We start from the raw sequence: 72,089 nt of genomic DNA, 5'->3' as shown, positions 1-72,089 counted from the left end.
AGCAGATGGGTTTGATGGAGTATGGGCAGGTAGAGAAGTGGTACAGGTGCTCTGCAAGTCGTTTTTCCAACTGAACCAACGAAAACTTGTAAAATCAAAAGCCTAGTTACGTTGACTTAATCTGATCTAGCTGTCAGTAAAGAGGATGAAAAGAAGTTTGAATGGCAATGAAACCATGTATACAAACTCATGCAACTAAGAAAGCAAAAGTTTGAACTTGTAACCAACTTCTACAAATGAAAATCAAATGCTAGTGATTGCATGGCAAAGTAAAATCAGTGTTTTTGTGGGCAGCAAGGTCACCCTGATCCCAACTCCTGATCCTACTGAGGGAGAGGTGAAATTAGATATGTTTGATAACCATTTTTTGAAGCTTTTCCCTGTTAACAACCTATCAACTAAATCTGAGTATCAAAAGTCTTTCTAACCATTAACAATGACCTAGTTAATCAGCAAGATGTAATCTACTTAACAAAAATGATTTTGCAAATGCATAAAGAACATATAACAATACATAAAGGAGGCCTTAGCACTCGAGTTGGGCACAACCCCAAGAGCTGCAGGCTCCTATAAAGAACTCAGATCTGATGCCAAGTAAAGCTGCTTCTCATTACTCAAAAATAATCATCACAAGAAAGTTGTACAACAGTAGCTAAGAAAAACAAGCTGAAAAAGGACAACACTATAGTGCAAATACCAACAGTTCCAAAAGTAAAGTACGAAGGCTGAGGCCTTCTTATTTATACAATATGAGGGGCCTAGCAGACCTCCTAAATTCAAGGGACTCGGCTATTCCAACTGCTAGTAAACAGTCACTCTTCCCAAAGCTGCTTGGCTGCCTTTAGAACTCGTTTTGGTGGCCTGTTGAGCTCAGAGTTGAGGGTGGAGATTTCGAGGAAGGGCCATTTAATGCCACAGACAACCTCCCTATGAATCCTCACCTCAAGCTTGGATGTCACCTGGGCCATAATTGCTTGGTTTTGCTCCAAAATTTGTCCAAAAAACCTGAAATGACCACGTATTAGCCTCCTTGGTAGAGTGACCACCCTTATTCGTTCAAATAACATAAACATACTAGAAAAGCATGCATAATCTATGAAAAATTGAGGATTGAACAAGGACAATTAGGCAAAATGAGCCTAATAAGTTACCCAATTCGGGGCTCATCATCACCCCCCTGCTAAATGGGTTGCTCATCCTTTGAGCAACTAGTCCAGCTCATCATCCTTTATGGCTTTGATCGCCTCCCTCACGTCCCAAGCCTCTGCTGTGATATCCTCTTCCTGGTCGTGGAATCCTACCTTCCTTTCCACTTCCTCCCATTTTCTACCTTCCTCCTCTTCCTTCACTCCCTTTAGCAATCCCAAAAGTAAAGGAGGACCGGATTTCAGGCCAATCCAATTGGCCTATAAATTCTGCATCAATTGTTTGTAGAGAGGTACCCTTCCCAAGGCTTCCCTCATCCTGGTGGGAGAGTGGTATTCTTTTATCTTCAGGTTGTCAGGCAGTGTGTTCCACTGCCTTGTGCAGGCATGCATGCAGTTTTCTCCCAACAGTCTCTCCATGTCCTCAAAGTGGGCAATGGCTTGAGACTGTTAATCAATGTATTCCGGTAGATCCTGAGGAATGTTGGCCAAGTGCTAGTGGGCGCTTATCACTTCTGATGGATCATTTGGCTCTACTCTGATCATGAGAGGCTCACTGAGCTCTCTGCCTATGATACTGTGGACCTCTACAACTCTCTTCTCCTCATGGCTCATCCAAGAAGCCATGGCCATAAGCTGGACATTTCCCATCACTGTGTTGGGATCCCATGCACTCATGTTCGGAAGGGAGAAGTTGTGCAAGTAGAACTATGATAATTTGGCCCTATCCTCAGATGAACTACTGCCACATAGAGCTGAAAATTGATGATAATTTTGGAATGGGGTGATGCCCCTTTGGGCCAAGGTATTGATCTGAAACTGTAACCACTGGTCGTTGAGGTATAGGGCATAGGATTTGGTAGGCTGCCTACACTGCAGAGCTTCCATTTCCTCCTTTTCTTGTACATGTTGTTTCAAAGACTGTGTCTCCAATTCTTTTTCCTGTAGCTGTCGATTCAGTGTCTCAATTTTAGTCTGCATCCCTTCCTTTCTCTTTTGTTCATCAGGGGTATCTTTGGCTGTTGTGGGCTCCTCTTGTTTCTGTTGTTCTCCCAAGATATGAGGACTGTCTTCCTTCCTCTGTCACTGTAATTGTAGCTGTTGTCTAAGCAACTCATTTTCTTCCTGTAGCTTGACCCGCTGGCTACTCTCCACATGTCGTACCATAGCCAAGTCCCTCCTTGCCTCTTTGAGTTGTTCCTCTAGAGGACCTATATCTGCCACACCCTTGGACTTAGAGATTTTCATCCAAGTGTGGGTCCTCACTCTCTCTTCTCCTAGTGCAAGGAAAAGTGGCACTGTGAATTTTTGAGGAATGATCTTTCCGGCTTCTAAGAAGTTGTAGTAGGAGCCCAAGTTGTGCTGGGGGTTAGGTTCCACAATGTTCTCCACCTTTTCTACCTCCTGTGGTGATTTAGCTGCCTCACCTTCCATTGCTTCGGTCTCCTTCAGCCTAGCCAGTGTTTCCTGTAGAATAGTCCCAACATCCTGTAGAGAGGCCTTTGTGTCCAACATTTTCATTCTTTCTTTCTAGGTGGATGTCCTCGGGCTTCCCCATTCATAAGTGATGGATGACTTGGAGGGGGACCTCTCCTTTTGTGTGGTAGGGGTGTCTACAATTGTGATTGGTTCTTTTGACGGAGGCTGGGGTCTGCTAGTCTTAATCCTCACACTCCTTCTTGCCTTAAAATACAGGGGAGGCTCCCTCTTTCACTTTCCCTTCTGCTTGGGAGATGTGCTTAGGGTGGCCAGCACAGCTGCTGCCTCCCTAGCTAAAATTTCCGGTGATTTTTCCCTCTGTTTCTCTGTCTTCAGACTTCCTGTAGAAAGTCCTGTGCTGACTGTTTCCTGTCTTCCTGTAGAAATAGTTTTCGGGCTTCTTGTAGAAACGATTTTTGCTTTTTTGGCCTGCTTGGTTGGGGGTGCCTTCTCCTTCAATTTTGTTGTGGTTGCCTTGGTTGTGCCCTCACTTGCTTGGACCTTTTCAGTCCTTTCTGCCCTGATTTGCAACCATTTCTCCCTCGACGTTTGTGCCTTTATTCCACCTACGGTTTTGGGCTCAACAGCTTGGTCCTTCTCTTGTTTCTATTTTTTCTTTTTTTGTGATGGTTTGTCCTGGGGTTCCTTACCCTTGGCTTTCTCTTCTGCCCCAATGTGCTCCCTTTCCTCACTGCTGGATGAAGTGAGTTCCTCGGCCAGAATTCGAATATCATCATTCTTGGACATATTGTGGAAAATCTCCTAGGATAGAGGGACAGTATAGGTATGGAGGGCATCTTCTACTAGAAACTTGATAAGCCCATGATGAGCCATCTGGTCCAGTGTCCCTTCCTTCATTTTTGTGCCATAATCCATCAATGATTGTAGGAGGAAATATGGGATGCTTAACTTTTGTTCTGTGGGTAAATCCATCTTATGCCTGAGTTCAGTGAGCAACCGGAAGTGATAACCATATACAATTCTGAACCTACCCTCACAGGTAATGTATTTCATGATCTGAAGGCTGACCTCGCTCCAAAATGGATGTAGGCTGGCTCTCCGGACCCCATTTTTATCCTCTAAAAACTGTTCTTCTGGTAGGAAGAATGCCCTTTTGGCTTTTTGGCCCAATGCCCTCTCCTCTTTACTCCAGGGTACCCTCAATGGCAAATCAGTGACTTGACGAATGAGTTGTGGGGTGAGTTTTAAGGTCAATCCTCTAAAATTTACAGTGGCCAGTATCTTGGATTTGGGCTTCAGAGACATTAAGAACTCTTCTGTTACCTCATCATCATGACCTTGAATTATATCACAAAAGGTCATCCAATTGGCACAGGTAAATAGGTCTACCACCTCGGGGTTTTCTCGAAATTTCCTAGAATCTGAGGGCTCCTTTCTGATAAACCCTCCTGGCATGGTGAAAATGCTCTGTTTTGGCTTGTGTTCTGATCAGAAGGGGAATTCTGTGTATGGTTTCCTCCTTTGATTCTCAGGACAGGGTTTCTCAGATGTTTGTATCTCCCTTTTCACCAATTCCATGGTTATAATACTGTTGCTGCCCAAAACTCGACTGTCAAAAGGAAATTAGGCTCTCGCAGACAGAGTGCAGAGCTTAATTTTCACACCAATCATATACAAGTCACATTTTTTTTATGCACAGATCAGTCCTTACAGAGGTTTATCGTTTCTACAGGAGGAATTCGTTAACAGGAACCGGGGAGGAGAATGTGATGCAGCATCATTTGAAAGAAATTTCATGTATCATACAAGCAGACCATCATTCTTGACCCACATGTAGACTTGTTTTAACTTTCCCTACTCCAAACAGTTTAATTTACCACCTTTCGAAATATCATGCATGGGTATGGCGTTTTTCGAGCCTACCTCTCTTCGAAACTCCAATTCCGACGCAGAAAATTCGGGTTTCTCTGCTCTAGGAGGCTTATGCTATGCTTCCTATAGAGCTCCTTCCTATAGAGAGATTTGCTAGCTTCTGGAGGACGTCACGGCGCTTCTGAGCAAGCCTGGAACACGGGAGGAGTTTGAAACGGGCCGAGAAGATCAGGCTAATGAAATGCAAAGGAGGAGGATCCGTACGTTGATGAAAACCAGTTGCAAGAGTAAATGATAGTGGTTAATGTGAGTGCTCTGGTCGAAATATTTTGAATTACGACACAATTCATGGCGCGAGGGTGAGGTTTCTAGGCCGATCCATTAGCCAACATCACGGCCATCATTCTCCGGCGTATCTCTGACTGCCATTTTCTATCTCTACCATTACCCGCCGTCATCATTGCCCATCCGCCGATTTCACTGCAAATCTGCCAATTTTCCTCGACTGGACACTTCCCATGTGTCAGATCCACGTCCATTTTGTGGATTCGAGTGTAACCGAGCTCGTTCGGATCCCACGATGCCATTCTACTAACTATGGGTGGCCAGTTGACTGGCCACCGAATTCGTTCAATCTGCACCATTCACAGACATGCAGTTTTCATAGTATAGTCTATGAAATTTGACGAAATAAGGTTAGACACTTACCTGTATGGACTCGGACGTGCTCTGCAGGTTTCTGGACGTGGAATGATGGCCTTGCTCACTGTTGCTTCATGCACAGGAGCTGGAATTCCTTCGTTCATTGGCTGATGCTGCATGTAAGGCTTCAGGACCCGATCCTCTGTTGGTGAGCGTTCCATGCACGGCTCTGTCTTTTCTCAGCTGTCGAGGAGGTGTTCACATTCAAGCAGAGCTGGTTACATGCCTCCTGCATTGATTTCAACTGCTATTGACTCCATAGTGTGTACTCCAGGCGGATCAGCTGCTATAGGATTCCTATAGGACATCCTGTAGCTGTTTCTCCTCCTGGGATGCATGCTGAAATGAGAAGGGTTGTATTCACTATTGAAGGGTACTGATGAAGCTTTAATAGGTAGAGTGTGTGAGCCTTCATGTACTTGATTTGTCCCTTTAAAAAAATTTGCAATCTGAGGAAAACAGGAATCTTTGCATGACTGTGCAGGAATACAGGACCAGATTGTGGTAATGGCGGTGGAAAGAGATGAAACCAGTGATGTATGGAAGAGAGGAGTGGTTGCAGGTCTCATCAACAGACTTCAAGCTTTAAATCCCTTTCTAGAATCGACTTTGGCCTCCCCGAAGGTTCTACAGGATGTTTCCTGTAGAAATCCGAAACTTCCTGTAGAAAGCCCCAAAACTTCCTGTAGAAAGCTCAGAACTTCCTGTAGGAGGTTGAATCTCGACCCGAATGTGTTCAAATCATGGAAAAAGTGAGTGGCCATGGAGGGGGTGTCTGTGAGGATGTCTGGTAGCTTGGTATGGACCCTTGTCCTCATTTTGTGCGACCTTCTTCATCTGCACTGTATTCCCTGCAACCTGCAATAATTCCAGAGATTAGACCTGTTTCTTTTTCCTTTTTCTTTCTTTTTTTCTTTTTTTCTTTTTAAGAGACAGCAGGGGCACCTCCATGAGGTTTTCACCCCCACTATCTACCCTAGGCGCCTTAGAGAGGTTTTCGCCCAAGGATCTTTTTTATTCCATTTCTTTATTTTCTGAGAGATAGTTGGGGCGCCTCCATGAGGTTTTCACCTAGGGATCTTTTTATTCCCCTTTTTTTTTTATGATCAAGGTGTGGCCGGAATAGAGGCAGAACCCTACTCTACTACCAGCACTAATTTTTCCACAGTTTCAATGAACTCCTACCTTGAAAGCGGTTTCTTGTAGATTTTCAATCGGTGCCCATTGACAAGCATGGGGATGGCTTCTTCATCAATGGCCCTAATGAGGACTGAACCATTGTCATTGCATTTCTCCACTGTATATGGTCCTAACCATCTTGTCCTCAACTTTCCTTTGAAATCCTTGTATCTTGAGTCATACAACAGTGCCCAATCTCCCGGCTGGAATTGCTTTTCATTAAGGTGTCGGTCATGCCATATCTTCCTCTGGAGTTGAACTACTTCTGAGTGGAGGAGGGCCTGCATTCTTTGTTCATATAATCCATTCAACTGCAATAATCTTTCAGTTGAGCATGGCTGAGATCTAGGTCCAGCTGAGCTGCCACCCTTAATGTATTGTACTAGAACTCTATGAACAGCAAATCCTTCTTCCCGTAGACTAGCTCATAAGGTGTGAAACCAGTTGTAGTCTTCCAAGTAGTGTTGTAGGTCCAGGTGGCCTCAACCAGGCAATCTGCCCAATCCTTTCTGCTGCTGCTCACAACCTTAGTCAAAATCCCTTCCAATGCTCTATTAGTGACTTCCACCTTCCCATTTGCTTGAGGATGATAGGGGGTGGAAGTCTTGTGCTTAATCTTGTGATGAGCGAGCAAATCTTCAATCAGGTTGGAGGTGAACTAGCTTCCTTGATCTGCGACCAACTCTCCTGGGTAGCCATACTTGTAGAAGATATTTTCCCTCAGAAACTCAGCCACCTTTTCTTCTGTTGCTACTTTGATTTCCTTCATTTCTGCCCACTTGGTCAGATAGTCAGTGCACACAATGATGTATGACCGTTGCTTTGAAGTAGAGTTGATAGGACCCACAAAATCCATGCCCCACTTCTCAAATGGCTCGAAGGTCACTTGAGGATGGAGAGGCATTTCAACCCTTGGAGTCGGTTTCCCCATCCTCTGACATCGGTCACACTGGCTGATGTATCTTCTGACATCTTGATGAAGAGTAGGCCAATAGTAGCCTGCCTGTATAATTTTGAAGGCAGTCCTTTTTTTTGCAAAGTGGCCTCCACAAGGTCCATCATGACAGGTTAGGAGGATGTAAAATTCTTCCTCCTCCCTAAAAAAACGTCTCAATATCTGATCTAGGCCAAGTTTAAACAGGTTGCCCCCGATCCAAGTGAACGGGTCACTCTTCCTTACAATTATGCTCTTCTCCTTTGAGGATAGATGTGGAGGGAACTGTGCTGAGACCAAGTAATTTTCTATATCAGCAAACCATGGAGAGAGCACTGAGATAGCAAAAATATGTTCATCTGGCATCTGGTCATCCACTGTTCCTTCTTCACCCGCATGCAAGTCCAATCTAGACAAGAAGTTAGCAACAACATTTTCCTTACCTGGCTTGTCAACAATCGCCAAATCAAATTGCTGCAACAAAAGTAACCATCTAATGATACGAGCATTGACATCAGGCTTATTAATTAAATATCTAATCACAGCATGATCAGTGTGTACAAATGTCTGATAACCAGTGATGTAGTGTCTGAACTTGTTTAGAGAATGGACTACAGCCAGGAACTCTTTCTCGGGTATAGTATAGTTCATTTATGCCTTGGACAGGTTTTTGCTGACGAAGTAAATGGCATATGGGAGTTTCTCCTTAACTTGTCCTAAGGCTGCCCCTATGGATTTGTTCGAGGCATCAGTGTGGATGTGGAAAGGTAGGGCCCAGTTTGGACCTCTCAAGATCGGGGCGGACACCAACTTATCCTTCAACTCATCCAATGCTCCTTGATAGTTGTCAGTCCATTTAAACTCAACATCTTTCCGTAAGAGTCCAAACAAAGGTGAGGCTAGCTTACTGAAGTTTTTAATGAATCTTCGATAATATCCTGCTAAGCCTAGGAAACTCCGAACATCTCTTACCTTTTGAGGAGGTGGGACCTTTTGGATGATAGCAATTTTATTAGGATCCACCTGTAATCCTTGCCAAGAAATGGTATGACCTAGCACAGTCCCTTCAGTAATCACGAATTCACATTTTTCGGGACTGAGGGATAGGTTCATCTCAATGAACTTGGTTAGAACTTTACCCAGATTAGTCAATGCTTATTGGAAGTTGGACCCATAAGGAGTAAAGTCATCCATATAGATTTATACCGAATCATGGACCAACTCAGAAAAGATGCTCAATACTGCTCTCTGGAATGTGGCAGGAGCATTGCATAGCCCAAAGGGAAGAACTTGGTAGGCAAAGGTACCCAAAGGATAGGTGAAGGTGGTTTTATCTTGGTCTTCTGGGCTGATTTGGATCTGGTTATACCCGTTGAACCCATCTAGGAAAGAGAAGAACTTCTTCCCTGCCAGTCAATCCAACACCTGATCTATGAAAGGCAAAGGGAAATGGTCTTTCTTGGTGGCTTTGTTAAGTTCTCGGTAATCTACATAGATTCTCCACTTCCCTTTATTTTTGGGCACAAGCACTAGAGGCGAGATCCACTCACTATCGAAGATAGGGTAGATGAATCCTGCATCCAATAATTTTTGCAATTCTTCTTTGACAATGTCTTTAAGGGCTGGATTCATTCTCCTCTGAGGTTGCCTGACTGGTTTACAATATTCTTTAATGTAGATATGATGGGTACAGACCGAAGGATGGACTCCTTTCATCTCCTTATAGCTCCAAGCGAAAGCATCTAAATGATTGTTCAGTAAGCTACACAACTCCTTCTCCTGGGAAGGAGATAGGGAGGAGCTGATCTTTAAAGTTCTTTCGGGACCAAACTCCACATTCTTAACTCTGGGAGAGGTTGGATCAGTCACACAGAGGTCCACTAAGGTGCTGGCTTGGGTATCTTCCACCAATTCCTCTAAGGACAGTGCACTGGGAGGTGGATTTTGAATCAAAGTCTCAATCAAATCATCCTCGGTTTGAGGACCTCCCCTAGTGGTTTCTACTGTGCACAATGGTGCAGAGTAGACCTCATCCTCATCTCCTTCTTCCAACCAGAGTGGTAAGTCATGTTCTAGCAGAGGTTGGGTAGGAGGATATATGACTAGTTGCTTGGACATAGGCCCATCGTTGATGGTCATGCTTCCAGCTCGGCAACTGATGTAAGCATCCACAGTGGCTAACCAAGGCCTTCCCAAAATGGGGGGGTATCCAGTGAGCTTTTCCTTTGGCTGAAGGACCAAGAAGTCTGCAGGGTACTCCCAAGAGTCAAAAAAGACCAAGAGATCTTCCACAATCCCTTCGGGAGTCATGGTGGAGCGATCTTCCAACTGTAGGACTGTCGAGGTCTTCCTTAAGGAATTTTTAAGGTTGAGTTTAAGCATACTGTCCCTGGTCATCACATTAGTGGCAACCCCTAGATCAATCAAGGTATGGGGAATTATGGTGCCATTGATGTGGACATCAACTACAGGACTCCCAGGGTCCAAATACTTTGTACAAATTACTTGCCCCAACATTAGATCGGATAGTTGTCCGAAGACATTGATAGTCGAGGCATCTCTCTTTCGCCTGCCTGGGTTCCTGAAACACTTCTCCTTAATCAATTTGTTGTATATTGGTACATCTTTGATGGCCTGGAGAAGTGGTATTTTCACACACAACTGTTTCAGTTCTCCCAGAAGTTCAGTCTCCTCTGGGTTTGGTTGCGTGGTTACTGTTAGTCGCTCAGGAAAGGGTGGAATGGCTTTGGGTTCACTTTCCTGTTTCTCTTCCTCGTCCTCTGGGGGAGGAGGTTAGCGATCTGGAAGGGTCTTCCCCGATCGCAGGTTGATCTCCTAGATCTCCACAACATAGGTAGGACATGTTGTCTCCCCAGTGTATACCTGCTGGGCCTATCGGTTGTTGGGGTTCGGGTTCGGTTGAGCAGGCAGCTAGGGTTGTCTTGGAAGAGCAGGAGGTAATGGTTGTGGTTGAGCTGGTGGTGGAGGCAAAATGGCGGGAGGAGAGTTGTATTGGGGCCTCCACCCCGGTTGAGGTGCATTCCACTAAGGTTGTGGCTGGACATGTGAGTGAAACGAATGAGCAGTGGGTTGAGTATGGTATTGAGGTGGATAAGACCACGGAGGAGGTGCAGACCAGGAAGGATGAGCAGGGGGTCCCCAAGAAGGCATGTGAGCAGATTGGTTGGGGCTATAATAAGCTTGGGACGTCCTTTGCATCCCCTACTAGTAAGGTCTGGGTCCATGCAGCTTCCTTTGGTTGATGACGTAGAGAGGTTCAGTGGGTGCCTCAGTCCCTTGGTACATGGCTTTGAATCCAGGTAAGGTTAGGCATTGGTTTGTGGGGTGGTTCTCCTCACAAATGAAACATACCTCTATTGAGTGCAATGGGCACTCATTCTTAGGGTGCTTCCTCGTACATCTGGGACAAAAAAAGGCCAAAGCCCTCTCAGCTTCCTCTTTCTTTTGTTCGATTCGGAAAGTATCAAGTTGCATGGAAATGGTTTGTCTCATCTCACTTTTGAGGTCTTCCATCTAATTAGAAAACTCATGCTTGGAGAACGTAGTACTAGCTGAAAGTGGATTCCCCCTACCTCTTTTCCGGGCTACTCCAGAGTGGTTTCTAAACATAGTATTTATGTCCTCATAAGGTAGTTGGTAAATGTCTCCTCCCTAGCATGTGAAGGGTATCTAGGAGGTCTTCCGGGACTCCTCGGAGCAAAACCAGCTTTAGAGATTCAGGGTCAAGTGTGCACCTGGCCTGTTTATAGCTAAGTTGGAACCTTTCCTCATAGTCTTCTAAAGACTCATCATTTCCCATGGTCATCCGAAAGATTTCTCCCTTGGTTTCCTTTGACCTACAGTAATCCCGGTATTTGTTGTTAAAGGCTTGCTGCATCTGAGCCCAAGTAGTGATATTGTTTCTAGGTAACCCCATGAACCAGCATAATGTTGCATCCTTGAGGGTAGAGGGAAAGTGTTTCAACATTTTCTCATCTTCTGTATAGTCATAAGTTCGACAAAGGACAACAAACTCAAATAGGAAGGTATTAGGGTCTTCAGTGGTCAATCCATGGAAATGAGATAAGGTTGAGGGACTTATGTTCATCATTTTCATGTCCCCATTGGTCTCTTGGATGGGGAAGGTATCTTCTATTCTCTCGTCATCATCTCTACCATTTCTATTGTGAGCCATGGTCTCGAAAGGAATGTTTTCTTGCTCTTCTTCTATTATAGGATCTTCGTATATCTCAGGAGGTTCACCTATAGGTTCTTCTAGATCACTGCCACCAAAGAAGAGAGAAGGGTGACTCAGTGAAGTGGTGGGGGTGTTCGGTAGGAATTTTCCGGTATTATCTCTGTTCCTATGAGGCATGAAAGGATTTTTGGTTGCTTTTGCTTTTTTCTCTGCTTGTACCTGCAAAACTGAAATAAATGGAATTTCAACTAACTAAAATCTATCTTGCAGAAATGAAAATGCGGAATTGAAATGAAAGCAGGAAAGGACTAATCTATTTTCCTGAAATCAAATTGCGAGAATGAAATGCTAGACTACACTTGCAGAATTGAAATTCTATTCTATGCTTGCAGAATTGAAATTGCGGAATTGAAAGGCTAATATATGAAAGCAAGAAATTTCTAATTTACTTTTGCAGAAATGAAATTGTAGAATGGAACTGAAATAAACTACTTAGCAGAAGGTTAGAGTAGGAAGATAGAAGAAAAGCAGCAATCACAAATACTCTGATGCTTCCCCAGAAACGACGCCAAAAAGAGTGGTGAGCTCCAGTATTGCAACAATAATGTTGCAACTCCTGGGACTCCCTTCTTTACTTTTATCAACTTGATAGTTTGTAACAAACTTGGAAGCGACGGTGCTGTATGCACAAGTATTAGCTCTTGCCGCAGTTGTCACTTGGTCAGCTGGCACAAGTCCGCTAAGAGCTTAATCCAACTTCTATGAGCTCTGAGAAGAAGCTTTTTAACTGATGGATGAAAGCTAACTTAAAGAAGGTTGATCTACTTGCAGAAAGAAACTGGAAAGCTGAAAGGAAACGTAAACCCTAGCAAATCCTAATTTTACCAGTAAACCCTACCGATGCAAGAAAGATGATGCAAGCTATTGAAAGAAATTCCATTGACTTCTAGGAAGGTAAATACATGTATCTAACCTACTTCTACAGTAACATCTGAAAAAAAAAAAAAAATCTTTTTGTATTTTTTTAATAAGTTTCCAGAATTATTATGCATGCAATTTCACTATTTTGACTGTGCAGAGGTGGATTGGTGACTGGAAATGCTTGGATGAGGTCAGAAGGTTCAGAGAGGGCCTAAGGGGTCCCTAATGTTAGCTGCCTATATCAATAGGTTTCATATTTCATGATTCGCAAAGAAAGGTCCAAATATGCTTTGCTTTGGTGATGCAAAGATCCCATATTTCCTAGAGAAAACAATGTATGTACATAGCTTTCTATGTTTACTCAATTTTGATGGGTGATCCAAAAGCCTAATCTGGATCATGCCATGTTTCAATTTTTTGTTGTAGAATAGAGGAAGAAGTCTATCCAAACCGTTTAATCTTAGCAGACCAGTAGCTAGGTAAAGAAGTAAGGTTCCCAACTGCTTAATCTGGGACCATGGAAGCTATAAGGGCAGCATTAGATAGAAAATCAAAAGGAAAAAAGCCCAGGAAAAGAAAAAGGCATATAAGGGTCTGCAAGTCTAAGTGCACCCTCCATGAAGAAATAAAAAATGCTAGGCAAATAGATGGGTAGGCAGTTGGGGTTGCAGAAGTGTCAGTCCTTTCTAATTGAGTGTTTGATAACCTGTTTACAAAGGAATATCAGTGGATTGAGAAGGTCCTCTTCTCCATTATGTTGCAGCAAAGCAAAGGAGCATGTCTAACTTCCCAGTTTCCCCTTTCACTCCCATTCCTAACATCCCCTCATCAGTTGAGATTCATGGAAGAATTTGAGGTTTTATGGTGGTTCTTATTCCTTTAAAAGCCACATTTCTTGTCTAAAATTCTTTTCATTTTGATCTACTCCCTAAACTAAGTGATTTTCAAAATAAACTTAGTGATATCATTCCTCATTCACCCTTTTCATCCATATTAACCCCTAACTTCTATTATATAAATCCCCTGTGTTACCTTTTCCCTACTATTATAACACTATGGTGTATAAACCCCAAGAATTGTATAAATATACCTCCCCTTGGCATTATAGCCATATGTTCACTATCAGGGATTAAATTGACATCTGGTCAGCTTAAGAGCCTTAACCCTTGCCCCTCTTTCCCCTTCTGAAGTGATTTAACCCATTAAACCCTTTATTTGCTAAGAAACCTTGTGAAAACCCATTTCCACCCCTAACCCGCTTCATTTGCAAAAAACATATAAAAACCCACCTTTTCCCGTTTACCCAAAGTTTGGCGCAAGAGCGCATTTGCATAAAAAACATTGGAAAAACCACGTAATCCGCCAAATTTCCAAAGGTCCTGCCGGCCGCAAATCTCAAAAGAAACATTATTTTATTCCCGCCCTCCGTCTGTATCGTTCGGCCACCTCAACGATCCGTCGACCGTCGGATCGGGCCCTTTTGATCCGACGGCCCTCGTGCATATCGGACCGGCCCCGACGTCCGAGAGTTATCTTCCGATATCTGTCAGAGGGTGACGTCAGGCCTCTGCCACGCGTCACCCCCACAGCGTATCAGAGGTACATCTGACATTTCTGCTTCCGTATCAAAAGCGGTGCGATATGAAACCACTAACCACTTCCGGTTTCGGTTGATCCGCCCCGCCAGCGTCACCGCCGTGTCAGCGCCCCGTCCTCCAGTTGCCCCACCCGTGTGCCACTTGACCATCCCCGTGGACCTCTTATATGCCGCCATGTCACCCGATGACGTCATGCTGACGTCATCCGACTTTGACCGCACCTGATGACGTCATGCTGACGTCATCCAAAAAAGGTACCAAAGTCCTGAAAAAACCATATTTTGGCCGAAATGTCGCGTTTTTTGCACTTTTTGCAAAAAACTTTGTTGTATCCTCTGCATGAATTTCATGTCCGAGCCTTCGCCAACCTGCTGAATTCAACTTGGAGACCGTTGGCACACCATTTCACCTGCATTCTTGACCATTGCTGACTGTATATCAGGTATTTATCCGTGAAAATCCTTTCTGCGCCCGGTTTTGTCTGTAAATTGCCAAAATAACTTAAAACAGTGAAAAAAATATATAATTCACTGGCAAATCCCCTGTGCCTGATCCCCATTTGCACCTAGAACGTCGAAATTCACCAGCTAAGCCTCGTTTACCTGAAATTTTATGAAAACTGCATTCTGTTCGCGCAATCGCGAAATAGTAACCCACACTATACCAATTTTCTGTAAAAGAGAGAGTAAGGCCAGACATTTGCCTTAGTCGTGTTCTAAGCAGTATTTCAATTGCTGCAACTCACCTTTTGTCCTCTGTTCCTGAGTAATTCACCTTCCTGTTCAAAGAAAACTCTTTGGTGTTGTTCTGCACAATAACACTAGTCCATAAACAACAGAATCCTAAAGGAAATCATGGATCCACCAGTAGCCCCGGTGGCATTGAACGTTGCTCCATTGAATGCCCCTCAGAGAGAATTGGAGTGGCAGCCTCTAGAAGACCTGGATTATCAGATATCCGAAGAAATGTTGATGCACAGCAAGTACCACATTCATTTGCTGAATGAGTTGAGGATTAAACATGAAGCTGGAACAAATGTATTAGGTATTTGGGACTCTTTTCTCCCTATCTTCAAACTCCCACAGGTCAACCAGTTTCTTGACCTAATTCACCTATGTGCTGAATGCTATGACCCTACTTAGAGGGCAGTGCTTGACCCTTCAGGCTCAGCTTTTTTCTATATCACTCCTGAAGCCATCAGAGAGATGCTGCAATTCAAAACTCAGAAGAAATTGGTTCCTTTGTCACTGAGTGATCTCATTAAGCAAGGAGCCAAGTTGACAGATGCTGAGGTCACCAAATTAAATCAGTTGTACATTGACTCTGACTCTGTGAAGTATCCTCCTATCAACCATGTATACCTCAATCAACTGGGCAGAGACCTAGTAGATATGATCAGTCCCATCCTGGGCTACAATTCAATTGAGTTTGTTGATGAAACTGTGTCGGTAATGATGCTTATGTTTGCCCCTGGCAAGTCTCCGATCTGCTATGACTATGCCACCTATATATCAGACAAAATACATGAGAAATTGATGAACTTGGCAAGAGAAAGGGTGTTCAGATACACCTCCTACATCTACCATTTTATTTTGTACTATCAACACGAGAAATTTCATTTTTCTATGAAAAGAGTGGATGCACAAGGAAACCCAAGGTCAGTAGTCTATTGGTCCTCTGCCTTCCACTGCAGATCTGAATCTCCATACACTTACTGTGAGTTCATAGATCTCTTCATCCACCCAGCCATGTCTATGCTGATGAGCTCACCTCCTCCAAGACTTACTGATGAGATGCAAAGGGTCCTTCAGTTATCCAAAACATACAGCATTGGGGACTGGTACTTCTACCAGAACCACATGGTCATCAGGATATATGGGTGTGAATTGCCTCCCTACAGATTGCCCAAATATGTGCCCATGAGATTGTTTGCACTGGAATACTTCAGGAAATTTGGGAATGTTGATGTGCTGCACTTTTCAGGCAGAGGCAAGAAAGCACAACTCGAGGTCAGGAACCAATTAAGCCACTTTATCTACAACAAAAGGGAGGAAGGTTGGAAAGAGGCGGATAGCATGTTAGAATCCCTTGGCCTGCAAACCCGTTTCCTGTGGAAACCATATGACCCCAATCACTTCATAACTTTAAGAAGGGTTAAGTATAGGCTTTCAGGTTATGACCATGTAAGAATTCCTCACATAGAAAAATATGCAAATCAAGTAAAATGGAGGAGAGGAACCCTAGAGGAGCCTGTTACACAAGAAGAGTTGAATCAAAGAGCAGTGAGAAATCTGAAAAAGATGGCTGACCTTGAACTTTGTTCACAGGTACTCACTCTTCCAAGCACACAAGTGGGAGTAGTTGCCTCGTCCTCAACTGCAAATCAGCAAGCAGCCAAAGCTAGTGAGCAAACCTCTAGCAAAGGCAAGGAAAAAGAGATGGAAACAGAACAGCCACCTCATGAGGAGGTACAACAGCAACAACAGTAGGTAGAGCAGCCACAACAGCAGGAACAACAGCAAGAAGAGGGGCAGCATGACAAAGAGCAGCCATTACAGCAAGAAAGGGCAGCTGAGGCCCCAATTTTCACTGAGCAGCAGGCTCAGAACACTGTGCCTCCTAGGCAAGAGACTACTACTGAAGCCTCAGTCCTCCAAACTCCACAAAAGGAGGATATAAGTAGGAAAAGGGACAGAGAGACTCCCCTCACATCATCCATAAATCAGGGAGAGAAAAGGCATAGAATGAATCCCCTCTCTGAGGAGGAAATGCCAATAGGGCAGTCTCTGGGCATGGGCCCACCTAGTAGAGAAGCATCCGCTAGTTCCTTCCAGCAGGGACAAGACAGAACAATGGGAGGAGAAGTCAGCTCCTCAAGCCACCAAAGAGAAGCTGAAGGAGGAATCAAACAACAGTTTATTGATATTAAAAGGAAAAATGAGCCACTTAAAATACAACTCTATAATCATCTGCTGAAAATGGCTCCTACCAATCAGAAAAGACTGATGTCTGCCTATGATGTTCATGAGGGCAAGATGATAATGAGTCATTTTATGCCAGCTGTAGTACAGCCACAGTCCCTTGCAAATTATATAAGGACCAATCTTAAGGTCCTTTCCAAGGACATCCACCCAATGGATCAAATCGAATTGCACAAGCAAACGGGCGAGATGGTGTATGCCTCCTTGGAAGATAAGACACTAGTGAAGTACAGGCTAGAAAATAGCCTAAATAATACAACTGCCCAGCTTGAGTTGGAAAGGGCATCCTCTCAAGCAAAGGATAACAGAATTAAAGCCTTGGAGGAAATAATTATATAACATGGGCATGATCCCAAGGATGTTAAGGCTGTGCAGGCATTGTTGAAATTGAGGGATGCAGACATGGCAGCCCTTAGAAAGATGGTCAAAGTCCCAGCAATAATTCACCCACAAACTGAAGAAGTTGCTCAGCTGAGACATGATCAAGATGCCACAGCTTTGCTGATATCCCTATACAAACAGCTAATCCAGACCCAAGAGAAGTTGGGAGAGTCAGAGGCTGCACAGGCAGCATTGCAGGCAGCATTGCAGCAAAAGGAAGGAGGTCAAACCTCTCAGCCTCCTCCTGAAATAATTAACCTTGAGGAAGCTCCTCAAACCACTGCTCCCCCTACTCAACAAACAGAACAGGCAGCACCATCCACCTCAGCACCAGCGCCAACAACAGACCAGGCTTCAAGCCTGGACATGCAGAAGCTAAGGAATGAAATCCAAGCCCTGGAAGCCCAAATGGCAGAGTTAAAAGAGGCCAGGGAAAATTTGGTCAAGTTGAATGAAAGATATGACAAATCCAAGCAGACTGTAGCAGAAAAGGGCAGGGAAATAAAGGCCCTTAAGGATAAGATAAAGGAGCTGGAAAAGGAGCTCACATTGGACAAAGTAGTGGCTGAGCTCAAAACAGTCTTATGGGCAAATATTGGCCAGTCCATCACTGACCAATGGCAATATATTGAGACAATTCATGAGCAGATTGAGCTCATAGGAAAAGCACATAGGGAAATCCAAAGATCAAGGGCATCTCTAGGCAATATGCCTGAGGTTGCCAGTAGAATGATCAATGTGCTTAATAACAGAACAAGTGCTCAGCTGGCAACAATGGGAATCTCAAGCAGAACTGAGACCATCCAGCTAATAAAGAGGGTCCTAACACTGAGAAGCCTAGTGCAGACACTAGAGAGAAGGACCCAGGATATGCAGACCGAGGTCAATAGATTCATGGAAAAATTTGTGGCATTGCAAAACAGAGGTCTTCCAAGCTTACTGAATAGCGCAGGAAGACTACTTTCCCATGAAAACTATGCCAAGAGGGTGAACACCTTTGCCACAAATCAGATCACAGAGAAGGCCAGCACCTCAGAGGAAACAAGGCCAGCAACAGAACAAAGTCTCTACAACAGAGTAGAGAACTTATTTTTTATCATGGATGAGATCAAACATCTGTTTGAAGTGCCTCCCAATTTCTATAAATATACAGAGGCAGATGAGACATTAGAGGCAATTCTGATACACCAATTGCCCACGCAGGAATACTGGACCAAAATGATACAGCTGATATTGTAAGCCAGAGCCTGTAAATCAAGTTTTTGTTATTTATTATTCAAATTTACAAATGATCATGCACAGGAAAACTTGGGAAGATCAGCATGCATGAAAAGGGAAGGGCTGAGCCAACTCAGCAGAACTATTCGGCCAACAAAGCACAATTGACAGCTAACAGGTAGCAGGGCCGAAAGTTACAGCACGACAACCATAAAGACGCATTTTTCAGCATTAAAGTAGAACGTTCAGACCGACTCAGTGGCCTCCAAAAGGTCAAAATATCTCCTGACAGACATAAAGAGCATTTATGTTGTATTAAAAGCAGTAATAACTTCTTATCTGTTGTTCTGTACAAGTTGGTGAAAACATTTATTTCTCAAATGACTCAAAGCCTTAGATATTTTGTACGACCGTTTGTATATATTTCCCCCTGGCATAAACTTGCGGGTGGTGGTTGATTTCTCTTCAAGAGTTTCTTATGCTGTAATTTTCCAGACTATTAATACAAAAGTTGATGGAATTTCTAAAGCTCTGCGTTATCTGAGTCGTTGTGGTGTTTTGCTGAATGTTACAGGATTCCTGCATGTTTCATGGCACAATAAGTTTTTCTTCAAACTCTCGTTACATGTTTCTGTATCTTTTCATAGCTCATTCATATTTTGTGTTTTACAATTAAATGGCAAAGAAAAAGAATAGTTCTAGGATTTAATCACAGATTACCCTAGACTCAATCTATGCCATTATAAATGTTTTCTTCAGTTACAGGTATGAAGGTGTAATTCTTAATTGCTGCACTTTCAAACTATATACTTTCACAGTGATTGTTGTTTCAGGAATTCAAGTTTGCTCCTGTGCAACATATCTCGTTCTCACACTCAGCTTAGTGGAAGTTTCTTAATTGCCTTTCATTGGTTGAACACACATCACAATCACAATTTCAGATTTGTCCCATGAGATATTTAAATGGCCCTGTAATTCCAGTAACTCAACCCAATATTCAGCCAACCTGTAGCCACAGACTCCATTGCCCAATGGATTAATACTGCCTGAAAACTTACACCTTAAATGCAGAAGACATCCTTCAACCAAAACATAAAAACAAAACCCTGAACATTATAGCTAGCCTAAAATACTATTAGAACAGTGACAAATCATAAAGAGAGAGCCCTCTCTGATTACAGTTTGGCTAGAAGCTGTAATCCAAAGATTGGTTAGTGGTTACCCCGGCCGTATTCCCTTGGGAGTCATAGGGAACAACCTGGGTGTTAACATAATTGGCGACTCCACTGGGGAATTCCTTAGGATTTCCTAATTACTGTATATCTCCTAAATCTACAGATGAAGTCTGAATACCAGCCAGGAAGCCTTCAGAACTGTTTCTGTTTTACATTAACAGGTTCAGATAAATGCTGCTTCAGTCAATCTTCATGTTAGCTTTGAGAAATATACAGCCATTCCAAAATCTTGCCTAGTCCTTACAGATATAAAAATACTCCAAAAAACATACTCAAAAAAGAAGTTCAGAAGCTCGCTCCTAAAAGGGAAACCAGACACACTAGGTCAAACCCTGACCCAAATCCACCAACAGTTTTTGAAAATCCTAATACAATCCCCAAAATAATTAGGAAATAGCAAAGGCAGGAAAATCCTAGTGATTTGAGTCCTGAGACAGCTCACCCTGAACCAGTTCCAACTCCTATCAAGGTTCTATTTCGGTCTACCCCTGTTTCCCCCAGTTCACCATCTACATCTCAAAGCCCTCCTTTCACACCTTCATCCACTGCACATATTCCCTTGACCAACACTCCAGCTTCTACCAGTCCCATCAACCCTGTAGTACCCATCATCCCTGTTATCCCGTTTATCCCTGTCAATCCCATCAACCCTGCAAATATGGCCAATAGGTATGCACCCTTGCAGTTACCTGCTAATGCTGCAGCTCTACCCCAAGACTACCAAACTAAGATCTCATATTTTGACTCCACTGGCCCCTTCACAGCTATTCAGCATGCCAAAAGGATGCAAGATCATTTTGAGACCTATGAAATAGATGATGACAGTGTGAGAATGAGGATGTTTGTTCAAAGTCTGACTGGGGATGTAAGAACTTGGTTTAGATCCCTGAATGCAAATTCCATCACAACTCCTGATGAGCTTTATCAAGCCTTTACTAACAGATGGGAGAAAAATAAAGATCCTCTGCACATACTTGGTGAATATGACACTATCAAAAGAGGTCCCCAAGAGACTGTTTTGGAGTATTGTGCAAGATTCAACAATGTATATAACGCAATCCCACAAAATTTAAGACCTCCTCCTGTTTTGGCCTTGTACAAATTTCCTGACGGTTTTGACCCTAATATGGCCTATCAGTTGAAGGAGAGAGCTCCTGAAACCCTTGCAGATGCCCAAAAGGTTGTTGTCACAGTGGAAGCTAACCTGATTGCCAAAAGAAACAGAGCAAGGTTGGAAAAAAGAACCACCTTCAAAGAAGAACCCTCGGCCTTTGATCAAAAACTGGATGCAATACTCACTGGTATGAAGAGATTGGGAGATAGAGTGGAATCAGTTGAGAGAATGTCATCATGGGAAGCACCACAAAACAACCCTCCTAGGAATCCAAATTTTAGGAGAACTCAAAATCCAAACGTTGGCAAGGCCAGTCCTGACCCAGACATAAGACCCCCTTTCCAAGAGAATTATGCTGAGACTTCCACATCAAGTGAACCCAATGAAGATCCCCACATTAATTTAATGGGTTTGGATGGTGAAAGTCAAGTATTTTTAACACAATAAGATCATGAGGATGATGAAATCAAGCTGTTCCAAACCAAATTAGGTGAGTCATTTGACTTTAAACAAGGCTATGACACAGTTGTTTATGAAGTCCATAAACAATACAAGTTAAGGAGTAGAACTGTAAATGTAACACAGCCTGAAAAGATAAAGGATAGCCAGCAGCCCAAAAGAGCCATAGTCACAGAGCCAAATGACACAACGGAATCACTTGCAAAGGAAGTAACCATTGAAGAAATCACTGAACCATTTTCTTCAAAACAGCAGCCCATGGCTACATCATCCTTGCACCCTAACCCAAGTGTCACTCCTCAAGGGATGAGCAAGAAGGACAGGCCTCAAGATCAAGATAAGAATCAAGAAGAAGAGTTAGTGAACAAGGAAAGAACTGTCATCCACAACCAAAAGACCCAATCTGAAAAACCCTTTGACCTAGAAACTGAAATTGGTAAATTGAAGGTAGTTATTCCTCTTTCAGAACTAGCCAAGCATGACATTTATAAACAACAAATCAAGAAGTCCCTTCAACTTACTAACAACAAATATGAAATCAATGTGTTGGATGATACCCCAGAATTTCTGTTCGGTCCAGAAGTTGATGGAAAAACAGTAGTCACAGGGATCTTACCTTTTTATGTCAGTTTACATGTTCATGATAAGATATTACACAATGCAATGTTTGACTCAGGTGCCTCTCACAACCTCATGCCAAAAGCAGTCATGGAAAGATTGAATCTAGATATTACAAGACCATATAAGGACCTATTCTCCTTTGACTCCAGCCAAGTCAAGTGCTTAGGTCTAATAAAAGATCTATGTGTGTCCCTTGTTCAGTACCCAAATAAAACAATTCTAATGGATGTTGTAGTTGCTGATATCCCACCCAAGTATGGGATGCTGTTATCAAGGACATGGGGGGCTAAACTTCAAGGTTCCCTACAAATGGACATGTCATACGCCACCATCTCTGTTTTTGGGCAACCAAAGAGACTATACAGAGAAACACTAATGAAATACATGGTCAGCAGTGAAGAAAAGCCCCAAAATTTTCCCATATATGATGTCCATTCAGACATAGACTCATACATTCTCTTCAATAATAATACAACTCCCTCAAACAATGATGTTGAAACCAATACACTCATACAAGAGGAGGACACTGATAAAAAAACTGCTACCCAAGAAATAATGGTTAAACCATCACTAAGCAAAGTTGTTGTTCTAGAAATCAAGCTAATTCAATCAAGTGATCAGACTGTCCTAGAAGACAAACCAGGTGAAAAACAAGAACTTCAACTTATGATCCCAGATCACAGAGAAGTTATTAAATCTCCCCTAGAAAAAGAGAACCCATGGTTTCTTGAATTTGATGGGTCAGTCAACAAATTAGGGGAAGGAGCTGGAGTTTGGATACACAATAAACAAAACAGTCATGCAGAAGGCCGAGCCTACAGACTAAATTTCAGATGCACCAATAACATGGCAGAATATGAAGCTCTTTTACTAGGCCTCAAACTAGTAAAGTCCCTACAAGCCATAAAAGTGTCAATTCTAGGAGACTCAGACCTAGTTATCCAACAAGTAAAGGGAAATTTTGTCACCAATGACAAAAGACTGAGATCTTATAGATCTGCTGCTGCTGAACTACTGTAGTCCTTCACTGAATTTAAAATTACCAAGATTCCCAGAATCCATAACTTGCATGCTCACAGTTTAGCCACATTTGCAAGTACCTGCAAGCTACCTTTTGAGCCCCACCACTGTTTTACAGCTCAGGTAAAACACAGACCTTCTGTCCCAAACAATGTCAAGGACTGGCAAGTATTTGAAGATGATGCACAAATAAACAATTTTTTGACTTTGCAGCAAGAATTTGCAGGATTAAATATTGACACTGAGAGAGCAAGTCAATCACAAATACATTTTGAACAGAATAACCACCCAATATCACCCAGAACAGCAAAACAAATGCTACATCCAACCATTTTCAACGAAGAAAACATACAACAAATTCAACAAAACAGTTATGAAGAAGTGCCTGTTACAGAGGCTGAGATCATAGAGCTGAAAGACAATTTTCTTCCAACAGGCCTAACTCCATTAGAGGACATCTTTGACTCAAATGACATCCCTAGAAAACCAAAGATGCAGCCCCTTAACGCTGCCGTTGAGGAATGCAACATTGGAACCATTGAGAAACCCAAGATAATAAAATTGTCTGCATCCTTACCTCCTGATCAAAAGCCCAAATACATTGACCTTTTCAAAGAGTTTCAGGACGTGTTTGCATGGGGCTATGAGGATCTAAAATCCTATGATACCTCTGTTATCCAGCACACTATCCCTCTCAAGCCTAATCAAAAGCCATTCAAACAGAAATTGAGAAGAATAAATCCCATGCTTCTCCCCTCAATTGAAAAGGAGCTACAAAAAATGTTTAAAGCTGGTATCATAGCACCAATCAGGTTTTCTGATTGGATTTCAAATTTAGTGCCCACAAGAAATAAAATTGGTGAAATAAGGCTCTGTGTTGATCTTAGAAACTTAAATCAAGTGTCCCTCAAGGAAAATTATCCCTTGCCCAAGATGGATCACATTCTCCAAAGAGTGGTAGGGGCCTCAAGGATTTCATTACTTGATGGATTCTTAGACTTTAATCAGATCCTAGTACACCCTGATGATCAAGACAAAACTGCATTCACAACCCCATGGGGAACTTTCAAATATGTAAAAATTCCTTTTGGATTGAAGAATGCAGGGGCAACATTTCAAAGAGCAATGGATATTGCTTTTGCCAAAGAGATTCATGACTTCCTTGTCATTTATTTAGATGATCTCACACCTTTCTCAAAATCAGACCAAGAACATTTGAAACAGTTGAGACAGATCTTCCTAACATGCAGGAAATATGGAATCTCCTTGAATCCCAAGAAATCCTTATTTGTTTTGGAAGAAGGTAAGCTATTGGGACATATTATGTCAAAGGATGGCATCAGAATTGACCCAGATAGGATACAAGCTATCTTACAAATGCCCCACCCAAGAAATATCAAAGAATTGCAAGCATTCTTGGGAAAAATAAATTTCTTGAGAAGGTTTATCCCAAACTTAGCAGAATTGATCAGATTACTAAATAACATGCTAAAGAAGGATTCAAAAGTGAAATGGACTGTTGAAGCAAATCAAGCCTTTGAAGGTATAAAATTGGCCCTTACCCAAACCCCAGTCCTAACAAATCCTCAATTTGATAAAGAATTCATCATTTTCTCTTTTGCCTCCCAACATACTATAGCTGCTGTTTTATTACAGAAAGATGACCAAGGAAATGAAAAGCCCATTGCTTTCTTTAGCAGAGCTCTTAGAGATGCACCTCTGAAATATCAAATCATGGAAAAACAAGCTTATGCTTTGGTCAAAGCCATTAAAGACTTTAGGATTTATATCCTTTATTCCCATGTTATAGCTTATGTGCCAAGTCCTATTGTAAAAGACATACTCACTCAAGAAAACTTAGAGGGTAGAAGAGGAAAATGGATTGCCAACATCTTGGAATTTGACAATGAAATAAAACCTACAAAGCTGATAAAAGGGCAAGGCTTGGCCAAATTAATGATAGAATCAAATTTCCAAGCCTTAGACATAAACCAACTGGACAATGAACCGGAGCTGGCGACTCCAAAGATCAACGTAGCCTTTGAACAATCCCCTTGGTACTCTGATATATGTTATGTGTTACAAAACCTGTGTGCTCCCCCAGGATTGTCCAGAACTAAATGTAGGTTCTTAAAAATGAAAGCCTCGAGATTTTGTGTTATGGATGGTAAGTTGCTTTGGAAAAACCATGAAGGGATATTGCTAAACTGCTTAATTGAGAATGAGACTAACAATATCATGAAAGAATTTCATGCAGGTGACTGTGGTGGACACTTGTACTGGAAGTCCACCGTGGACAAAATACTAAGGGCTGGTTACTATTGGCCCACTGTTTTCTCTGATGTTAAAAAGTTTACCACATCATGTCATAAATGTCAAATGTTTGAGGGAAAGAGAAAGTTACTACCACTTCCCTTGAGGCCTATTGCCACAGAGAGACCTTTTCAACAATGGGGCTTGGATTTCATTGGGGAAATTCATCCCTCATCTTCAGGCCAACATAGATGGATTCTAATAGCTACAGACTACTTCACTAAGTGGATTGAAGCTGTTCCATGCAGACAAGAAAATGATTCAACAATCATTCAGTTTTTGGAGAATAACATATTGGCTAGATTTGGTTGTCCTGACAAAATAATAACAGACAATGCTGCTGCTTTCAGATCTAAGAAGATGGTGAATTTCTGCCACAAATTTCACATTACCTTGGGCCATTATACTGCATACTATCCCCAAGGAAATGGCCTTGCTGAATCATCAAATAAAAGCCTGGTAAACATCATAAAGAAAGTGCTGGAAGAAAATAAAAAGAATTGGCATAAGAAACTTGTGAATGCCTTATGGGCAGATAGACTAACAACCAAGAGATCAATTGGGGTCAGCCCATATGAGTTAGTCTATGGATTAGAAGCAAAATTCCCTTCAGCACTAGGGATTCCTGTTATGAAACTTCTTCAAGAAATTCAAGCTGAACCAAATGAAATGCAGAGAAGGATAAATCAAATAATATGTCTGCAGCAAACTAGAGATCAAGTTTACAGCAGAGTTCAAGTTTTACAAGAAAAATTAAAGAAAGCTTTTGACAGAAGGACTAAGGCAGAAGATTTCAATATTGGAGACAAAGTCCTCAAGTGGGATTCAAGAAGGGAAGATAAAGGAAAACATGGAAAATTTGATTCCCTTTGGACAGGACCATTTGTTGTTCAAGCAGTGCAAGGAAACAATACTTATTTCCTCAAAAGTCTTGATGAAGCTGATTTGAATGAAGGTCCTGTGAATGGCAGGATGCTGAAGCACTATTTTGACTACCATCCATGAGTGCAGCCTGAGTTTCCCTTGTACATATTTAGGTGTATATAGTACTTTCTGTTGACATGTAAAAATGTAGTTTCTCAAAGTTTTACAGGTTATCAGCAAAAGGCAAATAAGTTTCAAACTTTATCAAGATAGGAAGAACACAATTTTGGATTTTCAAAGAGGAATACTCCAACTTTTGATACAAGAAGTCAAGGGGCAAGGCATTCTCACCTTTTGTTCTTGGTTTCTCAAATGAAAAACCATCCCCATGTGGAGCCACTGTTAGCTACCTATATCAATAGGTTTCATATTTCATGATTGGCAAAGAAAGGTCCAAATATGCTCTGCTTTGGTGATGCAAAGATCCCATATTTCCTAGAGAAAACAATGTATCTACATAGTTTTCTATGTTTACTCAATTTTGATGGGTGATCCAAAAGCCTAATCTGGATCATGCCATCTTTCAATTTTTTGTTGTAGAATAGAGGAAGAAGTGTGTCCAAACCGTTTAATATTGGCAGACCAGTAGCTAGGTAAAGAAGTAAGGTTCCCAACTGCTTAATCTGGGACCATGGAAGCTATAAGGGCAGCATTAGATAGAAAATCAAAAGGAAAAGCCCAGGAAAAGAAAAAGGCATATAAGGGTCTGCAAGTCTAAGTGCACCCTCCATGAAGAAATAAAAAATGCTAGGCAAATAGATGGGTAGGCAGTTGGGGTTGCAGAAGTGTCAGTCCTTTCTAATTGAGTGTTTGATAACCTGTTTACAAAGGAATATCAGTGGATTGAGAAGGTCCTCTTCTCCATTATGTTGTAGCAAAGCAAAGGAGCATGTCTAACTTCCCAGTTTCCCCTTTCACTCCCATTCCTAACATCCCCTCATCAGTTGAGATTCATGGAAGAATTTTAGGTTTTATGGTGGTTCTTATTCCTTTAAAAGCCACATTTCTTGTCTAAAATTCTTTTCATTTTGATCTACTCCCTAAACTAAGTGATTTTCAAAATAAACTTAGTGATATCATTCCTCATTCACCCTTTTCATCCATATTAACCCCTAACTTCTATTATATAAATCCCCTGTGTTACCTTTTCCCTACTATTATAACACTATGGTGTATAAACCCCAAGCATTGTATAAATATACCTCCCCTTGGCATTATAGCCATATGTTCACTATCAGGGATTAAATTGACATCTGGTCAGCTTAAGAGCCTTAACCCTTGCCCCTCTTTCCCCTTCTGAAGTGATTTAACCCATTAAACCCTTTATTTGCTAAGAAACCTTGTGAAAACCCATTTCCACCCCTAACCCGCTTCGTTTGCAAAAAACATATAAAAACCCACTTTTTCCCGTTTACCCAAAGTTTGGCGCAAGAGCGCATTTGCATAAAAAACATTGGAAAAACCACGTAATCCGCCAAATTTCCAAAGGTCCCGCCGGGCGCAAATCTCAAAAGAAACATTATTTTATTCCCGCCCTCCGTCCGTATCGTTCGGCCACCTCAACGATCCGTCGACCGTCGGATCGGGCCCTTTTGATCCGACGGCCCTCGTGCATATCGGACCGGCCCCGACGTCCGAGAGTTACCTTCCGATATCTGTCAGAGGGTGACGTCAGGCCTCTGCCACGCGTCACCCCCACAGCGTATCGGAGGTACATCTGACATTTCTGCTTCCGTATCAAAAGTGGTGCAATATGAAACCGCTAACCACTTCCGGTTTCGGTTGATCCGCCCCGCCAGCGTCACCGCCGTGTCAGCGCCCCGTCCTCCAGTTGCCCCACCTGTCTGCCACTTCACCATCCCTGTGGACCTCTTGTATGCCGCCACGTCACCCGATGACGTCATGCTGACGTCATCCGACTTTGACCCCACCTGATGACGTCATGCTGACGTCATCCAAAAAAGGCGCCAAAGTCCTGAAAAAACCATATTTTGGCCGAAATGTCACGTTTTTTGCACTTTTTGCAAAAAACGCTGTTGTATCCTCTGCATGAATTTCACGTCCGAGCCTTCGCCAACCTGCTGAATTCAACCTGGAGACCGCTGGCGCGCCATTTCACCTGCATTCTTGACCATTGCTGACTGTATATCAGGTATTTATCCGTGCAAATCCTTTCTGCGCCCGGTTTTGTCTGTAAATTGCCAAAATAACTTAAAACAGTGAAAAAATATATAATTCACCGGCAAATCCCCTGTGCCTGATCCTCATTTGCACCTAGAACGTCGAAATTCACCAGCTAAGCCTCGTTTACCTGAAATTTTATGAAAACTGCATTCTGTTCGCGCAATCGCGAACTGGTAACCCACACTGTACCAATTTGTTGTAAAAGAGAGAGTAAGGCCAGACATTTGCTTTAGTTGTGTTATAAGCAGTATTTCAATTGCTGCAACTCACCTTTTGTCCTTTGTTCCTGAGTAATTCACCTTCCTGTTCAAAGAAAACTCTTTGGTGTTGTTCTGCACAGTAACACTAGTCCATAAACAACAGAATCCTAAAGGAAATCATGGATCCACCAGTAGCCTCGGTGGCATTGAACGTTGCTCCATTGAATGCCCCTCAGGGAGAATTGGAGTGGCAGCCTCTAGCAGACCTGGATTATCAGATATCCGAAGAAATGTTGATGCACAGCAAGTACCACATTCATTTGCTGAATGAGTTGAGGATTAAACATGAAGCTGGAACAGATGTATTAGGTATTTGGGACTCTTTTCTCCCTATCTTCAAACTCCCACAGGTCAACCAGTTTCCTGAGCTAATTCACCTATGTATTGAATGCTATGACCCTACTCAGAGGGCAGTGCTTGACCCTTCAGGCTCAGCTGTTTTCTATATCACTCCTGAAGCCATCAGAGGGATGCTGCAATTCAAAACTCAGAAGAAATTGGTTCCTTTTTCACTGAGTGATCTGATTAAGCAAGGAGCCAAGTTGACAGATGCTGAGGTCACCAAATTAAATCAGCTGTACATTGACTCTGACTCTGTGAAGTATCCTCCTATCAACCATGTATACCTCAATCAACTGGGCAGAGACCTAGTAGATATGATCAATCCCATCCTGGGCTACAATTCAATTGAGTTTGTTGATGAAACTGTGCTGGTAATGATGCTTATGTTTGCCCCTGGCAAGTCTCCGATCTGCTATGACTATGCCACCTATATATCAGAAAAAAGACATGAGCAATTGATGAACTTGGCAAGAGAAAGGGTGTTCAGATACACCTCCTACATCTACCATTTGATTTTGTACTATCAACACGAGAAATTTCATTTTTCTATGAAAGGAGTGGATGCACAAGGAAACCCAAGGTCAGTAGTCTATTGGTCCACTGCCTTCCACTGCAGATCTGAATCTCCATACACTTACTGTGAGTTCATAGATCTCTTCATCCACCCAGCCATGTCTATGCTGATGAGCTCACCTCCTCCAAGACTTACTGATGAGATGCAAAGCGTCCTTCAGTTATCCAAAACATACAGCATTGGGGACTGGTACTTCTACCAGAACCACACGGTCATCAGGATATATGGGTGTGAATTGCCTCCCTACACATTTCCCAAATATGTGCCCATGAGATTGTTTGCACTGGAATACTTCAGGCAATTTGGGAATGTTGATGTGCTGCACTTTTCAGGCAGAGACAAGAAAGCACAACTCAAGGTCAGGAACCAATTAGGCCACTTTATCTACAACAAAAGGGAGGAAGGTTGGAAAGAGGTGGATAGCATGTTAGAATCCCTTGGCCTACAAACCAGTTTCCTGTGGAAACCATATGACCCCAATCACTTCATAACTTTAAGAAGGGTTAAGTATAGGCTGTCAGGTTATGACCATGTAAGGATTCCTCACATAGAAAAATATGCAAATCAAGTAAAATGGAGGAGAGGAACCCTAGAGGAGCCTGTTACACAAGAAGAGTTGAATCAAAGAGCAGTGAGAAATCTGAAAAAGATGGTTGACCTTGAACTTTGTTCATAGGTACTCACTCTTCCAAGCACACAAGTGGGAGCAGTTGCCTCGTCCTCAACTGCAAATCAGCAAGCAGCCAAAGCTAGTGAGCAAACCTCTAGCAAAGGCAAGGAAAAAGATATGGAAACAGAACAGCCGCCTCATGAGGAGGTACATCAGCAACAACAGCAGGTAGAGCAGCCACAACAGTAGGAACAACAGCAAGAAGAGGGGCAGCATGACAAAGAGCAGCCATTACAGCAAGAAAGGGCAGCTAAGGCCCCAATTTTCACTGAGCAGCAGGCTCAGAACACTGTGCCTCCTAGGCAAGAGACTACTACTGAAGCCTCAGTCCTCCAAACTCCACAAAAGGAGGATATAAGTAGGAAAAGGGACAGAGAGACTCCCCTCACATCATCCATAAATCAGGGAGAGAAAAGGCATAGAATGAATCCCCTCTCTGAGGAGGAAATGCCAATAGGGCAGTCTCTAGGCATGGGCCCACCTAGTAGAGAAGCATCCGCTAGTTCTTTCCAGCAGGGACAAGACAGAACAATGGAAGGAGAAGTCAGCTCCTCAAGCCACCAAAGAGAAGCTGAAGGAGGAATCAAACAGCAGTTTATTGATATTAAAAGGAAAAATGAGCCACTTAAAATACAGCTCTATAATCATCTGCTGAAAATGGCTCCTACCAACCAGCAAAGACTGATGTCTGCCTATGATGTTCATGAGGGCAAGATGATAATGAGTCATTTTATGCCAGCTGTAGTACAGCCACAGTCCCCTGCAGATTATATAAGGACCAATCTTGAGGTCCTTGCCAAGGACATCCACCCAATGGATCAAATCGAATTGCACAAGCAAACGGGCGAGATGGTGTATGCCTCCTTGGCAGATAAGACACTAGTGAATTACAGGCTAGAAAATAGCCTAAATAATACAACTGCCCAGCTTGAGTTGGAAAGGGCATCCTCTCAAGCAAAGGATAACAGAATTAAAGCCTTGGAGGAAATAATTATAGAACTTGGGCATGATCCCAAGGATGTTAAGGCTGTGCAGGCATTGTTGAAATTGAGGGATGCAGACATGGCAGCCCTTAGAAAGATGGTCAAAGTCCCAGCAACAATTCACCCACAAACTGAAGAAGTTGCTCAGCCAAGACATGATCAAGATGCCACAGCTTTGCTGATATCCCTATACAAACAGCTAATCCAGACCCAAGAGAAGTTGGGAGAGTCAGAGGCTACCCAGGCAGCATTGCAGCAAAAGGAAGGAGGTCAAACCTCTCAGCCTCCTCCTGAAATAATTAACCTTGAGGAAGCTCCTCAAACCACTGCTCCCCCTACTCAACAAACAGAACAGGCAGCACCATCCACCTCAGCACTAGCGCCAACAACAGACCAGGCTTCAAGCCTGGACATGCAGAAGCTAAGGAATGAAGTCCAAGCCCTGGAAGCCCAAATGGCAGAGTTAAAAGAGGCCAGGGAAAATTTGGTCAAGTTGAATGAAAGATATGAAAAATCCAAGCAGACTGTAGCAGAAAAGGGCAGGGAAATAAAGGCCCTTAAGGATAAGATAAAGGAGCTGGAAAAGGAGCTCACATTGGACAAAGTAGTGGCTGAGCTCAAAACAGTCTTATGGGCAAATATTGGCCAGTCCATCACTGACCAATGGCAATATATTGAGACAATTCATGAGCAGATTGAGCTCATAGGAAAAGCACATAGGGAAATCCAAAGATCAAGGGCATCTCTAGGCAATATGCCTGAGGTTGCCAGTAGAATGATCAATGTGCTTAATAACAGAACAAGTGCTCAGCTGGCAACAATGGGAATCTCAAGCAGAACTGAGACCATCCAGCTAATAAATAGGGTCCTAAAACTGAAAAGCCTAGTGCAGACACTAGAGAGAAGGACCCAGGATATGCAGACCGAGGTCAATAGATTCATGGAAAAATTTGTGGCATTGCAAAACAGAGGTCTTCCAAGTTTACTGAATAGCATAGGAAGACTACTTTCCCATGAAAACTATGCCAAGAGGGTGAACACCTTTGCCACAAATCAGATCACAGAGAAGGCCAGCACCTCAGAGGAAACAGGGCCAGCAACAGGACAAAGTCTCTACAACAGAGTAGAGAACTTATTTTTTATCATGGATGAGATCAAACATCTGTTTGAAGTGCCTCCCAATTTCTATAAATATACAGAGGCAGATGAGACATTAGAGGCAATTCTGAGACACCAATTGCCCACGCAGGAATACTGGACCAAAATGATACAGCTGATATTGTAAGCCAAAGCCTGTAAATCAAGTTTTTGTTATTTATTATTCAAATTTACAAGTGATCATGCACAGGAAAACTTGGAAAGATCAGCATGCATGAAAAGGGAAGGGCTGAGCCAACTCAGCAGAACTATTCGGCCAACAAAGCACAATTGACAGCTAACAGGTAGCAGGGCCGAAAGTTACAGCACGACAACCATAAAGACGCATTTTTCAGCATTAAAGCAGAACGTTCCGACCGACTCAGTGGCCTCCAAAAGGTCAAAATATCTCCTGACGGACATAAAGATCATTTATGTTGTATTAAAAGCAGTAATAACTTCTTATCTGCTGTTCTGTACAAGTTGGTGAAAACATTTATTTCTCAGATGACTCAACGCCTTAGATATTTTGTATGACTGTTTGTATATATTTCCCCCTGGCATAAGCTTGCAGGGGTGGTTGTTGATTTCTCTTCAAGAGTTTCTTATGCTGTAATTTTCCAGACTATTAATACAAAAGTTGATGGAATTTCTGAAGCTCTGCGTTATCTGAGTCGTTGTGGTGTTTTGCTGAATGTTACAGGATTCCTGCATGTTTCATGGCACAATAAGTTTTTCTTCAAACTCTCGTTACATGTTTCTGTATCTTTTCATAGCTCATTCATATTCTGTGTTTTACAATTAAATGGCAAAGAAAAAGAATAGTTCTAGGATTTAATCACAGATTACCCTAGACTCAATCTATGCCATTATAAATGTTTTCTTCAGTTACAGGTATGAAGGTGTAATTCTTAATTGCTGCACTTTCAAACTATATACTTTCACAGTGATTGTTGTTTCAGGAATTCAAGTTTGCTCCTGTGCAACATATCTCGTTCTCACACTCAGCTTAGTGGAAGTTTCTTAATTGCCTTTCACTGGTTGAACACACATCACAATCACAATTTCAGATTTGTCCCATGAGATACTTAAATGGCCCTGTAATTCCAGTAACTCAACCCAATATTCAGCCAACCTGTAGCCACAGAATCCATTGCCCAATGGATTAATACTGCCTGAAAACTTACACCTTAAATGCAGAAGACATCCTTCAACCAAGACATAAAAACAAAACCCTGAACATTATAGCTAGCCTAAAATACTATTAGAACAGTGACAAATCATAAAGAGAGAGCCCTCTCTGATTACAGTTTGGCTAGAAGCTGTAATCCAAAGATTGGTTAGTGGTTACCCCAGCCATATTCCCTTGGGAGTCATAGGGAACAACCTGGGTGTTAACACCTAACACCCTTCCATAGAGTTTCATAGAGTTTGGCTATCAAGAAACCTCATTCGTGAGCTTCTACAGGAAGTCTACAGAGGTTCTACAAGATGTCTATGATTTTCTACAGGATGTCTGCAATTTTTCTACAGGATGTTCAGAAGTGGGATTTTGGAGGATGGATGGAGGGAGAAAGATGAACGAGTGGGTATGGAGGTAGGATAATGGTTGGAGGTGGTCCAGGACTTGGTGGATGGAGTGGAGGACAGATGTAGATGGTTGGATTTGTTCAAGGAGGACTGAAACAATGATGCACAAAAAACTAGGGTTATGTGAGCAAATGGCAAATGTAAGGCTAAAAGTTGAGCTGAGGGATGGAGCAGATGGGTTTGATGGAGTACGGGCAGGTAGAGAAGTGGTATAGGTGCTCTGCAAGTCGTTTTTCCAACTGAACCAGCAAAGACTTGTAAAATAAAAGGCCTAGTTACATTGACCTAATCTGATCTAGCTGTCAGTAAAGAGGATGAACAGAAGTTTGAGCTGCAATGAAACCACGTATACTAACTCATGCAACTAAGCAAGCAAAAGTCTGAACTTGTAATCAACTTCTACAAATGAAAATCAAACACTAATGATTGCATGACAAAGAAAAATCAGTGCTTTTGTGGGCAATAAGGTCACCCTGATCCCAGCTCCTGATCCTACTGAGGGAGAGGTGAAATTAGAGATGTTTGATAGCCCTTTTTTGAAGCTTTTCCCTATTAACAACCTATCAACTAAATCTGAGTATCAAAAGTCTTTCTAACCATTAATAGTGACCTAGTTAATCAGGAAGATGTAATCTACTTAACAGAAATGATTTTGCAAATTCATAAAGAACAAATAACAATACATAAAGGAGACCTTAGCACTCGGGTTAGGCCCAACCCCAAGAGCTGCAGGCTCCTATAAAGCAATCAGATCTAATGCCAAGTAAAGCTGCTTCTCATTACTCAAAAATAATCATCACAAGAAAGTTGTACAATAGTAGCTAAGAAAAACGAGCTGAAAAAGGACAACACTATAGTGCAAATACCAACAGTTCCAAAAGTAAACTACGAAGGCTGAGGCCTTCTTATTTATACAATACGAGGGGGCTAGCAACCCTCCTAAATTCAAGGGACTCGGCTGTTCCAACTGCTAGTAAACAGTCACTCTTCCCAAAGCTTCTTGGCTGCCTTTAGAGCTCGTTTTGGTGGCTTTTTGAGCTCGGATTTGAGGTTGGAGATTTCGAGGAAGGGACATTTAATGCCACAGACAACCTCCCTACAAATCCTCACCTAAAGCTTGGCTGTCACCTGGACCATTATTGCTTGGTTTTGCTCCAAAATTTGTCCAAAAAACCTAAAATGACCACGTATTAGCCTCCTTGGTAGAGTGACCACCCTTATTCGTTCAAATAACATAAACATAGTAGAAAAACATGCATAATCTATGAAAAATGGAGGATTGAACAAGGACAATTAGGCAAAATGAGCCCAATAAGTTACCCAATTCGGGGCTCATCAGAAGGCACATTAGTTAAGAGATCAGCACTTGCATTTTGGAGTCTCCGAGTAGGGGAAATATTAAACGCTATAAAATGGGAAGTCAGGTCTTAGACTAACGACTGATAGTGTTTCAAATATCCTAAAAAATAGTGTATAGTATTTCTTACCTGCTTTATCACAATTTTTGAATCTCCAAACACTTGGAGGTGTTTGATATTAAGGCCAATGGCGTTATACAAACCTTGAACTAATGCTTTGTATTCAACAATATTGTTTGTGCAACCAGTTTGCACGCTATCATTGATTTTTCCCCTTTTGGGCTAACTAATATGCATCCTGATCCTGCTCCTTCATTGGATGTAGATCCATCAAAAAATAATTTTGAAAATAAAGAGCTAACTACGTGTTTATCTACAAAATTTACACACTTGGAAGTATCTGTTTTGGAAAAGTTTTCAACTTGAGATACAATAGAGTTTTCCAAGAAAGGTGAAGTATAAGCATTAAAATTTCCTAGAAATGATTTTATTGCGTAGTTTCCGATGATATTGTTGCTATAAAAAACTGGTTCATTTTCTCCTTCTGTCTCTGTGACTATGTACTTTTGATGTTTTTCGCGATCAACCCTTATTTGGTTTGGCTTGCCATTATAGGGAAGCCACATGTGAGACCAACCAATCGTAAAATAGCCATGAAGCTTTTGCGTTAGTCTCTACTAAGGATTAAGCCATAAAACTGGGGAATATCATCTACAAGAATGTCAATGACTTAACAGACTTTGGAATTTGACGAGATTCTGATGGTTACTTGATTAAGTTCCCCAACAACTTTGACTTGAGATCGATCTAACTACACAATGTGTACAACAGATTTTTGGGGCTTAACATTCAACTTTGCACAAATTGTTCTAGGTGAAATGTTAGATGAAGCTCCTGAATCAACTAAACAATTGTGTAAGTTTCTATTAAAAATTTCAAAAGTAAGGAGAAATAGAGGAGTATGGGATTTAGATCTTCCTCCAGTCAGAGCTATGTCAATTGGATTAATTTTGTTTAAAGAGGTTCTAGGGGGTCTTCCCATTTCTTGGGCAGCTTGTGAGATCACAACATAAGGAAGAGGTGAAGTAGGTACTGCTTTCAGCTCCTTAAGGAGTAGCTTCTGCTGATGTTTCAACTTGCTAAGCTCATGAAAGGTGATGTTTTCCCTAGTCTTTTTCATATCATCAACAATATTATATTCCATTTCATTAGATACTATAAGGGTTTTAGTTGAAGGCGAATAACTGATTGAGAAGGATTAGTTTGAGTGGATTTTAGTGAAGATTTCTTAACTGTTGTTTTGTCCTTGGGAGGTGGAATTGAAGACTTCTGCTTTGGATTTGTTTGCGATAAATCAACAAGATTTTTACTTCGGGTGGCAATAGGTAGTGCTTCGTGCGTTTCTTTGTTGGGAAGTACAAAATCTCACTCCTTGTAACTCTGCCACTTCTTCATCATCTATTTATTATTCATTTGTTGAAACTTCATCTTCTTCCCCATCTAATTCAACATTTGATATAGAATTTGGAGGTTTAGGATCAGCAGGGGAATTCCTTTTAAATGGTCTAAAATATTTCTTAGAGGAAGTCTTTGCTACCTTTTTTTAATATCAACCATTTCATTAGACATGGTTTTGAGGAGTTTTTGCAAACCTTCAAGATCAAAAGGATCTTTTGGTGGTTTCTTCTTGGATTCATCTCTAAAAGTGAGTTTCTCGGATTTTCATTATTCTAATGCATTTTCCTTATCTACAGCTAGAATGCATTTTTCTACAGCTATTGCCTCTTTCATAATTTCTGCCAAAGTTGGTTTGATAGCTCTATAGACGAAAATAGTTGTGTTTGAAGGGACAGCAAAAATATAGCACTCATTTTGGAACTCATCACTAGGCTTAGATGCCACTTGTATCTTATTCAATAATTTATTGAAGCGACAGTTGAAGTCTTTTATTGGTTCTTTAGGTTCAACTTTTAAATTGGAGAGATCATTGATTAGGGTAGTCGTGGATCTATCATCTCCAAATTTAGTTAAGAACTACTATTGAAAAGCATCCCAACTATTAATAGAACCTGATGGGAATGAGAAGTACCATGATCCTGCTGCTCCTTGCAAAGTATATGGGAATAATATTACAACTGAATCTTCTTCTACTACTTCGTTCAATTTAATGGACAACATAAAAAAAAAATTGTTCCTTAGCCAATAGGCCACTCTCAGGATTAAAATTTGGTAACCATTTCTCTTGATGGGCTGGAAACGGATGTAAAGATGCAGACATCCTAACAACTCCTGAATTTTTCCATGGCCTTTCAGGAGGTTGAGACATTGTTGGTATCTGAGAAGAGGAAGATGTGGCAGTGGTTGAACCTGATTGGGTAGAGGAAGATGGAGTTCTAGTGCCTATGTGAATCACGATCTGGAGTGGTGAGGTGGATGATTGGTCTAGCAATGATATTTATGGAATGAACGAAGATGATGATTGTGTTGATGAAAGAACCTTGTTATGAGATTCAGATGGTGTCTTCTTATCTTTCTTACGGCTTGGAAGAGGGAATTAGAATGGTGGGATTCGAAACTTTTCTCTTTGTGCTCTAGTTAATCGTTGAGATGGGGTAAACTGAGAGGTAACATTATCTTGGGATAACTTAGATTCCTCTTGAGATATAGAAATACCTTGTAATTTATGAATCAAAGATTGGACTTCAGGGGCTTAAGTAGAAGAAAAATGATTTGGATTCTTTGGGATTTCAGTAGTAGGCTTGGTTGTTGTTTTTACAACTTCTTTCTTAGGATTAGGAAATTTGGAATGCGATCGAGAAGTTGGAGGTGATGGTGAGGGAGTTTTACTCTTAGAATGGCCTAGATTTACTTTCCATTCACAGTCAGGCCCTCCTTCTAGCACCAAAATGTTGAAGCCTCGAAAATATTTTCTTACAACATGGGGGAAAACCACCCGGCCTGGACCTTGATTGGCCGCTCCTTTTCCATTTGGTGTAGTGGTTCCGACGGGGGATAATGGGACCAATTTCCAAATCTAAATTATGATAGGGTGGATGGGGTGATTTATGATAGTTAAAAGGAATGTTTAAGCTAAAAGTAGTCTAATATAAACTAATAATCACATGCATATATCCTATATTAAACACTATCTAGCTATGGCTACACCTGAGAATAAAATTGAAACATGAGATCTACAATAATTTCCTAAAGCAATTGATAATAAAGATCATTCAACTACAATAAGAAATGAAATCATTTTAAAAATAATCATTTTAGATAAAGAGTTACCCGAAATTATTTTGAAAGATATATTGCATAAGAAATAATTCATATATTCAGCATAAAATTTAAACCATCACCATACAAAAGTGCAATAATGCTAACCAAGCTTTAAACTTTCAACATAAACAATTTGAAGAAAAATTATTGCTTAATGCAGAAATAAAAGCAAATTGCAAGATAAAAGTACCATTTGTAATAAGTTCTGCTCCTGTGTTTCACCAATATCGACCTACTTCTAATCAATCCAACACCATCTAAGAGTACAAAAGTGAAATTTCAGTAGAATATGCTAGATAAAATGAAAATAAATCTTGTTCCATTTATTTCACCAAAACTCCTCAAAGCGACATAAGTGCATGTTTTGAATATTGTTTTTGATAAAATTTCTAGACCCCTCTCTAAATGCATGAGAGGGGTTTAAATACTAAACAATAAATCCTAAGAATAGATTATTACAAAAAATAGTTGAGGTTTAAACGACCTTCCTCAAATTATGCAAAACAAAACAAAAATAGAAATAAAACATGATGACAAACTCCTTTGCATTTGATCTTTGAGATCACAGATGTCTTCCATTAGTTTGAGCTATGTCGGTCAGCCGATTGCAGATTTCAACTGCCCAGTGAACACGACATCAATCAGTGCTGGCACCATTTTCTGCATGGAAGAGGTTAGGCATCGCAGGGTCATCCACTGGCTGTAAGGTTTAACTAAATATTGCTAGTATGCTTCCTAGTTTAACCTGGTCATTTGCCTAATTGCTTCCTCTTTTTCCCCTGTTGCCTGCCTCCACTGTTGTTCGAGCTGTTTGACATTCAGAAGAAAACCTGGTACAGACTCTGCCACCAGGTTTGCGCTATGTAAATTTTCATTGATGTTTTCAATAACACTGTTTGTTGTTGCTGTTGCGACTGTTGTTGCCTTTTCTACTTGTCTAAGCCGAGAATCCCAGTCTGCAAATAAAATTTCTTTATGTGACTCCTCCAGTATAGGAAAATCAGCCTTCCTCCCATCCTCTGAATTCTGCCAGGTGATGAAGTCGGAAACTCTTTTCAAGACTTCATCATATTCGAGTCTCATGTCAACGACTTGACTCGTTAACTTGTCACTAGTCTCGCAATAAGGACTCAATTGTGAGACATTCTAGCATAAAATTTATTTTTGGTGCATTAGATGGGAGTTAAGGCTGAGTGCTTCAATTATAAACTGATTAATATTTTGACTATCCTCATACTTATCTGTTATTTCTTGTATCTACGCTACCTTTTCTACTAAACTAACTTGATGTCTTATTTGTATCTGCTCAAATTCTTGCTGGTGCTTGGATATTTGCAATTCCGCTTGTTGGTTAGATTTTTCTTGCTCTAACTGTTGTTCCAACAAAACCATTTTATTTTCCTCTTCTCTGAGAAAAATTTGTACCTCTTTTCTTTATCAATAGTCACTGTAGCATATGCTCCTACAAACTAAGATAGTCTAGTAAGGTTGTCAGATGGGTTGATGGGTGAATCTTTCCAGACAATATCCATCAGTTCATTATCAGGAGTAGTAACAGCTGTAGCATACAACTTCCTCTTCTTTATCTTCCTTTTGATGACAACTTTGTGGGTCGGGCTATAAAACACATCTAAAGGAGAAATATCTTCAAATTTCAAAACAATTTCAGAGGTAGGAGTGGCAGGAATTTGCTCTACCTCTTGAGTACTTACAGTTTTCTGCTATAATTTCTTGAGTTTCTTTGTGTTGTGGAGTCTGTGGTTTAGGTTCTTGTCCCTCTGTATGGAGATTTTTATTACAATGCTCCCATTCTTTGTCTAAATCAATCATCGGGGCTTTTTTTGACTGGGTGGAGGTGGAGTGAATTTCAACCTATTTGTTAGTTGAGGTTTGCTCAACTATATTTCCTGTAGATTCGGTTTTATCTTTTTTTGACTCCTTATTTTTTCTTCCCCCATTCCATGACTGTTTCTCTGATTTCTCTAACTCCCCGGTAGACTTCTTTTGGGTCTCTGATTTAGAATTATCTTTAGAATTTTCTCTGGAGCTCTCTTCTAGGCTTACACTAGGAGTTGGCTCCTTTATTGGCTCAATCAGTAATTGGTCCAATGCGACCTTTAACAATTTCCTTTCTCTATATTCATGAAAGGATTCAAGCTCTTTTGGATCAAAAAGTAGTGATGACATGTGCTTCACCTCTATTAATGTCTCTTTTTGTAGGAAGATGTCATCAAATTTGTCTTCCTCATGAATGAATACCTTCACTTTCACCATGGTAGTGAAGTCCTTGGCACTGCCATTTGGGTTATACTACCTTCCTGGGAATTTAGGTAATTTTAGAGATTGCACAATCTATGCTTCTTTGAATGCATGCCCCAGATCGTGCAGTGAAAATGCTCCACACTACAATGGAAATGTAGGACAAATGGTCTTTTTCACTTCCTTTAATCCTTTGCTCAACCCACCCTCACTCGTTTTTTGTTAGGCTATCTCTCTAGCCATTATTGTCTAGAACATAGTATGGGATTACATGCGGTGAGACAATGCTCCAAAATACTCTGATATATGTGAATCTTTCCTCCCCAAACCATCTGGCCATTGGGAGGATATCTACCTCAGATTCCTTAGAAAACCTAGGGGCATCTCAGTTGTAAACCTGTTTATGGATAGGCAGCATGACTCCATGACAAATTTTGTAAAAATGTGGGTGAAACTGAGACTCCCACATGTCCTTATGATATATATGAATGGGAAGTGGATCCTTCACAGTCCACTTCCATCCCATGATAGGAAATTTTGAACCAAAACAAATTGCATCCATCACATAGGCACTCATAAAAAATGGAGGGTAAACCCTCAAAGGAATACTCCTTTTCCTCCTATAATCGATTATCGCCTTTGCTAAATTATCAAACAAAATTTGGGCCCAATTCATTATGGTTGCGTTTACGACTGTGTCTATTAATGGCAACCATTTTGGGGAAAATTTAGTGCTATTGGGCTTGCCAAATATCCTACATAGCATGGTTGCTACAAAACTATGGGGAGGAGAAATAGATGTAGTAGAGTACATACCAACTTTGTCCTTTATGATCTTGCCCTCATTATTCGACCAGGTTTGGGTGACATATGTTGGGTCCTCATTCTCTTTGGCAAACTTCTCTAGGAACTATTTGTTGTAGATCATTTGTGGCTCTGGTAGGTGGTACATAAGCCGTAGGTTGTCTGGAGAAGAAGATCCCATAACCTCTTGGCTTCTATTCTTAAATTCTCCGTCTGTGATATCAACCTAATCAATAATCCACTTGACCATATCTGTATAAGGGATTATCTTTGGGCGCACGGCTATGCGATGCAAAAATGAGCATGCCATCTAAAAAATGGAGGTATCTAAGGAAACACGACCATTAGTTATGACATTTGTTTCCAGAGGTCTTGGTTCCTCCTTGTCAGGCCAGGTAGTAACTCCACCAAATCAATTCATGTTTTATTGCTTCAGGTTGGTCTTTATTATATGCATGAGCGAGAGACTGATCACTTCATCTCCCAACGACTGTTCATATTTCTTATTATTTATTTACATTAATTACATTCACCCAATCCTGATGATTAGGTGTCAACATTCCCCCCCTTAATCTAAAGGGATGTTGGTGAGTCCAAGCATCATTCTGAATCGTTCAAGATTTTCTCTTCCAAGCACTTTGGTGAAGATGTCTACAATTTTCTCATTAGTGGAACAATGACAGAGATGGATTTATTTTGGCCTCAACATGATGTTGAATCAGATGATAATTAGTATTTATGTGCTTCGTTCGATCATGGAACTTTGGGTTCTTGGCCAACTTTATTGCAGAGGTATTGTCAATCATGAGTGGAGTTGATTGTACTTGTTTTACCTACAAATCTTCAAGAATTTTCCTGAGCCACACAATTTCTTTTGTTGCTTCAGCTGCTGCCACGAATTTTGCTTCTGTTGTGGAATCTGCTGGAACTAATTGTTTGCGTGATCTCAAAGAGACAGCTCTTGATCCAAGAATCATAGCATATCCTGAAGTAGATACCCCAATTTATTTGTCTCCATCGAAGTCTGAATCAGAGTATCCAATCAAGCTGAAGTCGTCCACCTTTGTATACTTGATTCCAAAGTCTTGAGTTCCCTTCAAGTACCTTAGAACTCTTTTTGTAGTAGACCAATGTCCCTCACAAGGCTTTTGCATAAACCTGGAGAGGATTCCAACAACAAACGAAATGTCTAGGCTAGTAGTAGTTAGGTACTTGAGACTTCCTACAAGCTGTCTATACTTTGTTGCATCCTCAAATTCTTTTCCTTCAATAGATGTGAGCTTTAAGTTTTGTTCCATTGGAGTAGTAAGAGGATTTCATTTTGTCATGCCAAATTTGTTCAACAGATCTCCAATGTACTTCTTTTTAGAAAGAAATATGGACTTTGGATGTTGAGTTACTTCAATACCAAGATAGTAATGAACATAGCCCAAATCAGTGATTTCAAAACTTTTCCCCAATTCCTTCTTTATGGATGCAATGTAGCTTTCATTGTTCCCTGTCATCAAAAGATCATCTACATATACCACAAGATATACAACTATTTTTCCAACTTTCTTGACAAATAAAGTTGCATCATCAAGATCATAATGTTTGAACTTGAGTTTCAGAAGATGCTCAGTTAATTTTTCATACCAGGCTCGCGGTGCTTGTTTGAGGACATACAAGGACTTCAAAAGTTTGCATACTTTATGTTCATGTCCTTTCACAGCAAATCCTTCAGGCTGGGACATAAAAACGTTCTCTTTTAGATCTCCATTCAAGAAAGCAATTTTTACATCCATTTGATGAACTTTCCAACCGTTCTGAGCTACTAGAGCAAAGAGTGTTTGGATGATAGCCCATTTTGTTGTGGGGGGAAAAGTCTCCTCATAATTGACCCCTTCCTTCTGTGAAAAACCTTTTGCCACAAGTATGGCTTTGTGCTTGTCAAGTGAGCCATCAACTTTATACTTGTTCTTCTAGACCCACTTGCATCCAATTAGTTTGGTTCCTAATCGAGGATCAACTAGCTTCCAAGTGCCATTCTTTATGACGGCATCATACTCCTTTTTCATTGCTTCTTTCCATTCATCATGAGAAGCAGCTTCTTTGAAGGAAGTTGGTTCAAAATCTGTAGACAAATTCAATTCAAAATCATAAGAAACATCCATATCAACAAGTGAATTAGAGTCATCTACATCACCTCCATTTTGCCGATTTGAATTTCTAGTTCTTTTCTTTCCAACATCATTTGGATGAACATTTTCAAGTGTCTTTATCAGCCACTTTGGAGGACCTTTCTTAGATGGTCCAGGCCACTTCGTTGATTGAGTTGGGACTGAATAAAGATTGAGTCTCCCAATTCTATCAATCACATCACTTAAAGCATCATCCGTTGTTGGAGTTTCATGTGGGGGAGAGGGTTCTTCAGAAGAAGATTCCACATGTTGATCTAGTATAGGAATCCCCTCTTCAATATGTGGAATCTAATTATCAAATTCTTGAAATGATTTTTCATTTGTGAATCTATCCAAGCGATCAAGTTGCCGCTCAACACCATTGTCATTTTTGGATGATTTAAGAAAAATTACATCTCTAGATACAATAAACTTTTTATTGACTTCATCATAGAGACGGTATTCTTTGGAGGAGTTTGAATATGCCAGGAAGATACACTTACGAATTCTTGCACCAAGTTTGTTTCTATATACCTTTGGTATCAAGGCATAATAGGTGGAACCAAAGACCCTGAGATGCTTTACCGAAGGAATGTGCCCATACCACATTTCATATGGAGTCTTGTTTCTAATAGCATTAGGTGGACATCTATTCTTTATATATGTAGCACATAGAACAGAATCAACCCAAAACATTATTTTTACATTTTTGAAGAAGAGCATGGAACGTACCATATTTAAGATTGTCCTATTTGTTCTTTCAGCTACACCATTCTGTTGGGGATTATAAGGCACATTTGTTTGATTTTTGATCCCATGTTGGCGAAGATAGTTTTCAAATTCATTTGATGTGTATTATTTTCCATTATAAGTGCGAATAGAATCAATATGAGATTGTGCATCATTTTCAATCCATTTATGAAAATTCTTGAATGTTTGAAAAGCATCAGATTTGTTCTTCAATAAATAAACCCAACACATTCTGGTGTAGTCATCAATAAATGTCATCATATATTTATTTCCATTTGCAGAAGGAACATGCATTGGACCACACAAATATGAATGAATGAGTTCAAGTTTTCTATGTGCTCTTGAATGTGAATCATGAAAAGACTGTTTGCTATGCTTTCCTAGAATACAAGCATCACATTACTTAAATTTCCTAGGAATTGTAGGCAAACCAGCAACACCATTTTTCTTCAACAAGCAGAGGTTGTCATAGTTCAAATGTCCAAATCTAGCATGCCATAATAAACTTTATGGAAGTGTACCTTCTTCATAATGAGAATTGTATGAGAAATGTTGTGCACGAGCAGAGGTACCTTGCAGCTTGAGAAGTCTTTCTTCTTCTATTCCCCTCATGACAAGTGAGTGGTCAAATGCATTTCTCACCTCAAGCTTGCCATCAAACATATGGATGGAGTGACCTTGCTGGTGGATATGGACCAAGGACAGCAAGTTTCTCTTGAGCTGTGGGAGATATAGAACATGATGCAGAAGAAAGTCTGGAAGACCAGGCAATTTAAGCCCGATTGTGCCAAGCCCTAATGGCTTGATTTTTGATTGGTCTACAAAGTATACTACTCCATCAACATTGTCAGTAAATTCTTCAAAAAAATATTTTCTATGAGTCATGTGGCAAGTTGCTCCTGTATCAAGCAACCAATCACTTTTCCAAGAAGCAAGTGAAGCATTAAATAAATCTTCAATTACTCCAATATTACATTGTGCCACCACATAATGAGCAGATTCAGGTGCTTTACCTTTTTCTCTGTCATTAGTTTTACCTTTGGGTTGATTTCTTTATTGCTCAATTTTGTCCCAAGGTATTTTTCATGTAAAGGCATCATGTGATCCATTTCTTTTGCAGCGTATGCAGTGAAAATCTTCCTTTTCTCCTTGAGAGTGTCTGCCCCCCTGCCTCTGAAATATCTTCCTCTTCCTCTTCGACCACCTCTTCCTCTTGAAGAATCTTGAGTGGGATTCTTTTCTTTATGAGCAAGGCACACAACCTCTTCAGAAGATTCAAGGGCTATTTTCTTTCCAAAAGCTTTCTCTCTTTTAGAAAATTTTTTCACAAGAGAGTCAAAGGTAATATCTTTGAGATTTCCATTTGCTTGCAATGACTCAAGATAATTGGAGTAAGTAGGATAAAATGCCTTGAGAAAAGCAATAAGAGGAATATCCAATTCTACATTACTGACTTTGTTATCATGCATTATAGACTTTACTTCGGATGCAAGAGCAAGAGGATCATTATTTTGCAATTCATGAGTGAAGAGTTTAATCATGAGGTGAAAAACTTCAAGTAAAGAATGTGAGTCATAGAGTTATTTCAGCTTTTGTAAGGCTTCAAAAGCTATTGAAAATGGCGAAATATGGCAACTCACCTCTTCATTTACAGATGTTGCAATTAATGCATAGGCTTTGTTGTTCTTATTTTCCCAAATGGAGAGCTCTTTGTCTGAGGTAGGTTGTTCTGGTTCTTTGTCTCCGTCTCCAATACACACTCCTTTCCACAACTCATTGAAACTGGGGGTGTGTTTTATCATCCTGGACCACTCATGATAGTTCTCCTTGTCAATGAGAACTATTCCCACAATGGATATGATTGAATGCATTGTAAAATCTGAATGTTGTAAAAAAAACTTCTGCTAGCAAAAAATGTGCTTTTGTGGAGAAAAAAAACTTCTGTTGCTAAAAAATTGATTCTGATATATGATATATGGAGACGGAGGTATGCAGAATAATTTATCTTCAAAGCTATCTCAATCCAAATTCACAAAAAATATCAAAGATATATGTGAACAAATTGTTTTCATCTTCATGGCATCTTCGCAATTATTGTTTATGCTGTCAAAGGAATCTACAGAAAACTACTGAGACTTGTATAAGAAATTCCATAAATGAGCCAGTCTACAAAAGTCTTCAGCATAACCTTAACTTCTCCGAAATTTCTCCTGTGTAAGATAGCATTCAAGAAATTCTTACACGGAATTCCATGCTTAAGAACCAACATAAATGTATAGAATCTATCCTATTGTGATTAACTGCAGAAACCCATCATTTCTTCTTCTACAACAGCGTTAACCAACATCATGATATATCAGCAAAAGTATACTGATTAGAGTTGGCTTCGGCTTTTGGTACAGAAGATATTTTAGGGGTTTTCACTTCTGTAACCCATGAAATATGGGATCTATCAGTAGACATGCTGCTAGTGTCGGACTCAAAGGAATTACACCTTTTTCATTTATGTATGACTTTCATCAGTTCAAAACTCGTAGGTTGGGGTACTAGATTATCGATTTCGGAATTATCGAAATTAGAAAACTCAGTGGGAGTATGCAAGCAACGCGGAACTTGACTGTGTCAGGCTGAGGTATGGAGGAGGGCCATATCGGAGTAGCGCCACCATGTTTCCACTGCCACCACGTTCATCGTGGAGTAGATATGATGGGAGTGCAGTATAAGGAGGGCTCTGATGGCATTCTTCAAGCACGGGGTTTTCTTTCACGCAGGAGTTATACACACTGTGACTATTCCAACGCATATGACAATGTTTCACACACCAGACCCTGAGAAAATGAAAATGATACCAAGAGCATCAGCGTATAAGACAACGTTTCACACACCAGACCCAATGTTCATTTGAAATTGATACCATACACATTAGCATTTAGCGTTCACTTGAAAAAATTCATATGACAGAGGGCACAAACTTGACAGAGGGCGCAGACTTTAAAAATGCATAAAATATCAGAAAAACATATATGACACTACCTAGAGCAGGCTTCAGGCAACCAGGCAAAATATAGGCAGAAAACTGGCACTCAGACACTAGGAGTTACGTAAAGACTAATTTCGCGAGCTGGCTCTGATACCATGTCAGGCTAGGCAGTAACTCCACCAAAGCAATTCATGTTTCATTCCTTCAGGTTGGTCTTTATTATATACATGAGGGAGAGACTGTTCACTTCATCTTCTGATAACTGTTCATATTTCTTATTATTTATTTACATTAATTACATTCACCCAATCCTGATGATTAGTGTTATCGGGAAATCTAGTGTCTATGCAGAGCTGCTAGTCCCACTAAGACTGGTAGCTATCTTAGAAACAAACAAACTAAAACTACTTTCGTTTTCCTTTATGAGAAGTAGATAAGAGGGGAAAAAAGGAGACCAACCTCTGTCTTGCACTTGGTTCCTTGCTTGATGTCTCTCCCTTCTGATAGATCTTTTCCACTCGCTTCCTCATCTACCCAACTTCAAAGAGCACCTGTAGAATCAAAGCAGCATAACATTATCCAAGAACAGAGATCTACTATCATAAAAAATATAGGACCAGATATATATTGACCACACAAATGCATATATCACCAATCATACAAGAATGTGGAGGAAACTTGAATAGCTTTATTAATGTCAAGAATAGCAAAGAGGATTACAACCAATTGTTCTGACCCAGCGATGATTTTATAATTTGGTGAGTGAAAAATGGTTTTAAGAATCATAACACAATGGGGTCGATCCTAAGGCAATATATCATAGTATGGAGGCTAGAATGCATAATGCAACGAAAAAGTGATATTTCATAACCTATATGCGAGTGACGAAAAACGATACCTTCCATGACAAGTCAACGGTCACGGAATCAAAGCGGTAGAACAAATCTCAAAGTCTTGAATTTAATCTGAAAGACAACATATCCAAGCACTCAAGGCCAAAATGTCGCAAAGTTTATAAAATTATTAGAAATAAAATGTAAACTTTGTAAAAGTGGGTTTTTAAAAGTTTTTCAAATCGCGAGTTATAAATAGACCTTTTGGCCCAACAAACCTCATTTGAATTTTGAAAAATTGAGAGAAGGAGCTCTAGAGCAAAAACCAACACCCACAATCCACCTTATTTCTTGGCCTGAATAGTTACCAAATTTCCAGGTATTCATCAAATTCTATCCTTCAATGAATTTATGTGCATTTCAAACAATTTTTTAAGATTTTTACTATAAGAATTTATTTTTATATTTTCTCTCTATGCGTACATGGGTTGGGCATATTGAAGACGCATTTGAGTAAGACCTATACACGACTCTATATGATGTGAACCCATGTGTGCGCAGTGAAAAATTTTAAACTATGATTTTTAATGGATGAAAATTTTGAATTGCAAGATTACTATCACATGGAAAGAAAGAGAGCATAGTGCAGTAGACAATGAAGTAATGAATGACCCACTCTCACTAGATGCATTGAGAAGGTGTCGATTGTTAAAAAATTTCAAAATGCCAAATATTAAAACCAACACAAGGTTGCTGAAGATGCTTGTGAATTACTGGGATCCAGAAGAGGATGTTTTTATTATTGATCAAATGCCCTTGGGAATTGAAGCAAAAGATGTCTATTTCATCATTGGACTTTCCCGAAGAGGGTAGCCAGTTAACTTGCAAGGGAAGGCCCAAGGCAGTCTCAACATAGATGATTATATTCGCATATATAGACCCGGAAATAATGAGAACGTAGGGACACAGATCCCAATAAAGAATGTGGATAGTCTACCCCTCAAAATTTTCCTTTTTAATATTGAGAAGGTAGCATGTTCAGCTTCATTTCACCAGGCATTGTGTGTTACAATGAGCCTAGTGGTGGATTGCCTCACCACGGTCTTTGATTGGTGTACATCCCTCTTGATCAATTTGAAGAAGAAACTCACTTCTATAAAAAAGATTAATACCAAACATTTTGGGTATGGTACCATCCTTTGCACTTTCTTCTTTTAGAGGATACTAGGGCTTTGACCGAAAGTGCTCTCTACCATCAACAGCCCAAGGGTTATCCAGGTGGATATTGGTGGCCACCTGCCAATTCCACTTGGACCCCCACCATTGTTTCTTTCAGCTTTTTTAGTTTCCTTAATTGTAGCACAATTTACTATTTTTAGCATATTTTCGGGTCCTAAATTTCCAGAGCTGTTTTGTGGCCCTAAACGACATTTTTTTGGGAAACCTGGGAGCAACATGGGTCCATGGACCGGTGTTTTTGTTCTCAAAATTGTAGTTCTTGAATAGATATTTCTAATGAGGTAATGTGTGCGTCAAACAGATCATATGCCAAAGTTACAACCCCAGGAAATTGATGTACCAATTTACCCAAAATGGGGCCCATAGTTTGCCGCTTCATCTCCTAGGGTTAGGTTTTTAGATGTTTAGGGTTTTCCATTGTTTCTCAAAAATAAATAGGCCTTCAAGCCTCATTGTAAGACAGTTCAGAGGCATGTAGCCGCCACATCTATTATCAAAGATAAGCTACCATCGCACTAGCTAGTTTATTTCCATTTCTGTTTGTAAGCATATTTCAGTATTTTACTGTAATGAAATAAAGTATTATTTCTGTTGCATCTGTCTATGTATGGTTATATAAGTAATTTTTTAAGTTCATGTTTAAATCCGGATCAGAGGGATCCACGTATAGGTAGATGGGTTGATTTGATGAAGAGACTAGGGGGTGGCGAGGTCCCTAGAACAACTTTTGATGACGATTTTTTCCTTTGGTGGGAACAACAAGTCATCGCCATCGAGGACTACTCCCTAGTTCCCAAAATTCGACTCATCAACCATGAAAGTAACCAAAATGCATGTCTAGGTTCATCTGTGTAACCTCCCACTCCCCTTTTGGCACCATCAAGTTCTTAGAGACATCGGAAATGCACTGGGGGTTTTCACATATGCCGACATTTGGGTAATACCCATGGTAAATTTATTTTATGGCTTTTATTTTGGACATATCGCTAAAACCTTAAAGTGGGACAAGTGATATGAAGTGACAATGTAAATATTTATTTTGATTAAAAATCGTTTTTGTGTATTATTATTATTATTGAAAATGCATTAAAGGCTATCATGTGAGATTATACTCCTAATTTCCAGGAAAATGGTTGAAATCGGTTATGCCCAATAAGGGGAAGGAACAAAAGAAGAAAAAACCTCCTTTTTGACATAGTTGAATTGTTGGCTATGCATACCACCAAGAAAATACATGATTGGAGATAAATGTCATGGGTGGAACTAACTTCAAAAGGACTACAAGAGATAAAAGTAGACATATTAAAGAGAAAGGTACAGTGGGAGAGAAAGATTGTATCCATACCCAAAAATTAATAGGTTGTTGCTAAGGGTCAAGGAGGTTTGATTTGGAAAATAATTATTGAATTATTCTCCTGGCATGAACGACTTAGAGCTAGGGGAGAATTACTGAGAAATGTAGTTCATATTTAGGAGGAATGTGGAAACCTTTAATTTATTTCTAGGAAAACCTTAAATAAGTATATGATTTTCTAGTTAACTATTTATTAATTGTGTTATTACGATTGTTTAGGATTACGAGTGCAAGGAATGGGATCTATCATGATCTTAAGTGTTTGGGTATTTTTTGGAAAATGAATGGATACCCTACTAACTTTTTGTGAGAAAATATATAAATGGATGTATGTGTATCTGTATTGTTTCTTGTTGCAAGAAAAACTAAGTTTACAAGTGTTGAATAATCCTCTCAGATTATTGAAGGTGTTGGGTAAGAGAAACTCTAATCATATACTAATCCTGGCATTTATTATTCAAGTGGAACTAGTTATCAGTAGTGAAACATGTTTCCCAGTTAGTATGTCCCAGGCCAAAGATGATGAAGAGAACTTTGTCAACTGGGAAAAAGGAATGCAGTCCATGGTAATAAAATTTAATAAGGCCTAAAGAAAACCTTCGATGGTCCCCCAAAATAAGATTCCACAAGGGCTTTTGGCCTAGGTGGTCTTTTCAATATAAAACAATACACTTGTATGTGTGTAGAGATACAAAAGGAAATTATATAATACGTTAAAAAACATTGATTATATATATATATATATATATATATATATATATATATATATATATATATATATATGCGCTAACATGCACAATAACCCTCATCCTCGTGTAAAAACCTGGTTTATTGTAGACTGTTGTAGAAAAGGACTATTGTAAATAAGAAAAATAAATGCATGTCCAGGTTAGCTTGTTATAGGCCAAAAGGCTATAATTGTGTTGATTGGCCTTGAAATGGGCAATCTTGGGCAGAGTAGTAATAGGGCCTAAGGAAGAACATTAGTAGACTCCCGCAACAGGAGTTCACTCGGCCTCTGCCATAATTTGTGTTTCTTCTTTTTGAAAGAAAATTATAGGAAAATGTAACTATATCACCAATGCAGATGCATAAACATCATTAAGCAAAAAACAAAGTGTATAGAGCTTATAGGGATACCCCGACATAATTGCACAAAACAAAAATGGATCAAATTTTAGAGTATCATAACTTATTGATGTAATTACTATATCATGCACGGTAAAAGATATAAACCATATAAATTTCCTTCATGAGAAAATAAATATTACATCGTTATGCCACAAGACAGTGGAAACCATATATCTTACTGTAAGAGTCTCAATAACAAAAAGAGGGTAAAAACCATTAATCAATAAATATGGCTCTACTATGGTGTTTTTCATTTGGATCCAATCTTTAATAAGCTGTTAAAAGATTACACTAGAAGCTATCATTGGAAAGCCGTGGCTAGATAAGGATTTTCTTCACACTCAAACAATGTCAATTTTCCATGTGGTTGGCAACATGTAGAAGTCGAAGTCGACATTGAAATCCTTATAAAATGGTAGTAGTGGATAAGTACCTAAAGAAAGGGAAAACTTTGCATTAATTTTGACCCCAAATTAATGTCGCGAGATAACCCCAATCCTATCATAGAATACACTCTAACCTGCACATACAAAACAATTTTGGAATGTGATGCCTAAATTTTTTATGAGATTTTGAATTTTCATTGTTTAAAATATGTTTTTGGACATAATATACCATTTTAAGAAATCCTCATTAAATGAACAAAAAAATATTAAAAAAAAAAGCATCTACATTTCAAGAAACACCATTTAATGAGTTTTTTTTAAATACATTTTTAAGAAACACCATTTTAAGAAATTCTCATTAAAAAAAAAAATACATCTACATATATTATTTGATATATATTTTACTTAATTTTAAGAACCATTACTTGGAATCAAAATTTTCTAAATTGAGTGGTTTAAGAAAAACATATTTTAATTATACTATTAAAAAATCTGGGATGGAATATTTGAATGCAACTTCCTTGCAATTATACTATTGAAAAAAATCTGTGGTGAAATGTTTGAATGCACCTTCCTTACAATTATACTATTGAAAAAAATCTGTGGTGAAATCTTTGAATGCATCTTCCTTGCAATTATACTCTGAAAAGTTTGCAATTATACTATTGAAAAAAAACTGTGGTGAACCTTCCTTACAAACCTTCCTTACAATTATACTATTGAAAAAAATTTGTGGTGAAATCTTTGAATGCACCTTCCTTGCAATTATACTCTAAAAAGTTTGCAATTATACCACTTTTGGCTATCAGGGAAATTCCTCCCCCTCGTTAGACGACTCCATAAGAGATAACGACAAAAGTGCAAGGCATCAAGGCAAGGCTAAAACAAGATTAGGACTAGAATTTGCACCTTTTGTTGCAAAGGAAACGCCGTAAGGCATAGAGTGGGGAAGAATAGCGACATGTGAATGGGCATTTTTGAAAGCAAGGGTGGACGATAATGTGTATTCTGAAAATGGATATTTTGTTATGGTCAACCTAATGCATTCATTAATTAGATGACAACGAAAATGTTTCGGGCCCAAGCTGAACCAACACAAATCTTTTCTACAAGACTGAAATTTCCTAAATGATTCCTCAATCAACGGAAATAACCGTTTCCCTCCTCTGATACCTAAAATACATTGTAGGAGACCGATTTTTCAAGTAACTTAATATAACTAGCAATTGCCCCAAAAAGTGAAAAGAGAGGCTGATTACAGACAAGTTTTTTTATGTATAAAGTGTTGAGAATGGAGGATCTGGGATTAGACTTTAGTTAGACTTCGTTGGTTTGGGATATGTATCATGTGTTACCATTTGTGCATATTATGGGCATAAAGTTTGTTATGATGATGGAGATTATTTTCAACCAGTTGTGGATTGGCATCAACTTTTGTGAATGCCTTGGGTAAGATTCCATCTTCTGGATAATGGAAATTCCAGTGTCCATTTATTCTATACTAGAGTACAATGATTGTTGGCAAGGCTAAAGAAACTATCATCAATGTATAGAGCCAACGTAACTTGTAGTCATCAGTTTTTATCCATACAGGGCTATGATTATAGGTACCAGCCATTTAAGTGGGCAGTCGGTGTATTTGCGAAATAGGGATCATGTTATCCTCGTGGAGTTATTGGTTGTGCTTATAAAATATAAAGTAGGATTGAGCATCGACTATCTGGCTGGATGGAATTTTTGATAAGTGCTAGCCAATTTTACCTATTGTGTAATCATTCAAAACATAGAGGCTAACCCAAGTGGATGCTTCAGTGGAAATTGTGTGGCCCTTGCATTATCTAGGTCCTGTAAAACCAAATAACAGAAATAGCATCAAGTAAAATCCATCTCTAAACCGAAAAAACATCAACAAACAGGGTAGTACAATCCATCCCTAAACCGAAAAACATTAACAAACAGGGTCTAGATGACCGTTAGCATCAAAAAAAAATAAAAATTCATGTTACAATAAATACCTACATATAATCAAAATCATTGTCTATATTAGGGTCTCCATCATCAATATCACCCTCTAAGCATTAAAATAAGATAGAAAAAAAAGTATCATCTCAAGTCAAGATTTTGTTTCAGTGATGGGTACATTTTTAGTAGGGTTCTGAGAGAAGAGTTCATCAACCAATGTCACTAACATTAAGGTACATAGAGAGCTTAGTGTTCTTGATTAATTACTAGTTCATACCCTCATACATAAAAAAATCCAACGGAAATGTGGCAATCCCCACAATCTTGAAATCCTAAAAAAGGTTGTCAAGTCTACTAAATTTTGAGTGAGATCTAAAATTTTACTTTCTCCATATGAAATTCAATGAGGTTAGAACTACTCTCAAACATCCAAAGTCCTTTCATGGTAATGTTGTGAATTGCATAAGCAATACTAAAGCCATAGGCTTGAATATTAGGCTACCCCACTCAAAAATTCTTGTTTTTTTCTAAAAAAAAATTACGTTTGGAACATCTTTAATCATATTGTGCAGAATTGGCCAATTTGGTACCTAACCAGCCAGTGCAATACCAAACTGGCCATTTCCGGTTCCAGACCTCGAACCAGACCCGTTTGGGTGTCAAAAGATCGAATCGACTGATTTCACCAGTTCCGGTCTGGTTCCAATAACACTGGTTCTATGTTATTCAAGATTTTTGAGCAATACCCTGTAGTTATCATGCATGCATATTTATGATAACTACTATACTTTTTCTTACCTTTGTCATTTCCCTAATTTAAAGGTTGCTCTGAGTTACTAATAGAGACAGTTCTAAAAGATAAGGCTTTGAGAACCTTGCTTTAGTTGGTGGAGGCTTAGTACATTTTCTTCTGAAGCTTTGGCCTCAAACTCGAGAGCTACTTGTAAAGCATTCTCCAAAGCATTTATACTAAGCAGGTCCATTTTTCTTTGGATATGTTTGTTGAGATTTCTCTGCGAAGTGAGTCGATGAACTTCCAAGTTCATCACCATGGACTTGAAGCCATCAAAAATATTGTTTGATGCCTTTGACCAGGTACTTGCCTTACGTGAATCCATTGCTTCATGATTTCCTCTGCTTTCCCCCTCAGGTATAACCTATCTTGCATTTCTTGCTTGAAGCATATCAAAGTTTGTGTAGGAGGTGAATTTGAGTTGACTAAGTCTCGTACAAGATCCCACCGCCATGTTAAGGGTTGGTCTCTCTATACTGACTTCTTTTAGCATCAACTTCTGTGCATCATTCAATTGTTATATTTGAAAGAAGTATTCTTGTACAAGAGCCCAGCACCATGTTAAGGGTTGGTCGCTCCATATGGACTTCTATTAGCATTAACTTCTGTGCATCATCCAGTTACATTTGAAAGAAGGCTTCTAGGCTTTTCAATGAAGCATCTGGCACTTATATTTTAGGATTGAAAGCTTGATATATAGTTCATATATCAGTGACGTTGTTATCCCATAATACCGTAAGACTGAAAGATTCATATCTGGTTTGAATTTTGATGATAGTGTTGGCCTCACATTCTGCTGGACTCCACATTTTCTGAAAAGCCGGGAAGATATTTTGCATTTTAGATGCAATTGTTGGTTGTCAAATATGTCTTATACATTATTTTTATTGGACTTCATGCCTGTAGAGATATTTACTCTTGGCTACTTCCCTAGCCATGATAGAGAAAAGGAGCCCAAACACTTGTGAGGCTTCTTCCTCTGCATAGGTGGTGTGTCAGAATGGGTGCTTTTTTTGGTAGGCATTTGAGTAATGGTCTTCCGCCAATATAAGATTCCAGTATGCAAGTATAATTTCAACATAGAATTGCCTACATGAACTTAAACCTGAGCATTGCCAGAGAATAGAGACTTCAAAGCTAGTTCTTCAAGCACATGTAATATAGATTCATTTAGAAAAAGGATGCGTGAAGACAATTGTAATGTTGATGACATACTTTGATCACCGTATTGAGGAACTAACATTGTGCCCGAGCCCTATTGGCTTGAGAGTTTTGACAGGGTTTGTGTTTGACTAATATAGTCAATGAAGGTGAGTATTGAATAGGTTCTGATTGGACCACAAAACCATGATGAGTCTCAATGATTCCTCAGCAAAGCATCAACCAAAACAATGCAGGAATTACACAAGCCTTTCGAGATGCTCTCTAAAGAAACATGAAACTTCTCATTGTGTTCAGCAATGTTTCTATTGAAGGTCAAGTTGGCTCATGTAACGCAAGGGAATTTTTGCATCTTCAACAACTTCACATTGTCAAAGACAGCCGTATTCTCTTGTCCAATGTAAGAAGAGAAAGAACACTTACAATGCAATATATTCATAAAAACATACTAAGACATGATAGTTATCAAGATAGAATCTGAATTCAAATGTGGATACCATACAATATAGAAAACAATTGGCCCACAAAACTACAGTTCATAGAGTTCAGGAGTATACATATTATTAAAGCAAAAACATGCACTTCTTCAAATTTATTTGAAAAAATAGGTATGTGGATAGTCCAGACTAATTTTATCAAAAATCTTAATGATTGGATAACATAAACCCCTACAAAAATTATCAAAGGTCCGTTGAGCCTTCTGATGCAATCCCTTCAAGAAATGTATTTCCTTATCATACACTATAAACTGTACGAAACCCAGCAAAAACTAGAGTAGCAAGTCTTCTCTAAAGAACATTAGATTTATTATTGAGATTATTACAAGTTTGATTTAAAAAAGTTGATAGCCATCACACTATTTTCTTGTGCATGGTGGGCGTATGTATTTGTTTGCGTGTGTTGTGATTCTACTTTTGATAATGTAGGTCATGTAACCTGTTCTAGGTGTTCTGGAAGTAAGAAGGATATGCACAGACATTAGGTACACCCTTTCAAGTTGAAAAATAAAAATTAAATAAGCACATAGCAAACAGAGAATATATGACTAAATACCTAGTGGAATCTACTTATTTAGTATGTTGGCTCGGTTGGCATGCTTCATTTGAGTGTAACTTTGTTTATGAAGGTCTAAGAAGGCCTTTAAGGTGCAGGCAACAGTGTCCCAAGTACAAATGCAGTCTCCTCGAGACTTCACACATGAACAAAATAGACAAACGTCTCTAGGCATCAGCAGCAGCATAGTCTCCTAAAATCTCCCATGGCTAGCTCCTAAACGAGGGAGTAGTGATAGGAAATGGCGGGACAGGGAGAAGAAATGGGCAAATAACATATTCATTGGTGGCTTGAAATTTAAAATGCATTTTCTTAAGAATTCTTTAGGGTTTCTTGGGAAGATGATTTTTTTGGGTTAAAATTGGATTTGTTTTGGTTCAGTTTTGAACAAACAACAGATTGACTATACGAATCCCAACTGAACCGAATTATTTGGCTATACCAAAGTTCTTCTAGATTTGCAAATGTTTTCCTCGATTCAGCCAAAAAATTTTACCATGTAAAAGATAGTTGCTTATTAGATAGAATTGTAATCAATCGAAAGCAAGAATAAACAACTAAGCACAACAAAACAACCATAACTCTAAAAGAATTTAAGCAAACTATACTACAACAACAGAAATTAATGAAACATAGCATTTATTACATGAATCTAAAAAACACTACATATTTCAACAATAATTTAGAAAAAGCATCACTCAGCATCAATCTCAAACAACGTAAAATGCCATGTTTCACCAACTGCATGATAACTTGTAGTGGAATAGCATTACTTAGAGGAAAGGAATCCTTTTGGAACATTATATACCATTTTTTAGCAGAATGGTTGAGACAAAAAAACACCCCTGAACTTTAGATGTCAGAAAATACAGCCTATATTTCTAACACATTGTTGATTTCATGCCTGCCAACAATCCATGATGTTCCTACTGTTAAAAGACAATCCTTGGTTGAATAGGTTATTGCAGTTGTGTTTTAAAGTGCATATAATGGCACACTACATATAGAATTTGAAACAATTTACAAAAATGTTCACTTTAAGGCTTTTCTGCATATGTTTCTGGCAATCCCAAAAGGAAATTTCCAAATCTTTCATATAAAAATTAAATGGGGAAACCAACAAGTAGAGAAAATATCATTATTTATTTTCACAGCAGGCCTCTTCTACGCTTGTAATCATTCACAGTTAATGTCAGACTATGCCTCCTTCCATCATTGCTAGGAACTTGCACTCCACAAGTTGACTCAATCTTCTGCTTTCTAGCCATAAAAGCTAAAGGGGCCCCTTGAGCACCCCCATACTTCTGCAATCCAGCAAGTGAAATTGGAAGTTCAAAATCATGCAAAGAATACACCTTTGCATCTTCTGATACAGGAGCATCAGTGTCGACAAGCTTTCCATCATCCTCAGTAGTTTCTATTGCTATGGCTTCCTCTACTTTGGCTGCATTTGCCTCTCTGTTGGCATCAGTGTTGTCTTCAGCAACCTTTGCCTTTGTATCATAATAATTTTGAGATTGAGTCCAACGCCGAGTGAAAGGATCATACCATGCTTCACCTGCTTTAAGATTAAGGTTTAGAGGCTTGATCTCAGAAGCGTTCTTGAAATTTTCATCCTTGTTTTTCTTATTCATTTCTGCTAGCATCAAGGATTTTTCATTCTTGCTTTTGCTCTAAAGAGAAAGGACTTCTAGTTCCTTCAATCTCACTTTAATTCTCTCAACTTCTGAATAATCATGCCTGCTCTCCGCCAGAGCCATCTCTCTTCTAACCCTGTCCTTTTCAGCAGCCACATTCGATGGCCTTTTGGAAGCCAACTTCTTTTCCTACAACATTTGTTTTACAGTTTCTGCAGAATACACAAATTGATTTATCTTTTTTAGCACATTTATTTTTTCCTTAACTTCTGCTCAACTAATCATCTGACCACCACTGCGTTCTAATTCCCTCTCCTAATCTGAAAACTCTTTCTCAAGTGGAGGTGAATCAGACACCCTGGCCATCTGCCATCTTGCTGCACTACTCTCGCTACCCCAGAAACAATTCAAATATTTGTATGTGGTGCGGTTCTCAAACTTGTATTGTTTATCAGGGTTTATCACATCAACATTTTTTTCCATGCAAAGACGGTAAGTACTCTGTCCTGAGCTGGACATTCCTATCCCAATTCTTACAAAGCAGCCCACAATGATATTCTCAAAGAATGGTTCCATAAACCACTTGGAAAGTTTTGATCTCCTTATTGTTATGCTTCTAATATCTTCAAAGCTAGGAGTGTCAGCAGAGTCGGGACCATCACCATCACTATCTGATTCTTCGCGACTACTTCCACTTCCTTCTCCTTCACTAGAGGATGACAAACTAAGGCTCCGACTCACATGAGATTTTCTTCTACTAGGTGACGAATCCCGCCCCTTAGATGAACCAGTGTTATCTCTCCGCTTACGCTGAATGTCAGAATCCTGTGCTTTCTGCCGCCTTGCTACCAATTCACTCAAAGCATTTTCTTTTACAGACCTTGTCGATTTCACAAAAGAGCGCATCCGTGAAGATGGAGGCCCTGTTTCTTTCCATTGTTGATTTCTAATCTCGTTTTGGCGAGCCCTTTTACACATTAAATAATTATCCCTTGCTTCTGCTCGTTCTGCCAAAATCAACTCCTGGTCTAGTTCAGACATTTTCCCAAGCTGCTCCCTATCTTCATCATCTTTGTATAAATCACTTCCTATGGATAATTCGCTATCGGAATCATCACGGAGACCCCTGTCATCATCATCCTTGTCACCAGAATCAAATCTCTTTTTCAGGGGCATTCTTGACCCAGAAGCCTTCCTATTTGCTGTCCCAACATCATCTGAATCATCGTCATCAATGTATTTCAAGTCACTGCCATCATCTGAATCAGAATCCTCCAGTCTCCCTTTCACAGGATTTCAGTTTTGCTTTCCATCATTGGTAGATGTTCGACCGGCTGCTTCTAGCAGCAAATGCTCCAGTTCAGCCATAACTTTTTTTTCCCCTCTAAACACCCACGCCGATTGAATAGTCCTTCGTTCCCTGGCTAGAGCAGAGACTGCAAATACCACTCCTCAATAGATCTTCAAAACCTAAAACCTATTGTCCATCAAACAGATTAAAATTGTGAGATGCAAAGCACACCATGGAGCTTAATAAATGTACATCATTGACATTGTGTTTTGTAATACATGGCCCTTATAATGAAACGAACATTACTATCTCAATTAGTTCAAAAGAACACTTAGACCTATAAAGAAAGCACTTTGAACATAGATATGGCAAATTTCAAAAATATTTCTGAGCCAAATTCTTCATAGAACTTAAACATTTGAGAAGTACACATATCACAAACCAAGTATGCGCAAAAGTGTGAGAATATAACAAACCCTAACTATACAATTAATACTGACCAAAAGTCATAGAATAATAAATAGCACATGAAATTCAAACCAAGTAAAATGAATGTCCTACCAAAAATCTGAATATTGCCCCCAAAGAAAATTTTATATTCACAATGAAAAAAAGGGCGTTACCGAATAGGCAACGAAACCCTAAACGACCAACTCAGATTTATATTAATGTAAGTACAGACACTGACAAAACTGTGTAGATGTGAGCTACTGAAAGAATGAAAAGACACCAGATTTCTAACAGAGATGAGAAATAGATACAGAACAATTAATGATTGAAAAAACTGAACTTTCTTCAGGGAAAGAGTTAACGAACATTGTCACAAAAACTGACTTCGAGTAAATAAATGGAATTTTATCTGATTGTCTGAAATGATAATTACCTGAATCCAAAATATCACCGAATACACAGACACTGTTTTCAAAGAAAGAAAAAAACAGATCTCGCAACAAAAACTGGAACTCTCTGGATTTCAGCTAAAATAACTGGAAAGTGGCGAAGAACGTCTAAACGAGCAGCACGAAAATACACATAAAATCAGATATTAACACATACCTAGCCAACCTGAGACGAAACAAGGCCGAAGACCGGACACCTGAACTTGTAAACAGACCGACTCTGTCTCATGAAGCCCTAGCTCCCATACCTCCAGAGGAAACATCCCCAAACAATAACTCTGAAGACAGAGAGGCCATTGGGTTGGGGGACGAAAGGACAGTGTGAGGATCAACGATCAAACTTAGTTCAATCGTCTAACACCACAAATCCACAGTCAACAATAGGACACGGCATGGGCTGGGGAAATTCATTTCAAAGAGAAACACCATACGGCGTAAATATCAAATATGGCAACAGGATTGTTTGACAGGTAGGCAAGAGAGTATGCTGATGTGAGGCCCCAATACCCACCTAAGCTCTTCTCCTTCATTGCAACACACACGCCCCACCGTTGTCTGGCTTGGGACGTTGGCACCGAAAGCGGTCAAGCTGCACTTTCTGTAATCTACTTTTCATTACCATTCACCCTGATCTCTGTTTCTTCATTTGCAGCTATTACATTTCATTTTGATGTTCTTGATTTTGATGTTGACAGTTGTGTGAGATATTCGAGAGCGTGATAGCGACGGATGTGAGCGAGTAATAGATCAGCTACGCTCCCAGGCGTCCCAACATAAAGTACGCGGTGACTCCTCGGGCGATGTTGGTGGGGGAGGTGGAGAGCACCGTACGAGCAGAGGGGAGCGTGGATCTGGTGACGGTGGCGCAGGCTCTTCACTGGTTCGATCTGGAGACCTTTTATGGGCATGTGAAGCACGTTCTACGGAAGCCCGGTGGGGTATTTACCGCGTGGTGCTACAGAGAACCAGTTGTGAACCCAAGCGTGGACCGTGTATTTGAGGATCTGTACGACCCATCCCTCCTCCCCTTTTGGACCCCGCTCGTCGAATAGTGGACGACCAATACGCATCGTTGTCCTTCCTGTTCTGGGGCGTTGTCCAGGAGGGCTCAGAGGAAGGGGAGTCCACAACGGGTCCCATAAAATTATGGGCAAAGAAGGAGATGGGGTTAGATGGGTTCATGACTTATTTGAGATCGTGGTCTCCTTATTAGATGGCGAAGGCCACGGGAGTTGATCTGCTGGACGAACAAATGGCTACTCGTTTCAAGGATGCGTGGGGCGGAATCGAGGTGAAGACCGTCAGTTGGCCTGTATTCCTCAGAATAGGCATTTTTTAGCCTGTTCTAAGGTTTATTTGTTTCATCACTGCAGAAAATGATTCCAATAAAAATTTATCTTGGTTACTAGGAATAATGGAGTTGTCTTTAGTGCGACTTTTTGGAGATTCCGATGACGGAATCCAGCGGAAAAAATTGAGGTTAAATCTTGATTTGTATTATTTAAAATGGTTTTTTAACTGCATATTTGGATTCAACACCCTAAAAAACCCTTGGGACGTTTGATTGTGCAGAAATCAGCTATCAAACTTGCAATTCCAATAAATTGATACTGGATTTTGACCGGAAAAACCCATCGGAAAAGCTTCCAAAAAGTCTCTTTAAAGACAACTCCTTGTCTTTAAAGAGACTTTTTGGAAGCTTTTCCGGTCAAAATCCAGCAGCAATTGATTGGAATCACAAGTTTGATAGCTGATTTATGCACAATCAAACGTCCCAAGGGTTTTTCAGGGTGTTGAATCTAAATATGCAGTTAAGAAACCATTTTAAATAATACAAATCAAGATTTAACCTCAATTTTTTCCGTCGGATTCCGTCACCAGAATCTTCAAAAGTCACACTAAAGACAACTCCTTTAAGGAGTTGTCTTTAAAGAGACTTTTTGGAAGCTTTTCCGGTGGGTTTTTCCGGTCAAAATCCGGCAACAATTTATTGGAATCGCAAGTTTGATAGCTGATTTCTACACAATCAAACGTCCCAAGGGTTTTTCAGGGTGTTGAATCCAAATATGTAGTTAAAAAACCATTTTAAATAATACAAATCAAGATTTAACCTCAATTTTTTCCGCCGGATTCCGTCACCGGAATCTCCAAAAAGTCGCACTAAAGACAACTCCTAAAGACAACTCCGTTTTTTTATATAATTTGATGAAACCAAAATATGTAAATGACAAAATATTACATCTTTTTCATAATAGGCTTGAAAACTTTTAAAAACAAATATATTATTTTCAAAAATTATTAAACAAGTATAAATTTATAATTTAATTAATTTCTCTATTAAATATTTTATAAATAAATACAAAATAAATAAAAAATTTAATTAATTTACTATCAAATATTTTATAAATACAAAATAAATATTTCAAAAAATCTTGTAGAGGCAGTGTTTAATCATGTTTTTTATGGTGGAAATAGATTCAGCACCATCAAAAAATCTCTAAGATACCTAAAATTTTGAAGTTTAACAACTGTAACTTGAATTTACAAAAATCTTTGCCAAATTTTCTTAATAATATGATCCAAATTTCCATAACTTTCCAAACTAATCACTGGTACCAACCTGTCCGACAAAATGTTTTTGTCATGCTGCATGATATGTCATCCATTTCGGTACTATCTTTTCAAAAATATAAGTACATTCACGTTAAGGCCACATTTAAACCCTAAAAGAAAATGGCAGCAGGGATGTAATTTGAATTTGCTTCTCAAATAAAGTCGATTTTCTTCCGCCATCACCATTTTGCCTTAAAATGATTGAAATGGGTATTAGAGTATCTTTTGCTATCACCATTTTAGGTTAAAATGATTAAAATGGGTATTAGAATTGTAAAATTATTTAATGTAGTCTGATTTTCTTTTACCATTATTATTTTGAATTAAAATGATTGAAATGGGCATTAGATTTGTAGAAATAATTAAATTTGACTAGTGTTTCAGGTTTAAAATACTTAAACTGATGGTAGTCTTTAATGGGTTTTTGTCTGTTTCACTGAAAGCAGAATGTAAAATTTCCTTGTTAAGAACCCACAGTTTATCTGTTAAGAACCCAAGCATATTTTTTGGTGGAATCCTGTCAAAAATTAACAGAAATTTCTTGAAATTACAAATTTGAGTTGTGAACTTTTCACATTCCACTATAGTATTTCCCATGCAAAATTCAGATATACAATCAAAGATACATTTCAAATAACAAAAAAATCACAATTTAATCTTTTTCACCTTATTCTAGACAAAATCTCCAAAATATCTTATAAAAAACCATAAATAAATGCTCTGATGCAAGAATGCATGCATGTTGAAATAGATATATATCCAACTAAATAAATGCTCATGCATGTTGGGATGGATATACATCCAATTGACAGAGTGTTGAAAATTCTGCAACTGAGTTGATATATGCACCTTACATGGCCACATTTAATATATATATATATAGAACCGTAGAATTTGGTTTGTTCAATAAAAGTGACAATGCAGGGGTATTAGAATTGTAAAATTATTTAATGAAGTCTGATTTTCTTTTACCATTATCATTTTGAATTAAAATGATTGAAATGGGCATTAGATTTGTAGAAATAATTAAATTTGACTAGTGTGTCAGGTTTGAAATACCTACACTGATGGCAGCCTTTAATGGGTTTGTCTTTTTCACTGAAAAAGAATGTAAAATTTCCATAGTCTACTTGTTAAGAACCCACAGTTTATCTGTTAAGAACATAAGCATATTTTTTGGTGGAATCCTGTCAGAATTTAATAGAAATTTCTTGAAATTATAAATTTGAGTTGTGTACTTTTCACATTCCAAATTCCACTACAGTACTTCCCATGCAAAATCCATATATACAATCAAAAATACATTTCAAATAACAAAAAAATCACAATTTAATCTTTTTCACCTTATTCTAGACAAAATCTCCAAAATATCTTATAAAAAACCATAAATAAATGCTGTGATGCAAGAATGCATGCATGTTGAAATAAATATATATCCAACTAAATAAATGCTAATGCATGTTGAGATGGATATACATCCAACTGATAGAGTGTTGAAAATTCTGCAACAAAGTTGATAGCCTCTCCTGTATATGCACCTTACATGGCCATATATATAGAGAACGGTAGAATTTGGTTTGTTCAATAAAAGTGACAATGCAGGAAAATGTGAAAATGTAAGATACATGGTTGGAATTTCACTGGTAAATTGCTTATCACTAGGTGATTTGCTGGTCAAATACAACTAATTTTTTTCATAATGGTTAACAATTTTTGTTAAAATGACTAGAACAAGTGTTAGGGTTACCTAAACCATCAAATTTGACAGGTGATTCAGATTTAAAATTCCTACCTGATAAGACAGGTATCAGGGATTTATCAGACAGGGGATGACCATGAGCATGACACATACTACCGCAGGCTGGAGAACAACTCCGTAGAATTTGGTTTGTTCAATAGGAGTGTTTGTGTTTTTGGCTTCGGCTAAGCCCCAGACGAAAAACTTTTTCCGGCGTCCTTGATTGACGCGCATTTCGGATCCGTTACTTGACCCGTGGACGTCGACCATTCGGTGGCGGCGCCGTGCAAAAACTATTAACGCCATTCACGCGGCCTGCGACTTTTTGCTTTATCCTCGAATCCCACTATCCCAGCTCTACCTGAAATCTCGCGTTGATTCGATCTCTAGACTCTAGTCCAGTCTTATTTAAAGGCGTTGATTCCCAGGATTCTTATTTATATGTTTTTTTTCTTCAAAAAATGTGAATGATCCTCAAGCACATTGTGGTTTCTCATGTATGATAGGAACATTGAGCTGCCAAAATGTGAATGATCCTCAAGCACATTGTGGTTTCTCATGTATGATAGGAACATTGAGCTGCCAAAGTACTTATTATTATTAATGTTCTGGAGCTTTTAATTTTAATGGGGGCAGCCATGATTCATATTTGGTACTTTATTTTTATGGGATTTTTATTAATTTTTATATCATTCATTAATTAATGAATTATCACTATTTTTATGTAAATTTTTAGAGATTTATTCAATTTTCAAATGGTTTTCAAATGGGACATCATATAGATCACACAAATATTTACATTCTTATTTTGTATTGATGACTAAAAAATCATTTTATAATGTTTTTTCAATTATTTTTGAGTTTGATTAATTGTTATAAATAACTTTTGTCTCGGCATATTGTTGATAATTTTTTGTAATGACAAGTGCAGTTTTGTGGAAATAATTTAGTTGATAACACTTCTTATATGTAGTACATCTCATCTTCATTCCACGCTATTGTGAACATTGAAAGGGTTGTTCATTTTCACATATCTATGTGGAATTAACTATTCCACGCTATTGTGAACATTGAAAGGGTTGTCCATTTTCACATATCTATGTGGAATTAATTATTCACCAAAGGTAAGTTGTTTAGGGCGTTCAAGCTGACCATCAACATAAGTTACTTAACCCTCTCATGAGAATGCAACAACAATGGACGAGAGAGAGTTGTATGCCTTTATATACCTTGTTATAGCCTACCTCTTGTTAATGTCAATCATATCTTTGGGGGTTAGGGTTTTCGCCTACCTAGATCCCTTTCTATTTCAAACATAAGACCATACACCTTCATCATTATTTGTTGTTTGAGGAGTATTAAGAATTGGAAACCTTTGTGTGTGAGAGGCAACTAGAGGGTTTATTTGAATCATCATATTGCAATCAAGGTGACAGGAGCCAGAATTGACATCCTTTTAGCACCCATTCACTACCCTTTCAATACCTTTTTCCCATCATTATACCATCTTATAACTCATTTTCTCGTAATAATGCATTTTTGAGCAAGGTACAATAGTTCTCTGATTATGTCACTTTTAATGTTCATTTTTATATATTAAGGAAAGAATCTACCTTTTATGCTAAAATGAGAATTTATGAGAAATACTTTAGATAAACTCATACGAGTACCCTTGGAGGTGACAATAAAGGATTTGGAGAAATTCAGTTGCTACGACACCTATGATTTCCTGCAACACTTTTATCCTGCAACAACATCATCAAATCACATTGTTGCAACACCCCAGCTAGGGGGAATGAATAAATAAATTGATAGAAGATTTTTATAACTATGTAATTAATTAAAAAGATTGCTAGTGTCTATTCCATTTCCATTTCGTGTGTGTGAGGAAAAGGTTAAACTCTTACCATTGCCTCATCTAAGGAGGTAGGCCCCCCTTGTTACCAAGGTACTTCCTATGTTTTAGCTGGGGTATTGTATATTTTCATTCACAATGTTGTTAATTTGATCATTTACATTGTCTCTTAATTATTTAAGTTGTTGTGCACTTGTAAGAATATGATGGCATGAAAAGTGGTAATGCGACTATTAGGAACACATGGCCATAGGAATGCACAATATATGCCTTGGCATCTAGTGTTGACAAAGCTTGATCTCGCAACCAGGTTTCCAACTTGGCATGGGTTAGGAACATGCACATATTCTTAGGAATACAAATGTTTTATTAGAATGCTCATGCATTCCTAGTGAGATTTTTTTAATCGTGTACCCACAACACCATTTTTCATCATATTAGGATTACACAACACATCTTTTAGGGATATTAAGCAAATTTGTTGATTCCTAAACAACCTTGAACATCAAATAAAGAAATCAACACCATACATAGATTTTGGAGTTGTAAGCATTCTAATGATTTTTTTTTTTTGTTTTTTAAAAGTCTCGTTAAAAATTTGAAAATAACTCAAAAGTATACCCTAAACACAATTGTTATATTGAACTACAGAAAAAATGATTAATATCAAACCTAATCAAATCCCAAACCCACCATCATCATTGTGTGTTACAATTGGTATAAAATAATTCTACTCTAAGATTTTGGACATCTATATGTTAATATATTAATTTTTAAATAAGTACTAATTATGAATAATATGGTTGGTTTACAACAATAACATACTGTAGCAAATTCTTTCCATTGACAATGCATTGAATTAATAGACTATCATATTTATTTTATAATTTTATATTATTTCATCATAGAGGGTGCCATACAACCTTGTATTACGGAGTAGTTGTCAAGAATATATGAATTAACAAAATGTTACATTAAAAAAATAAAATAATATAAATTGGTTCCTTTTTAAACAACACATATATATGTATCAATTTTTAATATAAAGTAATTAATACATAAAGGCAGAGCAATCTCAATAGAGATGAGGGCTGGAAAATTAGCAGTTGTTGGATCCCTGCCTTCTCTTCCTAGCTGTTTTTCCCGGCCCCGGCTCCTTGTGATTGTTCTTCCCCGTAGAGTCTTCTTTGTTTATTTTTTCGCCCTCGTCTTTTGAATATGTTGGTGTTTCCTTTTTTATCGTCTCTTTTTTTTTTAATAAATTGTTTGTACAATGAATAAAAATCCTTTAAGATGTGAACTATTTTAATTAACTAACCAATTAAAATAAACTATTTTCTTTCTCATTAGTCCCTCATCGGTTTTAGTTATTTTTAGGGCCGCTTATTCTATTTTTTAAGTTTATTAGAAGGTCCATTCTTAAACTAACTTAATAAGTTATCCTTTTAATAAAAAACATTATTATATATTATTAATGATTTAAATTTTATATAGCTTTAAGTTTATATTTAATTAAATAGTTTTATTAATTATAAATAAGATCTATTAGCTATTAGCGGGTTATACAAACAATTAAGTGTTATGGTAATAACTATAACAAAACTAACTCACAATTAATTAACTAACTTTTTAATTATATAACTCTAATATGAGCCTTTTTAGTTATTTTTAAGGAAATTTGCCACAAATTCTATTCCTAAATTTATTAGAAGGTCCATTATTTAACTAACTTAATAAGTTATCTTTTTAATAAAATAAAATTATTATATATTATTAATGAATTAAAATTTTATATTTAATTAGATAGTTTTAAGTTTATATTTAATTAGATAGGTTAATAATTTAGGTTTATATTTAATTAAATCGTTTTATAATAAGATTTATTTATAAAGTATAAACTATAACAAAACTAACTTACAATTAATTACCTAACTATTTAATTATATAACCTCAATATAAGTCCCACGATAACTATTTGATTCATTTTAATTAAATGCATACATTACCTTATTTAAATATGATAATAGATATAAAACTAACTTTCAATTAATTAACTAAATATTTAATTATATATTTTTAGTATAAGCCTTTCTATAACTAATTGATTCATATTATTTAAATATATACATTATCTTTTTTAAATATGATAATGGATATAAAATGAACTTACTAACTAATTACTAATTATATTTTTCCTCTCCCTTTCCTTTGGTCTAGTCTAGTTAGTCGTTTCCTAGCCAAATATAGTCGTTGATCCAGTCTAGTTGCCGAGTCCAACATAGCCGTTTCGTAGTCAAATATAGCTATTGGATGATCTGTTCTATCTAGTTAACATGCACCTGGTTCTTCAACTTGTCCTCACAATGAATCACACTAATTGGTTCAAAACGCATTGACAAATGTATTCTAATGTGATTTACACCAAAAAAATCTTCTCAAAAAACTTGATATAAATCACAAAAGCCTAAATTCAACATATTATAGAATTAAATTATAAAAATATTTACAAATTAAGAAATAAAATCAAGTTTAAAATTTATGTAGATTGATTCAAATAATTAAAACAATAAAATTCATTTATAGTTTAGTAGTTGTTTTATAATAATATTTTGAATAAATATAATAATATTTTTATAATAAATAAATGTTTGTGATAATTAAATTAAAATATTTATATTTAAATTTAATAAAATTGATAATTAATATTCATATTAATATAAAAAAATAGATTTACAATAGGAAATTTATTTGATATTAAAACTTCAACAAACATTATAACTTAGAAATTTTTAACTATCTAAAAACATTTCATTCATATGTAAGAAAATATTAATAAATAATTAAATTAATATTTGAATTAATAATTTTTCCACTAAAAATTCTTTAAAAATACGCCCTCTCATCTAGTAATCTACATTTCTAGATTTTTAAAAAACAAAGTTCTTATAAATTAAATAAACTATAATTAAATTATTTGAGTAATAATTAAAAAAACATAAATTTAATAATTAGATTTATAATTATTATGGTGCATTCTAGTCTAGTATGGTAGACATGTTTAATGTCTTATTTAACATTTTTGATCACTCCAAATTACATAAAAATAAAAATAATTAAAAAGCATAAAATTAATAATTTGATTTATAATTAGATACAATTTGAGTGGGCCTAATGGTTAAGAGCATGCATTTTCTCTTAAGAGGTCATATGTTCAAAACCATAAGGGGATAGAGTTTGTACGCCTTCGTAGATTTAGTCCAGTCAAATAGTTGCAGGAAGTGGATCTCTTGTCCCACAAATAAAAAAGTCTCATGACCTTAAAATTAGATAATAATAATAATAATATAATTATAAATATAATTAATTATAAATAACGATTAAACTAGCCTAAATCTATTTTAACTTTAAATTTATCAAGAATTGAGAGAAATCAAAATTCTTAAGAGGCAAATCTTTCTATATATATATATATATATATATATATATATATATATCTATATATTTATTTTAAATGTCATATCGTTTTTTTTAAGACATAACAGTTCTTTAAATGTGTATATATATTATAAGATACTCTGCTTATGCATATTTGCTCCAATTTTAAAACTACATTATTTTTAAAAAATTACTTATAATTAAATTCCAAGCAAAATTTTACATTTCGAATATACCAACAATAACTTGTTAGTACTATTACCGGGAAAGAAAGAAGAAAGAAATTATTCTTAACGTCTACGAGGCTAAAGATAGCCTATGGGACAGCTTGCTTTTTCATCTTCTTGATGTATTCGGCCCTTTTTCTGTGAAGCTTCAAAATAAATGCTCCTAGCTTCTCGACCAACCTCTCGCTAAATAGATTATCCCAAGAGATAGCTGCCAGCGTATCCGCATAACTTTCCCTGTTGTCTTTGAAAGCCTCACATTCTAAAATGAAATGTTCTTTTGTTTCCATTTTTCCAGAAGAACAAAAAATGCATACTCTTTCCTCCCACATTTCCTTTGGCCTCTTCCAGCGCCCTGTTTGACAACGTAGTTGATGAGAATTAGTCCTTAATTGAGTAATAAGAATTTTAGCTCTCCAAGAGATATTGGCCTCTATGTATGCCTTTGGTTGATGATTATGAGTGGGATTAAACACTTCAATATAGTAATTTTTCTTTCTTCCTAGCTCCTTGTCCCAAATATGCTTGTGGAACTTTTCCATAACAAAAGCTTTTATCTCTTTGTTGTTTATGGGACACACGTTCAAGCAAATACCGCATTTACTAAACCATTTGTTATTTTGTTGCATCCAAGCTTTTTTTCTCTTGCACAATCTGTCATTAAAGACAAACTTAGGCCATCTACCCTCTTCCATTTACTCAATTTTTTTTAAATACCTTATGACTCGCACCATAGCAAGTGCTTCAATAGGAGCAGTCCCTATTTCACTTAACAAGATATCGTAAGGAACAACACTTTTATTCTTAAATTTGTTTGTAATCAAACGCTTCTGAATTTTCTCAATTTGTCTCCACTGCATGTTGGATGTACTTTTGGCCCATAGTTCACAACCATATA

General features: G+C 38.6%; 2 pseudogenes; one reads left to right on the top strand and one right to left on the bottom strand.

The window, feature by feature from the left end:
• Positions 1–58,628: 58,628 nt before the first annotated feature.
• On the bottom strand, positions 58,629–60,608 carry LOC149267265 (protein RTF1 homolog pseudogene; annotated as a pseudogene).
• A 1,440-nt stretch (positions 60,609–62,048) lies between these two features.
• LOC149267264 (uncharacterized) lies at positions 62,049–62,715 on the top strand (annotated as a pseudogene).
• The last annotated feature ends 9,374 nt before the right edge of the window (positions 62,716–72,089 follow it).

The sequence above is a fragment of the Pinus tabuliformis genome, chromosome 6, assembly GCF_031772625.1.
Source record: "Pinus tabuliformis cultivar Carrire ecotype Pingquan chromosome 6, CPIR1, whole genome shotgun sequence".
Taxonomy (NCBI): domain Eukaryota; kingdom Viridiplantae; phylum Streptophyta; class Pinopsida; order Pinales; family Pinaceae; genus Pinus; species Pinus tabuliformis.
Note: the sequence above shows the minus strand (reverse complement) of the source record. Positions and strands in the feature narration are given on the sequence as shown.